Raw genomic sequence first — 72,089 nt, forward strand, 5'->3', positions numbered from 1 at the left:
TTTGTTGTTTACGAGAAGATTTGCATTATCGCTAATGGGAGCTGACAATTTCCCTTTCCACAGTGCTCAATAAATGAAAGGGTGTAGGGGAATCTATTTGAAATCGATTTATTAATGTTCTGCTAAGCGACCAAATCAGTTACGCCGAGATCTTGTCAGATCTATTGTGCTTAATTACGAACAAAGAGTGTCGGGAAAGGTATGAACTCACGACCCCCTTCACATATTGCTGAAATAGAAACTAGTGTTTAATTATATACAGTATTGTGATATACATTGTATGTTGACAATTGACATTTTATGCGCAATTATTACTGAACTATACTTCAGTAATAATGTCCTTTTATTTAGCATCAACATACAATACATAGAAAAACAATTGAAGATCTTCTTGGGAGAGTGGATATTATGTACGCTTTGATTAGATATGAGTTTCTTCAGATGTGCAGTCTATTGACATTTCGAGCCATTGTTTGAATGGCTTTAATAACAATCTTTATTCGGTGAAAACATGTCATACAATAGAAATCGTGTTTCGGTATTAGAACGGATGTTTGAATGAAATCTGAAAGATAGAATAAGAAGAGAAGTTTAAAAGAAAGCAAGAATGGGATATATAATACAGAGAGAGAGAGAGAGAGAGAGAGGGAGGGAGGGGAGAAAGAAAGAAGTTAAAAAAATGAGAGATAGAAAAGTTTAAAATAAAGAAATGTATATATATATATATATATACATTTATTTTATACTTTTCTATCTCTCATATATATATATATATATATATATATATATATATGTGTGTGTGCGTGTGAGAGACAGAGAGAGAGAGAGAGAGAGAGAGAGAGAGATAGAGGAGGAGGAGAAGGAGGAGGAAGAGATAGAGAGAGACTAAGAGGGGGAGAGAGAAAGTTTATAAAAATAATGACAGGAATGAAAATAGAAGATATGAAGATGAATAGATAGAGATAAAAAGCTTAAAAGAAAGAAAAAAGAAAAGTGTGATAAAAGTTAAAGAGGAAAAATAAAAGAATTAAGAGAGAGAGAGAAAAAAGAGAAAGAGAAAGATAGATAGATAGATAGATAGATAGAGAAAGAGAGAGAGAGAGAGGGAGAGAGAGAGAAGTTTATAAACGAAATAATGAAACTAATGGAGAGGGGGCGAAGAAGTGAGAGATAAGATGAGATAGGAAAAAAGAAATGTTGACAAATAGAGAAAGGGGCAATATTTACAAAATAATGAAAGGAACAGAGAGATAGACAGAGAGGAGGGGAGAGAGAATGGAGATGTAGAGAAGAAATAGGGAGGGGGCTAAAAGAAAGATAGAAATGTAGACAAAAAAGACAGGAATGTAGATAAAACGGAAGATTAAAACAACAAAAACGAAATGTTTAAAGGTGTTGCGTTTGGATTACACAAAAGAGTTGATATGCCGTAAAATAGTTAAACTAAATCAAGAAATATTGTAATGCTGCACTAGGTGTATCAGAATTCTTGGGGAATTTTTGACACCCCTAACACTAAACAGCGAATAAAAAAAACCTCGTAATTTCTCTTTTTAAAGTGAATTGTTTATTTTCTTTAAGGAATATACTTTCCAAATAAAATATTAAAGTTGTTTAAAAAATAATAGAAATATCATTTTTTATTAAAAAAAAAACTAAAAAAAAACAGTGTTTAAAAAGTGCCGGCGCGCGTTCATGCAGCCATTTTTTTACGTATGAAATAAACTGAATTTTACGAGTTAAATTTTTTCAATTTTTAAACTTTAAAAATTTATCAAAATTTTTCTAGTGGTTCAACTTTTACGATATTTTCAGGGTCAATGTGAAATTTTATGCTCTTTCCAATAAACCGAATATAATATTTTAGACAAACGTTTTTTTTTAAATTCACCCCCTCCCATTATGAAATGTCTATTAAAATTTAAATAATTAATTTACTCACCAAAGTTTTATATATCACAAATTGAAGATAAAAGATCAATAAATAACATATTCTAATTTAAAACAAGAAAAGAAGTGTTATTTGGAAATTTACTTGTAAAGTCCAAAGTGTAAAACCCTTTTTTTTTAAACCCCGTTGATTTTTTTAAGTGAAAGCTCATGTTATGCTTAGATTGTTAAGTAAATATCGGACGCTGACGACAATTTTTTCTATTTCATTCAATGTTTTCTTTTTTTAGATATTTAAAAAAATAATTCACTCGATAAAAAAGAAATAAAATATATTAATCAAAAACTAATGTATTTCATTAAGAGAATAAAAAAAAATGGTAGAGTGTTTTTTTTAACGGCAAAAACTAATATGTGAATGTGTTCATTTTTCACCTACGGTGGCCCCAAAATACTAATTTTGGTTTACAGAACGCAATAAAAAGAGACATTAATTGTGGCGCTTCACAGCCACCGGAAGATAGACTCGAAGAAAAGCAGACATTTGTCTCCCTTTATTTCAACAGTGAAAAACATCTGCGTTCGCGGTTTTTTGGAATCCTTATTTAAAAAAGTATTTTATTTAAAAAGGACATGGAATATAAGTGTAAATATGGATAAATTCTTAATAATGAAGAATGGAAGTGCCCATTGAATAGTATTTTTTATAGGTAAGTGATTTTTTTTGAATTTATATATATTTTTTATAATCGAAGTAAGTAAAATTTCGTTTATTTTCTTTAAATCTTTTTTAAAGAAACCCGGTTTAAAAAACAAATATTGCATAATTTGCTATTAAACCTGTTATTTTTTTTAATTTGGTCTTTGCCCCTTTAATTGAAAAAAAATTAGAGTTTGAATTAAACATTTCAAATAGTTATAAGCTTCGAAAGATAGTAAGTTGAATTATTCAAGTTCTTATCACGCATTTTTAATGGCGGCTTCTGACACTGCTAATCCTGCACTAAGTATTCAAAAGACGTTGCTTTTCTGCAAAAACACATCAATCCAATCAATTAATGAAGGGTCGTTCGTAGTAATTATTGTATTAATATATTAAATAACCAAACGGGTTGATATACCGTAAAAGGCACCAAGCAAACAGTTATCTAATTTATATATATTTCTGATCTTTCAATTGAGTCAACTCTTTTGACTATTCACTCATACTATCATAAATAAACCAACAACTACACGTCCATTACGGTGTTAACATTTCATCTTCACAACTTATCGTCCTCATGGGTTTCCATGAACTTTACAATCATTTTTATAACTTATAAACAATGAGGCTATCAACCAATTGCGCGGAGAAACAACCACAGTTTTGCAAAATTTATTTCAAAACTTATCTGCTCTCTCTCTCTCTCTCTCTCTCTCTCTCTCTCTCTCTCTCTCTATATATATATATATATATATATATATATATATATATATATATATATATATATATATATATATATATAACCACTTAATTTACTCACATAAAATCAATATACGAAAGTATAAATTTATGCGTAAACTTTAAGTATTTACTTCAAAAGTGCTCAATACGTAGGTAAAACTAGTTAGTAAGTTATAAAATATATATGGCGATTAAGCTACACTGAATATTCTGCGTTTCATCCACTCTAGGACTCTTCAGGCTTATGCGCCTATATATATATATATATATATATATATATATATATATATATATATATATATATATATATATATATATATTCTCCTATAATTTTTTTGTATATTCATATTCATATCAAAAACCCTTTCTTTTTTTCTATTTATTTAAAAAGAAAATACAACTTTATGCACGGATCGTAGAATTGCATTCATCTGCAAAAGATCGAGCTGATTTGTAAGTACCTCCCACGCGCGCCACAGTTTTAACCGTATGTAACACGATGTAACTGTAATTTAATTTAATATTATCATCCTAATTTTTTCCATTTAAAAGAAGAAGCTTCAAATAAACTGTTAATATTTTTTAAAAAACTTTTTACAGCATACAAAAATAATGAAAATGCGAGACAAAAATCGCGTGTGCATTATCAACGCTTTAAAACAACGTTCGTTTGTAGTGGCGTTTTTGAAACCGTAGACATACCCGTGTTTTAAAAATCTAGCAAAAATCAAATTATAATCATATCTTCCTGAAATGTTCGATATTCATTCATTATTAAATAAACTTACATAATAAAATTAGGTTTTGTTAAATATATTAGATGAATTTGTTTTTAGGTGTTTTGCCACCCCATATTTCATTTTACGAAAACTAAACAAAATAAATGCAGGTCGATAAAAATTTAAACATTTTTAAAGCTGAAAAGATCGAATAATTAAAAAGTATATATATATATATATATATATATATATATATATATATATATATATATATATAAATTTCGTTATTTATTTCGCTTAACTTAAAGTTGTAATTAAAATTGGACATATAATCAATATTATTATGTTTAAAAAAAAAAAACAACACATTTTATTAATAATTTTCCCCGGTAATATAATATTCATATTACAACAAAAAACAAAAAACAAAAAAAAAACAGAATTCTAAAAAAATACTTGTTTCTAAAGAGCTTTAAATGATATTAAATTCAAATATTACGCGATATGAAGTTTTAACAAAGATTTAGGATTTTTTTAATAACAGGTTTCCAGTAATAAAAAAATACATTCATATAATCGAATACATGACTCTTGAGATAATAAACATTGCAAACCAAAATCGACTAAAAAATCCGTTTGGATTTGATTAATTAAAATAATATATAGTGATAATTTTGCGCTTCCCCCCCCCCAAAAAAAATACAAAGGCCTGTAAGCAACATCATCTTCAGATACAAAAGATATTAAAATTAATGTTCTCGTCTGTGTAGTTCGTTCATCGAAATCTATTTGTTTTATAAAAGGTAAATCTTATATTGTTTTATCCATTTTGTTATTGTAAATTTTATTTATTCATAAATTTCTGCATAAAGTCGCATATTTTTATCGTTTAATGTATAAATTTTTATTTCTTTGCGGTCTTTTTCCTTATATCTTCAAATCATTAACATGGACTAGTTTTTCGTAAATAAATAAATAAATACATAAATATTAAAGTATTAATTTAAAATAAATACATAAATATTAAATTATTAATTTTTCTAAATCAATATAATATAAATGTAAATATGAAAATCCGATCGCAAAAATTGTAGCGCGAATGCTCTTCCATAGAAATTGACCCAGACTATAGTAAACACACGAAATGATGACGTAGCAATTAATGTGTATAATGGTGACGTTGTACACAACGGTTTGGCGATGCCTACTGATTTGCATATTCTTTTAAACATTCATTTTAATTAATTCCCTATTAGTTTTTTTTCGGTTTTCTTATGGGATGACCATCTTTAGTTAACTGGTACGTGTAATTATATTCATGCAGATATTCTACATGATTTATACTTGCGTAATATTTTTTTAATAGTAAACACAAACCTATATATATATATATATATATATATATATATATATATATATATATATATATATATATATGCGTATATATATATTTGTTAAAAAAATTGCTTACCAACCTCCTCTGTCAGTGTTGTTTGGTCTAAAGATATGAAACTTAAATTTATAGGGTATTCGAACCCGTGCGAAAATAATATTTGGGTTTTAGCAGGGGGAAATCGGTGCAAAACTGAAAATTAAGGAATGGAACTTACCAGGTGAAGGTCAAACTACAGCATTACGAATATGCATGCGTAACGTAATAGCTATTGGTTTATGTTTAAATTTTTAGCCTTATGGCAAACATATCTTCATTGGTCAGTTATTAACGTAAAAGGAAAAATAAATCCTAAGCTAAACGTTTTGGTTTGGATTCTATGTCGTGGCGCACGAGTCATTTTTTTTTAAATTAATTTTTTAAATAATTATTATGTATTGGATCCAATATAATCTTCATATATATAATATTTTAATTGCAGAAATTCCCCTCTGGACCAAAGTACCATAGGTTTCCAACAAGAGATGCCAGATACAAATTCAATACATCTATCCTATGTAACCTACGACCAGCATTTTTGCCACATTCACTAGTATTAATAAAATGCCACATTACATCCGATGAGCAACACCATCATAATAGCCACATCTACAGAGGAAGGAGTTCCTATTTTTCTCTCTCGATATCAGTACTCTTGCCGCTACCAGTTGACGCCGGGACAAAGTCTATATTTTCCCACGATATTTTGCTTGCACCACCATTAACTGGTTATCACATACATACATACATACATACATACATACATACATACATACACACACATTAATACTCTTTCTATTTTTCGAATCACAAATAATATAGTCTCCTTTTCCTTATTCTTGCGATTGTGATTAACTAAGCTCTGATCATTCTTATACTCGGGATTAATGGTATCATAAACGAACGCTTACCTTGCCATGTAAATATGTCGTCGCAATGATACCTACTTTCCCCCCCATGAGTACATCGCTGTACCTGCTCATTTTTCTTAAATTATGCCGACGAAATATACCGAACCACACGAATGCACGAAATAAAATACATTGATCTTTTTAGTTTTTACGGTAACTTCCGCTATTTACAATTATTGCTACCCGGTGAAATTTAGGTATATGACGAACACATAAACTTATGGACACAGAAACACGTCGGTCGCAGAGAAGTAGATTTGTTTATCGCACGCGCGTCTTTATATGTTGAAAATTACTTGTCTTCACAAAATCGATATTTCCGTAATCAGCTTACTTGAAAACCTATAAAAACCGCCATTTTAAAGAAAATTGAAGAGGTGGACTTAATGTAAAAAAGAAAAATCATTAAAAAGAAAAAAAAAGATAGAAGGACAAGAAAAGTTATTAATCAAATATAGTAAAGCTTATGAATTTATTAGCGTAGGTAGTTTTTTTTTTTGTCGTTTTTGTAATGAGGTCGGTTTTCGTCGAATTTGTAATGAGGACGGTTTTCGTCGAACAAAAAAAAAAGTAAATAAATAAAACAACATTAGGTTGTTTTCATGGCGTTTTGCTTACTTCGGTATAATTCGATGCTGTTCGTCCAGCATCGCCGAGCGAGACTCATGAAGAAACGGGATGTAAACTGCAGGCAGAATATATATATATATATATATATATATATATATATATATATATATATATATATATATATGTGTGTGTGTGTGTGTGTGTGTGTGTGGAGAGAAAGAGAGAGAAAGAGAGAGAGGGAGAGTTTGGAAGAATATATATATATATATATATATATATATATATATATATATATATAGTCTTCTCAACTCCCTATCTCTCTCTCCTTTCTCTCTCTCTCTCTCTCTCTCACTCTAAGAATATTTTTATAATAAAAACAAAACAATTTGTCACACTAATTCTTTCTTATAAAAAACTTAAATTTTGCCGTATTATTATTTTTTTTTTTTTGCGGGGGACCACAACAACGCGTGGCTGGATATGGCTAGTATAATAATAAATGTGAAATCTGTATTAATTAAAATACCATATTTAAGCGTACTTTAGGAAATGCCGGTCGGCCTGCTAGTATATAATATTTTCACAAAATCAAGACAATAAAAATAAAAAATGATAGCATCCTATTGTGTATTTTCATATTCGTTACAATTGTTTCGTGACCATTTGGAGAATTTCAAACAATATGTCATTAAAAATATTCCAAAATAGTCACCCTTCAGACGGCGAAATACACTATCTATACATATATGAACATACGTCTAATCTCTATTAAAGAGATCAAACAGTTTTTTAAGCATTCCTATTTTAATATTTTGACTTCAATATTTACTAGCATTTCGGCCCGGCGTTGCCCGGTGTTTGGAGGTGTATGCTGAGCAAAAAAAAAAAAACAAACAAAAAAACGGTCAATTTTTTTAAACTTTGATCCCTATTATGACCCCTTAACATTTATTGTTTTGGGCTCAAATCAAGTTATTAAGTTAGATCCATGTCCAAGGAACCTATATCTAAAATTTCAAATGCTTAGACCCAAAATTTTCGGAGGAATTTGGTAGAGTTGTTAAATGTCAAATCGTTGAACTTTGACACCTTAATCGCAAAATTTCTGGTCAAAACCGATCATATCGATTTTCCCAAATCTCAGTACCCTGTATATCAAATTTTGCGTAGGGAAATGTACACAGACACACAGACACGTTCACTTTTATAGATATACTAGCATTTCAGCCCGGCGTTGTCCGAGTGTTTGGATGTGTATGTTGAGCAAAAAGAAAGTGGTAGTAGGAAGATAGGCTCGAACCCGTACCGCAAAGGAGGAAAAGAATGGGGTAAAACCTAACGTTTATGCTGTTACGACCACCACCAAACCGGAAGCGACATTTTTTAAAATTAAGTCTAGACAATCTAAAGGAGATGATAACTTTAAAAAATATCGGCAAAAAAAAGTGGCCTCCCTGTAGAAAAGTGCCTAGTTGAAGGGGAAGATATTAATGTTTTTAGCCAATTTTTCGATATTTGTCGTATGAAAGGTCGAACTTTAAAACGATACTGATCTTGGTAAAATCCGTCACCTCTATTAAAAGTTTAAGGCAGACATGCAAACATACATACATACATACATACATTTATATATTAGTAACTAAAATTTTTCGACCGAAACTGAATAAAAAGCTTGCTCTATCTCTGAATACCCTTTATGTAAAATTTCAAATATTTAGACCAAAAATTGTCTGAGTAATTTGGAAGAGACCACAGAGGTCAATTTTTTTTTTTACTTTGATCCCTATTATGACCCCTTAACATTTATTGTTTTGGGCTCAAATCAAGTTATTAAGTTAGATCCATGTCCAAGGAACCTATATCTAAAATTTCAAGTGCGTAGACCCAAAATTGTCGGAGGAGTTTGTTAGAGTTGTCAAAGGTCAAATCGTTGAACTTTGACCCCTTAATTGCTAAATTTCTGGCCCAAAACCGATCATATCGATTTTCCCAAATCTCAGTACCCTGTATATCAAATTTTGAGTCTGTACACTAAAAATTGACAGAGTTATTGCGTAGGGAAATGTACACAGACACGTTCACTTATATATATATATATATATATATATATATATATAGAGAGAGAGAGAGAGAGAGAGAGAGAGATAAATAGATAGATAGATAGATAGATTAATCTTATATATATATATATATATATATATATATATAATTTGTGTGTCATCAGTTAGAATCGATATCAAAATATACTACTCTACCCGAATTCCTTAAAATTCCTTAGCCTCTATAAAGTTACCTGTCATCCCTTTTTTAAAAGATGGAATCTCCTGACCGTCGAAGACACGCAATCAAGTATATATATATATATATATATATATATATATATATATATATATATATATATATATATATATATATATATATATATATATAAACTTATAAAACTCAAATGAACTTGTAACGAGTGATGTAACTCACTTTCCGGTTTACGACATGTGGTTGCGCATGCGCGCATAAACATTAATCCATAACAACGTAAACAAATAAACACAAATCGCTTCTTTTGCAGATTTTGACCTGCGCACTGAAATATTAACGTTATTATTTCGAAATCATTATTTAACATGGAAAGAGTGTGGGTGTTTTGAAACTATTCTTTATTACAACTATACTGTCGGTATTTTCTTACAACTAAACAACTTTAACCCGTTGGCAAACGTAAGAACAATTGTAGTAAAGCCAAGACTACTACTACTACTACTACTACTACTACTACTACTACTACTACTGCTGCTGCTGCTGCTATTGCTACTACTACTCTCTATCCGTCCCTTTTTCTTCCTTCCTTCCTTCTTTTTTATTTTTTGTTTACATTTTTAGATACAAAATAGTTGTGTGAGAACGGTGAATTTGTTGGCACATTTACTAATCTGTTTCAATATTAGTTTTATTTTATTTTATTTATGTAGGTTTTATTTTTTTGCTTCAGGTTTTTGAATTTTTTTTTTTTTTTTAGATTTTAAGTTTCTATAACTTGGTTGAAGGATTCCAATATGGGTTTTTCATTCTTATATTTCTCATCGGTAGGTTCATGTGCGTTTTAGCTGCGAAATGACTTTGGTCGGCGTTCGATTCGTAGGGAAATCATGTTTAATTTTCGATTTTTGAGCGATTATTCGGTAAAATAGGTAACTTTACACGAATAGGGAAGATTTTTTTTCGTGCGTGAGTGATCCGTCTGTGAGTTTTCACTTTAATATACTTTTATAGAAATGTTTCTGTTATATAAAAAAAAAAATATTTTCTTTACGTCACAAGTGTCACGCTCAAACATGGATTCCATAGCTAATATAACATACTGACCCAACGGGTCACGGGTAGTCTAATATATATATATATATATATATATATATATATATATATATATATATATATAATTGCGCGATCGTCAAAGACAAGATGCAAGCAAGCAAGAAAGCGAACAAGGTCCACAGAGTTCTATAATATTATATTTATTCAAATCTTCTTATATTTCTATTGCACCAATATCCTTATGAAAAGTGAGAGCTCACATTCTTTTGTTTGTTCCACCCAAAGAGATTGGATATTAAACCCATTTAAATTCATGCGTATCATAATACTGACAGAAAAAAACTAATATGTAAATATGTAAGTTTAAAATGCTAGTAGAGTTTAACCGTGTATTTAATCGCGTGTTTTCAGACAAGCAACTTTATACCCAAACGATTGGACAATGGAACCGATAAATTGCTGTTACACCCAAACAACGAAAAGCACCGACATACTACCATATCCGTCTGGCCTCATGGCATTTGAACGGCATTCGGAAACGCACTGCTGATATTAGCTAACATTAAAAGTCAGATTTGATGCTTTTTTAAACGCAGGATGAAATTATTGGGTAAATACTTACAAAATGCAAAACAACAAAAACAAAAAAAAAAAAAGAAAAAGGAGAAATTAAGTTATTTTCACTAGTTTTATATAGAAGAAATATTCATTACTAATATTGAAAAAGGGAAAGGCAAAAACAATTAGTTTTATTATTTTATTAATGTTAAGATATCGAAAGATAAAAAAAAAAGACAGTAAAGTACGAAAGTTCAGAATCTTAGAATCTTTATCGCTAAGAGAAGTTACTTTGTAAACATAGTTTTAATACACATGTTTATTTCGACTGGAGCCGTGTACGTTTAGTTGTGACAGTGCGTGTAAATGGAATAGGTATTGAAGAAATGCGTATATAGTTGCTTGGCTCTTTTGTTAATGGGAGAGTGTATGTGTTGTTATATATTGGGACCCTGCGCAGGTAAGTATGATTGTCTTGGCTTGTATGAATTTCGGAAGAGTTACATCATGTACATGTCAGGACGGTCTGGCGTCGAACGAAATGGACCGAGTGCATCTGGCGTAATTATTGTGGGGGTTCAAGGATCAACGCCTTACACAAAACACATTAGACGCAGGTGTCGACTATATAAGAAATGATCACGTGTTCGAGGATTGGAGCAGGGTTTGGAGCAGTTTGCAGTAAGGAAGCAAACTATTCAAACAGACCGACAATGTAGAAAGCTAAGAAAATTTTCCTCAAGACCTGTTTGTTCGTCGACTATTTTTTAATCTAAGTAAAAAAATAATCAAGAAAGAATCAATAGTAGCATTTTTTTATAAGGAGATGTTTTTTCCTCTTGTGAACAAATCTCTATCTCCAATTCATTCCTTTTATTCATGTGAAGTCCTGCCTTTCCACCCATCTCTTCCTCAGGGCATTCATGAATTCATTGTTGCTCATCATTGTGGATGTTTCCCAGGTGTTCAGACTGTCAACGTGTGTTTCTCGTTGTCGTCCTCTGTTTCTTCTACCCAATATCTTTCTCGTCATACTTTGCTGGTTGTCAGAGAGTAGTTTAATGACGATCAGGAACTGCCTGTCTATCATGCTGATTCTTACTGAGTGAGGTTTTTTGATTCAGAACCATATTTACGCTATTTCTCAAATAAAGAATTTGATGTATTGTCATAGCTTTCTTTGCATTTGTACAGATAGCAGGTTACAGTTTCTTTCTGTCCGAGCAGTGCCCATACTGGGTGATTGTCTTGACCATTATACCCAGAGGTATCTTCTGCTCAGTACAAAACCATAAACAATTATTTCTATTTGCTTTCGTATTATATCAATCACCTTCTTTCCATGACCTCACATTACTTTGATTGGGGGGGGGGGAGTCTTCGACCATGCATAAGGGTCTCCCATAGACTAGCGGAAGGAAGAAGGCGTCTTACTTGTCCTTCGACAGTAGGTCTGTACCACTATCAAAATAATAATCCCCAATAAAACCTTGAAAATCGTCAACAAGTCTCCTTGTGGGTATTTATTTGCTCCCGCACCGAGCAAATTAGACACACGGTCGATTTTTAATGTGAGGAGTGAAGGGGGGGGGAAGGAAAAAAGGGGACCAGCTCCTGAGAGGTGGGAAATGGGAGCTGGTTAAAGGTCAGGTATGTGGGATTGCCCCCACATCTGGTCTTTGCTTGCAGTATCTGTCGGAACAGATTGTATTTATTTGCTTCCCCACTGAGAAAATTCGGCACAAGGCCGTTTTTTAATATGGAGATAGGGGAGGGGGAGGGAAAGGGGGAACCAGCTCCCGAGAGGTGGGAAATGGGAGCTGGATTAGAAACTGTTGGTATGAAGGGTTGCCCCTTCAGTGACCAAGGTCAGATATGTGGGGTTACCCCCACATATGGTCTTTGCTAGTCATAGCTGGTCTTTGCTAGTGATAGCTTGCAGCATCTGTCGGAACAGATGGTATTTATTTGCTCCCCCACCGAGCAAATTAGGCACAAGGCCGAGTTTTAATGTGAGGAGTGAAGGGAGGGGGAAGGGGAAAAGGGGACCAGCTCCCGAGAGGTGGGAAATGGGAGCTGGTTAAAGGTCAGACATGTGGGGTTGCCCCCACATCTGGTCTTTGCTAGTCATAGCTAGTCATAGCTAGTCATAGCTTGCAGCATCTGTCGGAACAGATGGTATTTATTTGCTCCCCCACCGAGCAAATTAGGCACAAGGCCGATTTTTAATGTGAGGAGTGAAGGGAGGGGGAAGGGAAAAAGGGGACCAGCTCCCGAGAGGTGGGAAATGGGAGCTGGTTAATGGTCAGGCATGTGGGGTTGCCCCCACATCTGGTCTTTGCTAGTCATAGCTAGTCATAGCTTGCAGTATCTGCCGGAACAGATGGTATTTATTTGCTCCCCCACCGAGCAAATTAGGCACAAGGCCGATTTTTAAAGTGAGGAGTGAAGGGGAAATGGGGACCAACTCCCCGGGGAGTAGGGGAGCTGGATAGTGACAATTGGTATGAAGGGTTGCCCCTACATTGACCAAGGTCTTATATGTGGAGTCGCCCCCACATATAATCTTTGCTTGCAGTATCTGCCGGAACAGATGGTATTTATTTGCTCCCCCACCGAGCAAATTAGGCACAAGGCCAATTTTTAATGTGAGGAGTGAAGGGAGGGGGAAGGGAAAAAGGGGACCATCTCCCAAGAGGTGGGAAATGGGAGCTGGTTAAAGGTCAGGCATGTGAGGTTGCCCCCACATCTGGTCCTTGCTAGTCATAGCTTGCAGTATCTGCCGGAACAGATGGTATTTATTTGCTCCCCCACTGAGCAAATAAGGCACAAGGCCGATTTTTAATGTGAGGAGTGAAGGGAGGGGGAAGGGGAAAAGGGGACCAGCTCCCGAGAGGTGGGAAATGGGAGCTGGTTAAAGGTCAGGCATGTGGGGTTGCCCCCACATCTGGTCTTTGCTAGTCATAGCTTGCAGTATCTGCCGGAACAGATGGTATTTATTTGCTCCCCCACCGAGCAAATAAGGCACAAGGCCGATTTTTAATGTGAGGAGTGAAGGGAGGGGGAAGGGGAAAAGGGGACCAGCTCCCGAGAGGTGGGAAATGGGAGCTGGTTAAAGGTCATACATGTGGGGTTGCCCTCACATCTGGTCTTTGCTAGTCATAGCTAGTCATAGCTAGTCATAGCCTGCAGCATCTGTCGGAACAGATGGTATTTATTTGCTCCCCCACCGAGCAAATTAGGCACAAAGCCAATTTTTAATGTGAGGAGTTAAGGGAGGGGGAAGGGAAAAAGGGGACCAGCTCCCGAGAGGTGGGAAATGGGAGCTGGTTAAAGGTCAGGCATGTGGGGTTGCCCCCACATCTGGTCTTTGCTAGTCATAGCTAGTCATAGCTTGCAGCATCTGCCGGAACAGATACTACACTTTGAGATATTAAATCTTTTATTCATGTTAAAAAAATACAGTCAAAATTAACGATGAACAAAAAACTTAGGCACATGGCCAACTCAAAAGGGGGGAATTTTGGGGGTCGTTGGTCATCCTTGTCACTCCAGAACTAAACAAAGTCAAAAGTTTCTCCCAGCTAGTATCTTCTTTCACCATAATACCGCATTCACCCTTTCATATTGGGGGACGTCCTAGTAACTCCCAATTTTTAAAACATTTTTTTATTGACGTGTAAAAACAAAAAAGATAACAATAAAATGGTACAATAATTCATTTGTGTCGAGGGTGGGGGAAGAAAAAACAAAAGGTGATTAGTAGGACCCTCCCAACCCCGTCTAGTTGATAGACTGCCCGTTCCACTAGGTTTGTAAAAGGAACCTCGCTTCTGCGGGTCAGTCTCTAGGTGGGGATGCCCTCTAGATGGGGGTGAATGGAGAAAAGAAAATTTTTGTGGGTAAGGGATGGAGGTTAGTTTGTATTTCTTTTTCTCCAAGATGGGTAAAATTTAGAGGAAGGGGTGAAAACAAAAAATGCAGGTAAGAGGGGATGGGGATCTTGGAGGCTTCCTAATCGGGGAGGGATGGAACACACACTCAGCTAGCTGAGAGACTACTTGTTTAATTTTACTTTACAGAACTGCGCGTTTCACACCTAGGCGGGGAACACGTATTCAAATTTGGCTCCTCTTCGTACACACATGTATCCATCTTCTGTCAAATGCCGCGCGATGCAGCCTTCTATCACATCTGATCTTCACCCGTAGTTGGTGTTTAAAGAACGCGATCAGATCTTGATCAGAAAAAGACAACACCCCCCGGAAACCTTGCAGACGCGACGTCCAAATCACCATTCTCGCCACGGCCAGGATCGTAACGTAGACCATTTGTCTTTCCCGGTCCCACAGCGGCCTCACGTTGTCCACAACATTGGATACAGTAATTGGGCAAGGATGCTCAGGATCGATGCGAGCCGTCACTCCGCTGACATACGACCAGTACTGGCGGAGTTCGCGGCAATCGAAGAAAGCGTGATCTGTAGTTTCTACGGCCGTTGTCCCACAACGGGGACAATCAGGCGACTCCAAAAACCTGGAACTGCATTGTATGTTGTTGAGTGGAAGTGCATTTCGGGCCAATCGCCAGGTCAGAGAGAACTCCGAATTGTTCAGATGACTCGAACCTGGCGCCCAGCTCCACGCGGAGCAGATCTCACTCTGCTGCCACCCCAAACGCGCGCATAGCGGGTCGTCAGCGGCCCCCTTCACTAGATCCCTGTGGAGTTCCCTACGGGTAGCAGTCACAAGGTCACTGGACCTTGGTAGTCGTTTTAGCGCGGCTCGGCACTCTTTCATGTGAGCAGATTCTCCCCGCGGCCTGCGAAGGCTCTCGATGGAAGGGTCGAGAACGAGGTCGGGGAAGGCGGCAGTAACCACGGGGTGCCACGGTTGGTCATCCTGCATATAGTGGCTCAGGAAGGCCAGCCTCTCAGCATCTCGATGACACTTCAAGTCCGGCATTCCCAAGCCTCCCTCACACAGACGTTGAATACAGACCTGTCTGCTCACCCAGTGTCTTCCTCTGTCCCAAAGGAGCGAGGACAAGAGTTCGACAAGAGCTTTTAGGTGTTGTGCAGGCAGGGGAAGTACGGCCAGTCAGTAAAGGATGAGAGGAAAGACGTAAGTGGCGCACGCCTCAGCTCTACCCTTTAAGGAAAGTTTCCTAGGAAGCCACGAATTGATTGCAGCCTCCACCTTTGACCGTACCTCCAACCAATTCTTGTCAAGCTGGAGACCCGGTCCGAACCACACGCCGAGGATCCGGACCGGGCCATCTGTCCAGCTGAAGGGCGCAGGGAGGTTTGCGTTGCCACTCCATGCGCCCAACCGCAGTCCTACCGACTTGTTGCGGTTTATCTTGGCACCTGTGATTCTTTCGTACTGTGTGAGTGCCTCCGACACGACCTCAATGTCTCTGAAGCCCGACACGAAGATCGTGACATCATCGGCGAACGCGGATACCTTGGCAGCTGAGCCACCAGGCAGAGCCATTCCGCGCAGGGCCAAATTTGCTTCCCCATGTCTCAGCTTGCGGAGAAGAGGCTCCAAAGCCAGGAGATAAAGCAGGGGCGACAGTGGACAACCCTGACGAACCGACTGAGAGATAACAAAGGGTTTCGAGCGCTTTCCGTTGACTTGCACGACAGCCATGGGCTGTCGATACATTATGGAGATCCACTTGCAGAAGTCCGGTTTAAAACCGGCGGCCTCTAAGACAGATGCCAGGAAACGATGGTCGACCCTATCGAAAGCTTTGGACTGATCTAAGTTTATCAGCGCGGCTTCCGTGTCGTCATCTATTCCCCCCTCTAGGATCGTGCGGATCAGGTGCAAGTTGTTCTGAATTGATCTCCCCTTCACAGCGTAGTTCTGTTCCGGTTCAACCAACTCGTCGATAACAACCTGCAGCCGATTCGACAGGACCTTGGCCAAAATCTTCAACTCTGTGTTTAGCAGAGTTATGGGCCTGTAGTCGTCTAACTCTTCCCCTCCATGCCCGTCACCTTTCTTCAGCAATGTGATCACTCCCTTGGTCACCTGCCCTGGGATGGATCCCTGAGCAAACCAATGGTTGAACATATCCGTCAGAAGAGGCAGAAACATGGGCGACAGCCTCAAGTACAGTTCGTATGGCAGATCATCAAGTCCTGACGATCTGTCACAGCTGACCTGTTTCAGCGCAGTAAAGACCTCCCGCTCCGTCACCCGGCCCTCGCAACCAGCCGCTCTAGCAGCCTCGAGGCGGGGAGAGTCGGCCAAATAGTCGCTAAACTCAAGGACTGGAAGATCGGGCTGCTGCGTAAAACGCTTCTCGAAATGTTCTCGAAACCCCTCGCAGATCTCCCGAGTCGATTCCAGAGTGCGTCCATCCGGATGTTTGACTTTCGCAATATATTTGTCCGAGCCACGCCTAGAAACCTCACGGCGCACGTCTGCATCAGAATTGACTGTTTCGTTGCCTATCTTTCTAAGCCTAGCTCTAACTACTTGGCCTTCGTAACGCTCACTAGTCTCGCGTAGAAGGTCCTGCTTAGCTAGTTCCTGACTAACCCTATCACCCTCCCCCGTAGCCTGGGCTTGTTTCTGCTCTAGCTGCTTCTTTGTCTTGGCCTTATCTAGTGCGAGGCGCTGGGCATACTTGACGGAGAAGCTTCTGATCTTGGCTTTGAGACCTAACCACCACTTACTCCCGGTAACCGCCCCCACTAGTGCCTTTTTAATCAATTCTCTTAACTGATCTTGGAAGTCTTGTATCTCCAGAAGGGAGGTGTTTAACTTCCAGTACCCCGCTAACTTAGGCCTATTTCCTAGCTTCAGCCGGGCCATAACTAATTTATGGTCCATCTGGCCTAGCCAAGTGAACGTGGGACAAGATAAGAAGTCTACTTCGCCTCTCCTAACTAACATCCTGTCCAAATAGGTATTTGGATAGGAGGAAACGCTATTGGTCCACGTCCACATCTCCCGCCCCGGATGCTCGAACCGAAACCTGTCGACCAGACCGCATCTAGCCATCAGATCAGCCAGGCTGGCCTCGCACCTCTCCGATCCTCTAGCATCGCCTCCTACCTTATCTATCTTGGGGTCTAAGATGGCGTTCCAATCTCCTATTAGCACTACCCGCTTCCGACAATCCACAAACGCGTCAAGCTGACTGAAGAATGAGACCCTCTCACGAGCGGTGCTGGGCGCATGAACCGCGATCACCTGAAACACAGAATCTTTTACGGCAACATCGGCCACAACCAGCCTGCCCACCGCATCTCTATGGACAACGTCGACCGTCGCCGACAGGGTACGTTTAACCAGCACGGAAACTCCCTTCCCCCGCAGGCTGCCATATGCTGAGAAAACCTCAAAATCTCTGGCCAGCACCTGACAGTCCACAGAGGAAACGAAATGCGTCTCCTGAATCGCAGCCACATCCACTCCCAGGGACAAGAGGTCGTGCCGGAGGCGAACCGCCCGGCCCGGTGATCTCAAGCCCCTCGCATTCAAACTAGCCAAATTCAAAGCCATGGTACCTACCTTAGGGTGTGTCACACTCAGCTCCGAAGTCAGCTGGGGATAGGACGCCGACGTTATGTGCCATGCTCAAGGTGGTCAGGTTTTTCATATCCTGACCTTCTCTTGCAATGCCGCCGACGTCCAAAGGATAAATTAATTTTATGGCCCTGTAGAGTGACAGATGGACCAACACGGGGACCCTTCCCTTGCATTGTTTTGACAGTTCATCAAGAGAAGGGTCATTTTTTTTCACCAGTTCAATTCCCGGAAACGCCCCTTCAGCGGCCTGCAGCCTTGTCCACAAGTTGGTCTTGCAGGCCTCTGGAGTTCTGACAAAAGTTATTAGGAGTGGGGCGTCCGGGAAATTTGAGGGGATATTTATATCTTTCCCCTCTATCTGTTTGTAATCGAGCAGAGGTTTTAAGTTTTTCCTCTGCCGATGGGAAATGTCTGTGGCCACAGATAGAGGGTCTACATTACATAGTTCCTCGGGGGCAAGGACCTTTGGTCTGCAAGAGGCAGAGGAGTCTCTCCTCTCCCTCGGTTCATTCTTTTCATTTTCTTTTTGGGGTAGTGGCTCAGTTTGACTTAGTGTGGGGACGGGTGTTTGTGTGGTGCCTGGTGTTGGTGTTGGTGTTGGTGTGGTGTCTGGTGTTGGTGCGGTGTTTGGTGTTGGTGCGGTGTCTGGTGTTGGTGTTGGTGTTGGTGCGGTGTCTGGTGTTGGTGTGGTGTCTCGTGTTGGTGCAATGTCTGGTGTTGGTGCGGTGTCTGGTGTTGGTGCAGTGTGTGGTTTGGGGGTGGAAGTGGATTTTGTTGTTAGGGGTGGTGTATGTTCACAGGGAGTGGGGGCCACCTTTTCTTCCTCTTTTCTTCTTTTGTTTTTCTTTTTCATTCTTTCGAATGAACCGGGGAGAGTTGAGGTTGAGTTCCTCTCCCTCTCACTTGCGGATTCATCCTCAGAGGAGCAATCTTTTCTCCGCTTGATCCCCGTCTCGATTGGTGTGGGGACCGTTGGTTGTGTCTGCTCCTCTATTTGCTGCTGCAGCTGTTTTTGTTGTTGCTGCTCTCGCTGGTGTCGTTGCTGCTGCTGCTTCTGCTGCACTTGCTGATTTTGCTGCTGCAGTAGTTGTTGCTGCAGTTGTTTCCGCGGCATTGGCTGCGGTGGCTGTTGTTGTTGCTGCATTTGCAGAGGCTCCTGCCTCGATTTTTGGGCTGGTGGTGGGACGGTGGCAGAAGGGATTATGTGTTTCCGCTTTTGTCTCACTACCGTGCTCCATTCTTCCCCCTTGGCCTCCTGGGTGGTTTGGGTTTTCCTTGGAGCTGGGGTTGGTGCTGCAGTTGCAGGGGTTGTTGCCGCCTGTTTTGGTGCGGGCGTTGTCTCAGGGGTTGTGACCGCCTTTTGATTTGTTTGATTAGGGGTTACCCTTTGGGGGCAACTCCTAGCCATGTGGCCCTGCTTTTGGCAGAACCAACAATCTGGACGACGGCCCTCTACCACTACCGTTATGCTGGCGTCTTTGTATGTCAGCAGCGGTGGTATTGCTCGAACACCCTCCCTCTTCAGCCTCATTGCTATTGTGTAGCAGCCCAGGTGAGTCCCAGTTTTTGACCGTACTGGGGTCACCTGTTCTACCTCACTGTACTGGCTGAAGAGGCATCCTAATACTTCCGCAGGTATTTGGGTTGGCACATTAAATACCTGCACCCGAGTCCTTCTCTTGCCCTGGTATTCAGGAATTAGTTTGACTCTCCCATGCTTTATTTCTTGGAGGGAGAGTCTCTCCGCATCATCCTTGGTGGGTAGGAGGATGTCCCACACAGCGAAGCTCCTCTGGTACAGGTACAGTACTGGGATGTAAAGTTTGTGGAGGAGCCCCGCCATGTCTTCCTTCTTCATCCCTAGGAGGCGGTTTTCCGGTATATCGGAAATGGCAAAGGACAGGACTCTGCCCTCAATCGCCTCCCAGGCACCTGGTATGGGTTTTATATCTGCCCCCTCTATGTATTGTCTGTACTTTGTCAGGTACAGGTCTCTATACTCTTGAGGGGACAGTTGTTTTTCTACAGTCTTCCCCCACGCAAACCCTCTTGTTGGTGTTGGTATGGGGTCTTTAGTGGGGTTAGACCGTTTTTGGTCTTTTATGGAGGTCGCCCCTGCCTGTTTATTGGCGACACTTCCTGCCTCCCCAGATGTCTTGGTCAGTCCTTTTGTGGGAGTGTCACATTTTTGGGTGGCGGCTCCCTTTTTAGTGTCTTTTTCGGGAGCAGCTTCCCGTTTTGGGGAGTCGGCCTCTTGGGGAGCATGATATTTTTTGTTTACTTTGGGGCCGTCTGCCCCTTCCTCGTTTGTGAGGTCCAGGCGGTATGCCCCCTCATTTTCTTGATCTGCTCCCCTTTTGGGAGAGCAGCCCTCCTGGGGAGCGCTGTCCCCTTTATTGTCCTTTTGGTTTGGCACCTCCTCCTTTTTGTGGTTGGAGTGAGATGCTACGACCGATTTTGGTTTTGCTCCCCTTTGGGGGGAGTCGCCCTCGGGGGGAGCTGTTGTTAAATTTTCCCCCTCCTGGGGAGCGTCCAATGGTGTCATACCCGGGCGGTACGCCCCATCAGCAGTTGTTTTTTCTCCTGTTGGGGATTCGTCCTCTTGGGGAGCAGTAGCCCCCTGGCTGGGGGTATCCATATTGGTGGGCCCCTGGCTGAGGGTATCCATATTGGTGGCCCCCGGGCTGGGGGTGTCCGTTTTGGGTCCCTCTTTTAAAAAAATCACTGAAAAAAGTGACGTGGAATCAGCGTCCAAAGTGGGGAGCCGACTTTGGCGCCAAAAAGAGGTGGCGCCAAGAGGGCGGATAGAACTGAGAGAGGGAGTGGGAAGTTAGTGGAGGGAAGAGAGAAGGTGTTTCCGCCCCTCCCTCGCGGGAAGGTCGTAAATTATCAGCTCGGATCCCCCCCCCGTGGGGGAGGGGGGAGAGCAGAGAGAGACAGACAAAGTGGGGGTGCGGACAGAACGCGACCCAAAAAGCTTGTCAGGTGCTCCGGGCACGAGAATGTGTCGCCAGAACAGCACTGCTCAGCACTGCCTCGCACGATGTAGGTATCAGAACAGATGCTACACTTTGATCTTGTCGCCTGGGCCCCGGAGGAATACATGAGTTTTATTCGTCTTGAGTGTTACAACCGATCCCAGCTAGTGGACGATACAAAACAAAACAAAAACAAAAAAAAAAAAAAACAGTTACATGGAAAAAGCGATGATCAAGAATGGCGACCAGATCATCCATGTACGTAAAACAAATAGACCTTTATTAATTGGTTATCATTCTTGATCGTTCACCGGTGATAACCTACGGGTAGACCATGCGTTCGTTGTTGGAAACGCATGTGCTTCCCATGTGCTTCCTTCCGTCGAACGTTTGATTGTTATGAAAATGTTGAAGCATTAACTGCACTAATAGTAACCTCTACTGTTTTGACAAAATATAGTGGGCAGGGACCTTTTCACATCCCTACTTCGTCTTTCTCACACAATAGACGTTGCGAGTCTATTTCTGCTCTATCATTATTTTTATGACAGATGCTCGGCTGAGCTTCAATCTATGCCCCCCCCTGTAAAACATTCACAGCAAACGCTTGGATAATTACATCAATTGTCAATAATTTCCCTCATTCTCTATCTCTTCCCAAAACTAAATGAAAATTCCATGAGCAAAGTTTATTTCCTAGAATTGTCCGTCTGTGGAATAGAATATCATAGGCCTGCTTCCCAGTTGACTATAACATGTCCATTTTCAAGTATAATGTAAACAAGTTCTTGTTAAGCTGTCCTCTTAAATAATTAAAACACCCAAATTCCACCATTACCGATCATTACTGTGTTGTCGTTTACGAGACATTCAATTGTTATCCTCGAGTGAACTTTGGGCATTGATAAACGGTGACTCCCTCCCTAATAAAAAAAAAATACTATTTTGTTCGTTTCAAAACATAAATCAGCGAGGCGCGAGAAAGACAAGCATAGATCGATATTAATTAATCATAGTTTTTCAGCCCATGTCAACTTTCACGTTTACGCATTACCTGCTTCTAAACAAACTCTCTTCCTCTCTCGCATTATCTTTTGGAGTCATGTGACGTCATATCCGTTTTTATTAACTCCTACAATTTGGTTCATGGAGTTTACGCCGGCCGATTTCTCATTTCCTGTTATATCAGTTTATATTATTACTGAGTCTACCTGTCCTATATCTAATATTTGGAAGAAGAAGAAGAAGAAGAAGAAGAAGAAGAAGAAGAAGAAGAAGAAGATGATGATGATGATGATGATGATGATGATGATGATGATGATGATGATGATCGGGTTTTCATATCATGTCAAATTTCAAGAGAGAATATTTCTTGTGCTTATGCTTGTTCAAAGGCTGATTTGAAATTTTCTTTAATCGATCGAGAGTTAATTAGAAAAAAAAACATTCTGGAGTTTCCTTCGGCAATGAATAATTTCATTTTTCTTTCTAGCCTCCTTTGGTTTTCTACATTGACTCATGAAGAAATGAGAAGCATCACACCTCAATGCGGTACATATGCACGACTCACCTTCTTCAAACAAACACACCTGTTCTTCAAACGGTTTGCTTTTATGCCAGACAGAATAATCTAATTTGCATGGGAACAGCGAGAATTCATCTTGGGTGACCGTAGAGCATAAAATCAGATATACGTCGCCATTTTGGGTTTTCTGTTGTTAAGTAATTGGACTTTACAAAATGCGAAGACATGTTCGTGTTTCTTAGGTGTTATTTTCTTTATAATCACTACAATTTTCCCGACATACTCGCCCTCGTTGCTGCTTTTAAAAATATAGATTAGCCAAGTACAATGCGATATAGAAAATTAGTTGTGTGTCGTAAATATTATTGATTTATAAGAAAGTCTTATAGTTTTCTTGAAACATTGTGTATAGTGTAATCATAGATTTTGGAAAGTTGTGAGAATATGCGAAAGCGTTAGCTTCGAAAAACTGGAGAAAAAGAAAAATCCGACAATTAGGAAATATATTGCAAATTGGTACCCGTTAGTAATATTTTCATTTGCCATGTTATTATTCTTACTCTCCTCCACTTGGTTGAGTTACAGATATTCCGAGGCATCACCTCCTTTTCAAATTTGCACGAAAAGCATGAGTACGATCGGATTTTTATTATATAGATTATCAAACAAATAGATTTGTTTTTATCTGCAATTCTCAAGAGAATTGAAGAAAAATGGTTTTAACGAATGTGCTTTTCATAAAGCATTTAATATACGTTAAGTTAATCCTAATGTAACTTTATCTATTAGCCATTATTGAACAAAGTATTAGCAATGGTTCTTATTTCTTTATCAAAATTGGAATGAAGAAATGAGAAGCATTACTAATACTTTTTCCAGTAATGCTACCCTCTTGTTGTAATTAGGTCAGTCATCAAAATAACAATCTAATTTTTCTTAAAATAAAATCAAATGTGGTGGCTAAATGTCCAATTTACATTCGTTTGCTGTGTTTAGGGTTTTTTCCAAACAAATGAGAATTTGAAAATTGCTATTTTTGAACGTGCGCGTTTTGTTGTTTTCTACAAAGTCATTTTTTTGCATCCGCAAAAAGATATTCTTCCCAATAATAATAATAATAATAATAATAATAATAATAATAATAATAATAATAATAATAATAATTTTAAATGTAGTTGCAGTTCTGACTACGTAGGATTGACGACGTTGTGACTCGGCAACAGAATTCAGCAACACACACTCAGCAATATTAGGAATGAAACCTTCCGTTTAACTGACGTTCCAAAAAATAAATAGCGGTCCTCAATCACGGAAGATTTTATTAAAAATTGTGACGTGCATAATGAATTTCAGCACTGACTCATTCATCGTTTTGAGCTTTCACTCGATATTTCATTTGAAAGTTTTAGAGGCGACCTATGTTCACTTGAAACGACCCTCGCTCTTTGAACAGAAGGATTATCTATTAGTATTAAGCATTTAGTGATTTGATTTCATTGGGATTTAAGCATTTAGTGATCTATTAAGATTAAGCATTTAGAATTTGTCTTAGAACTGTAGTTTGTTTTTTTATTCACCGATGTTAAAAAAACGGTGGGTTTTTTTTTCGTTTGTCCTTTAATAGTAATAATAAAAAAAAACAATCGTTGATTTTAGAGATCAATATCTAGTTGTAAATTATATAGTTACAGGTTTTATTTTCAAAGATGTCTTTATAAACACTCGGTTAGTCTGGAGATAATGGCGGCAGATGGTGCGACGTCTTACTCATTACGTTATCAGCACGTGTCTCTGTGCATAATATGTAAAAGCATCCCATAAAAATAATTAAACCACAATCTCCATTCTTAGTCTCATCGTTAATCACCTTGAACACAAATGTATCATCTACACAATAACAACTGCATAATAAGAAAAGCCATTACAATCAAAAGCGAACAGAGTAGAACCGCATATCTGACCATTAGATTAATTACCATTTGTTGCAATAAAGCAACAAAGATTCAACAATCTGCCTCGATTATATCTAAAATGGCGCCCATTTCAGTATTTCTTTTATTTCTTTTAAGGCACGCACACGATAATCACGAGATTGGTTTCCGTTCATTTATTTCGAGAAACGAATCTCTTTAGATAGGGTTCAATAACAGTACGGACAGTTTGCATTTATTGTGCATTGAATAATAAGACGGAAGAGAGAAGGGAGGGTTATCATTCACTGTGCACATGGCAAGCTGGCAACAGATGTCTGTCAGGAAAGACAAATTGTCTCAACTTGGAAATGAAATCCGAGTTTTTTTTTTCGAAAACGGAAACGGATATTTATATACATCTATTTTATTTGCGCGTTTCGCGATGACTATGATTATTTAAGACGTAAATATGACAGACTAATGAGAATGCTATTTCAAATTGTATCTTGTTAAGCCAATGAAAACTCTATTTGAAAATGAAAACTAAGGAAAATGCTATTTCAAAATGAAGACCAATAAAAAACATTTATTTCAAAATTAAGCATGAGAAATTTATATAAATGTTATTTCTAGTTTGACAGACCGTTGAAACCGCTATTTCAAACTTAAGCATGACAAAATAACGATTGTGCTATTTCAACCTTAAGCTTGACAGACCAACAACAATTCTTCATCAAATTTAAGCTAGACGGACCAACGATAATTAAAACTAAAACGTGACAGACTAACGATATTCTGACGCTAAAGTGGAGCGTAGTCGACTAATAACAATTTTATTTCAAACTGAAGCATGGAAAATCTATGAAAATCCTATTTCTAACTCTAGCTTGCCAAACCAATTAAAATACTATTTCAAACTTGAGCTTGATAAACCAACGAAAGTGCTATTTCAAAACAAAGTGTGATAGACCGATGAAAATACTATTTCATACTTAAGCGTTACAGACTGATTAAAATACTATTTTCAAATAAGCGTTTCAAACTAACGAAAATGCTATTCCAAATTTAAGCATGATAGATCACAAAAATGGCGTTTAGAACTTGAGAGTCATCTACCAACGCAAACTTTATTTTTAAAATTGAGTGCGACAGACCGACTTTCAACGGTCGAAATCTGTTCTTAATAAGAATGTTAGGCGAATCTAAAATAAGTTACGTTGTGTGTTCGATAATGGCTTTGATATTTCAAACAAATTCGCAAAGCAGATGTATGGACCGAACTATAGACGGACAAAGCTTCTTATAAAAATTCATGGCATTATCGACCAGAAGAGAAGAAAACTGTTATAGGTATTAAAATAATCCTTCTTCCATTAATTTTGGCACTCGGCCATTTCTATAGAAATCTGAAACTTGTTAATATGCCAACCTTTTTGTGGAATCTTCGAAACAATATCAGATTAAAAGACATCTTATTTGAACAAATAAGATAAGTGAATCATATTAAAATAGTTTTTACGCACAAATAACCATCGTCCGTAGTGTCATAATCGATGTGACTTGAAAGTATGTTACCATAAACATTGGATTCTGCATCAACACTAGTTAAATATATACTCATGTTTGTAAAAAAATAATGTTTAAAACGGTATTTTTACACACAATGTTAAAGTAGTGGAAAATTCCATTAGAATTGAAAGGTATATGACGTTAGACAGGAAGTCGCAAGAAACACGTAGCGGATAACCCGAGCAAATTTTTCTCTTTGTTTTCTGAACTGTAAGAGAGAGCAGTTGGGATATTAGAGAGTTGTTCTTATTCTTCTATGAGGCGGGTTGTCAATATTCTGTGTGTATACATGCGTGTCCCTAAGGAGTCGGGAAACTAAGGTTCACTCTTCAGTCGAGTCATACCAAAGAGTTGAAAGACCTGACTTGATGGCTACTTGCTTAAACAGTCAACATTATAAAATGAGTGTCAAGAGTGAGTGGTGTAATGATGGAAAAGAAGTGGTGCCTGCTCCTACATTTTGGTGTAATAACTAAGAAAAAGGAAGTCTTTAGGTTGCCCTTGACAATGATTCACCATTTTACTTCACTTTTTTATATAGTTATCTGAAAAGAAACTCAACAACAATAGTTGCAAGAATTATTAACCTCCAAGCGATATTGTGTTGTAATTATTTATAGCCGCTAAAAGTAATATGATGATGTTCATCCATCGCTTGCGAAGATAACTGTGATCATGCAATTGTTCTGTGAGTTCAGATTTGCTTTGTGCTGTGTCGCAAGAAACACGTAACGGAGAACTCATCCTCTGAATGGACTCAACCACCATCCATATATACCGGAACTATTAACGACCCCAGGAAGGGTTTTAGTTTCGGAGTTAACGTTGTGTGCTCGGTGGAATGCAAACAATCTTTTCATTCTGTAACGTTTTGTTTGTCTTTTATTAATACACGTCTTTACTTACACCGTTGTTCTGTTTTATTGTGGATAATTCAGAACCATAACACTGGCGATAGAAGGATTCGAAAAACGCATTCACGCCAAAACCCTAATGCCTTACCAGTTCAACACCAATGAACCAGTATTCCCATAACATTGGCAACAGAAAGATTCGAAAACTCGCGAAAGGAAAAGGAATTTAATAAACGAATGTTCCCATAATACTGGCAATACAAGGATTTGAAGGAAAATTGTTTTTCTCAAAACCCCAAAGAAAAAAACACAAAGAAAAAAAATATAAGTCTGCTAATTGACTTAATAAAAAAATTGACCGGGTAAAACGCATTCCCCGAAAATAAAAATCAGAACCGGATAAGCACGAGATGAAAGACTGTAAGTAAAATCTTTTTACAAAAAAAAAAACAAATGGTGTTGGTTCATCCTACTGGAAATGTAAACACAAAAATGAGATTAAATTCTTAATCTCCTTATTGTGTTGAGTGTTTTAAAAAAAAATAGAGGAAATAATAAAAAAAAGACGCGAGAAATATCGAAGCGAGTATCGCAAATATAAAAAACTAACCAAGAAAAAAACCGCCGACCTACAATACAAAATGGTACACACAAAATCACCTCCAAAGTCTGAAAAACGAAAAGCACCAACCCCTTGTTTTAGATGTGGTGGTAAACACTGTGTCAAGGATTGCCCATAATTAACAACAAATGTTTTATATGTAATAAAATGGGACATAAAGTTCTCACTGCAGGAAAAATCAGACCAAAAGCCGAGTGCGCCAAACCATAACCCGAGACGCCTTAGAAGAAACCCTACGTAAATACGTAACGTTCAAAATTCTCGGCATGGATATTTAATTTTATTTAGGCAGTAGATCAGATCTTACAATACTAAACTTCAAAACGTGGAAAAAATTACGACAACCTACAAGGCAACGACCCATAGAACGGCAAAAGCCGTCAACAACGCTAAAATTAATTTTGAGGGTGAATTAATCACCAACGCCACATTGCTGGGAAAACTAAAAAGCTCAAAATATATGCATTAAAAAATAGTGAAAACGTGTCCAGCTCTGATTGGATGGATGAGTATAACCTGTGAGACTTAACTATTTCCACATTTTGGGGGGAAAATAGGAGCCTACCCTGCGGAAACTAAGAAACTAATAACTAACTTTAAGGAAAGTATTCACAAATGTATTCACTTTTGGCCTTGGGAGGTGTACAGAAATGGCCGCGGATTTAAAGAAATCAGGAACTGGACGCATTGGAAAAAGTGGGCTGCGCCAGTAGTCCCAGTAAAAAAAAGGTCCGGGAAAATCCACGTTTGTGCCGACTTCTCGACCGGACTCAACGGGTCGTTAGAAAACTTCCACTATTCATTACCAAGCTAGGAGGAAGTGTTTACAAAATTAATTGGCGACAAGTTTTTTCTAAGATCGACCTGAGCAACGCTTATTTACAATTTCCTGTAAACGACAAAAGCGCTAACCTCCTCTATATTAATACTCATCGGGGTTTGTACAGATACGAAAGGCTTGCGTTCGAGGTCAATATTATAGCAGGTCATTAATACCATACTGGACGACTTTGACACCGCCATCGCATATTTAGATGACATCATTATAGCGAGCAAAAGCAGTATTCAGTCGAATACAAAATTATAGGTTTAAGGTCAAAGACAAGTGTGAATTCTTCTTACAAAAAATCAAGTGCCAACATGCACAAACTGCGCGCACCACTTAACTAAGGATAAAGCTTGGTAATGGACATCGGATTGCCAGACATCATTTCAAGAAATAAAATAAATCCTTACCTCAAAACAGTTCCTAATTCATTTTGACCCGGATTTGGATATAATAGTGGCTAGCGATGCTAGCCAGTATGACATTGGCGCATGCATGTTACATAGGATGACAAATGGCTCAAACAACCAATCGCTTTCGCATCCCGGACCCTACTTCCAGCTGAGAAAAATTATTCTCAGTTCGAAAAAGAAAGACTAGGCATCATTTCTGCAATTTCGAAATTCCACCGTTTCCTGTACGAAACATATTTTTGTTTTTGCAAACCTTATGCCTTTGGTATCCATTTTTGGATAAAAAGGGACTTCCCACATTCATGGCGGACCGGCTATTAAGATGTGGAACGATTCTTCTAAATTACGATTTTACATTAGAAGTTCTCTCCTCGAAACAACTTTTATACACGGACTGTCTGTCGAGACTAATCCTGTCTAAATGGATCATCTCGAAGACTCGGTAATCGCGGTGCTACGTATAAATAGCGAATTGAAAACCATGATTAAAAATATTATCTGCGAACTGCCGGTAACACGCCAAGAAATTAAGGCAAAGGCTTAATTTCTTGGAGTGTTATTGGAGAGACGATTTCATCCAAACCACCAAGCAGAAGTTAATACTGGAGGATACCGTTTCTGACATTTTTTCTGTTTACGACGAAGTTCTGCTGTACAGTCAAAGGTTTGTCATTATTAAAATCCAGCAAAAAAAGGATACTCAAGGATTTTAACATAAATCATCCAGGAATAAACCGGATGAAAAGCCTTATGTGAAGTTTCGTCTATTGGCAATCTATGCACCAATGCATTACCAACATCGTGAAAACGTACACTGGCTGTGCTTTGGCTGCCAAGGCGCCCTCTATAACGCATAAACCCGGGTCTACACCTGAACAACCGTGGTCTAGGATCCACATTGACTACGCGGGACCAGGTAGAGGACTTCTACTACCTGATAGTATTAGACAGCTACTCAAAATAGCCAGATGCAGAAAACCGACCACAACAATGACTAAAAATTTTTTTTATTAAAGTTGTTTTACTCGTTTTGGTGTTTTGGGCTGTCTGGTCAGCGATAACGCTACCCAGTTCACCTCAGCAGGACTAAGGAAATTTTGCGAAACATACCAAGTCAAGCATATCACGACCCCTCAGTATCATCTAGGATCGACGGACAGGCCGAAAGTTTCATCGAAACGCTAAAAAGGGCGTTAAAGAAGGCGTATCGCACACCAACGGAAAAGTTTCTCCAACAATTTCTCCAATCACGAAAAATCCTAACATATCAGATGCCGATTCCCTAGCTGAAATCATGTTTGGGCGAAAAATAAATTCAGTTTTTGATAAACAGCTGCCCGAACACACAATGCAACACAAACCTCTACCTTGCCAACAAAACGATTCAACATCGGTGATAAAGTCTAATTTAAGCATCTCAAGAACAAATTTTCATTTTGAGAACAGAGCACGATCTCACAAAAAATTGGCGATGTCACATGTATCATTCAAACTAACTGCTGCCCCAAACGTTCAACTCCAACTCCCTTCTTACTTTATTTTCTTCTTCCTTCAGAAGGCTGGTTATAACCGTATCCTTTCCCCATAACTTGGAATATTTTTATACCTGACTGATTCTGGCCTTTTGTTAGTGGTTACTATTCGTCCACCCTGAGGTTGACCACTCGAGACATTTACTGAAGTTAATATCTAAACGGTCTCTATCCATGAAGGTTTCTCAGCAGATAACGCTAGACATTGCTTTGCTCACAAATACCATCCCCAGCGTGATTGTCCCATTCAATGAGGTACTTATGTTTTAAACAAAGAAAATATCTCTTGGGTGGTCTGATTTCGCCCATAGATACTTTCAGTTATCCGTGCCCTATCTCTTTCCTTTGTCAAGTATCTATTACTGAAACGTCTGCCTATTGTATACACTAGCAAAACATACAGCACTGCACATGTTTTCAGAATTATGTGAGATGTTGAGCAGCGAGATGATCTGTTCATATTGTATTTAAACTTCTGCATGTTATTACAGTGAGGGAAGCAAGAAACAGGGAGAGAATTCCGAAATCTAGCAACCCAAGGAAACAGAAAACAATTAGAGTAGAAAACTTTCCAGCATCTAGGGACCTCAACCGTGAAGGGGTGGGACTTTGCTACTTATCGTTTCAGTCAGGAGTATGTACGTCGAGGGGTCACAAGTGCTATGGGTTCATCAGAGCACATTACATTAAAGTACTTGTAAAATAGGCACAGGCATGCAACCTTGCGGCAGTAGGACAGAGGTTGAAGCTCAGCCGATAGTTTTATTTTTATATAGGGGTCACCACTTATAAAGGCCCGGAGGCCACTCAGGGATAAGGGTTACTGCGTGTACAGTAATCAATGATATAATATTGTAGTAATCATTAGTATTGGAGATTTGATAAAATGCCTTACTTAAGGGGGCGGTTTGTCAGGAATTTGTTTATGTTGGATTTGAAGACATCCAAGTTGTAGTCAGGTGGGAAACAGGCAAACGAAAGAGAGTTCCACAATCGTGCACTTCTGAGAAAGAAGCTCTGCTCATGGAATCTACGTTTGGATTTTGGCACAGATAAAGAGTGGGGGAAATTATTGACAGTAGTTTCAGCCAGATGGGTGTTTCTCGTGAAAGATTGGCAAGGGGGGGACGAGAGATTGGAGCTTAGACGAGCACTTGCCATGTAAACAACGATAAAACAAAGACAGGCTCGCAAAGTCTCTTCTGCGGGAGAGAGGCTGCAGGATAGAGAAAAGGTCATCCCCCACTAAGCTGCGAAGTCTATTTTGTACTCTGTCAAGGCAGGATAGGCTGTTTTTAGCAGCTCCTGCCTATATATGGCAGCAGTACTCTATTCTTGGAGTACTTGGCTTTTATACAGATAGAGAATTGCCTCAGTAGTGAGATATCTTCTGGAGCGGTAGAAGGATCCCACAATTTTCCCAGCGTCCTTGGCAACAGATTTGATGTACGTGTTCCATTTCAGATAAGGAGTAACAGTCAAACCCAGAAGCTTGTCAAAACATGGAGCCTCCCCAAGACGAGAGCCATCTATTTCAATTGATGCCAGATGGGGGATCAGAGCGTTGATAATGTAAAGATAGAAGCTTGGTTTTGGATGCATTAAAAGTGACCAGCCATCTCTTCCCCCATTGTACCATGCGCTCAAGATCAGAGGAAAGAGAATCAGAGAGAACTTTGTCATTTACGGCCTTTGATGTGTTGCCATAGATGGTCCTGTCATCAGCATAGATGTCAACGAATGATTTAAGTATGTGTTTTGGGAGATCATTGATGTAGATCAGGAAGAGAGTTGGGCCAAGGATGGACCCCTGGGGGACTCCAGTATTAATACTGCAGGCCTCTGATTTCTGCCCATCAACCACTACCCTTATGAACCTATCAGAGAGAAATGATTTAATGATTGAGAAAACATTTCCAGTAATACCGTAGCTGGAAATCTTGTGAAGTAGGCCCTTATGCCATACCTTATCGAAGGGATTTGATATGTCAAGAGCAGTTGCCCTAGAAAGGAAGCTTTTGTCAAGAGATTCCCTAATCCTTGGAGATATAACCGTTAGCACATCTGCTGTAGATCTTGCAGAACGGAAACCATATTGCATGTCACTAAGAAGATTGCTTCTGTTGAGGTGGCTGACTACTTCTTTATATAATATGGATTCCAATAACTTACTCATGACACACAGGAGACTTATTGGTCTGTACTGAGAGGGAGATGACTTTTCACCTGAATTTTTAAATACAGGGCATACTGATGAGGTTTTTCAGGGTGTTGGAAAGCACTTCTCCTTAGAGCAACGCTTAAACAGTTTTGTAAGTATGGGGCCAAGTTCTGGTTGAAGCTTTTTCAGCACTATAACTGAAATGCCGTCAGGGCCAGTTGCTTTACTGGAATCAAAGTTCTTGATTAGCTTGGCGACGTCACGCACAGATATTTGTATGTTGCATAGCATGTTGTCTGTTATAGGAGGAAATACGGGGAGTTGATGGCCTTTGCCGCATAGGGTAGAATTAGCTGCAAAGTTCTTGGCAAATAGTCTGGCCTTGTCTGATGCTGACGAGATGACCTCTGGTTCATTGATGATAGTTGGGATACAACGCATGCTTCTGTTCAAGATCCTGTTTGCTATTTGCCAGAACTGGTGGGAACCAAACCGCTGCTCAGCTACTTTGGATTTAACGGACTGAGCATATAGCTCTTTTGCATTTTTTATTACTCTTTTACAGTGGTTGCTGGCAGTCATGAAAGCAGCTTTAGTCTCAGTACATCTATTACGTTGGTAGTTATGGAAAAATGATTTCTGTGCGCGATGGCAACAGCACATTCTGGGGAGAACCATGGTTGGCTGTTAGGTTTTTGTTAGAATTTTTTGGATGGTTATGAATCGGTCTATGCCTACAATTAACCATTCGGTCAGGTCTAATACTATAGAGGACGCATGCTTTTTAAACATGGAATGCAGAGGTAGGTCAGATATGAATATACAGAAGCTATCTCAGCCAGCGATAGAGTATCGATATACAGTACGGTGGAGAGGTACGTCTGAAGACTTATTACATTTCATTTTTATCTTAACTGCTACAACAGAGTGGTCAGAGGATCCCAGAGGAGATAGAACGGAACATGAACACAGCTCAGGGGAAGTTGTGAGGAAAAGGTCTAGAAGGCTTTCATATTGACCGGTATTATCGGGCACACAGGTGGGTTCGTGAGGTCATAGGCAATGGCAAAATCATGACAGAACGTCCCCTCGTCATCGGTTTTATTTGAGTGGGTCAGCCATTCCACATTATGGACATTGAAGTCACCGCAAATGTGAATGTCAGCCGAAGGATGAGCAGACAGGATGTGGTCAATTTTCTCAGATATGCTCTTAAAGATAGTAACCCCACTATTGTGGGGGCGATAGAGGGCAAATATAAATGCAGTGGTGTAAGCTAGTGCAACCCGGAAGCACATATAAGATAAATTAGGGTCTTCTCTAGAGATATCCCTACCACATGGAAAGCCATCTTTGATGTAGGCACATATTCCATGCTCATGGCGATCTTGGGGGTCAGATTTAGATGTTAAGTTAGAGTATCCTTTAATTATGAATTCATCTAAGGAAGAGGTTGGCCCTATGCCAACTTCACTTAGAAAGAATATGTTCCGTTTCGTCTACTGTAATTGTGTTTCAACCTCTGGAAGGTTGGAACGTAGACCCTAGATGTTGGAGAAGGAGACCTGGTTGGATGGGGTCCGAGGTTTATTCGTGTTTCTTTTTTTGGAGATTTGTCATGATTGTTGAGATTTTGGTGTTTGTGGAGCAGGTCGGTAGACTTGGTTGGAGCAGGACAGAGAGGGAAAATAAGAGAGAAAAAGACAAGAATTTTTTTTTTTTGTAGCACATGATAAGGTAAAGCCGTAACAATTACCCACTAGTATGGCATCGAGAGGCCCTACCAGAAACTACTGTATGGTTCATAATCCATTCACCAAATGGCAATACAGCAGCCCCGGTACTTTGTACCGGCTGATAGAACAGCCTCCTTAGTGGTTAATCCAATGTTCGGGTCCCTGAATATCAGGTGGCTAACGTCAGCTCAGATGAAACGTTTACCTCCAGCACCCTTACTAGTGACATGACCACAAGGATAGACATAGAAACAGAAATTTTCCGACATCTCAGGCTACTGTTTACAAAGTACTACCACCTAGAAAGCAGCTTTTTCTGTGCAGTACCAATTAAATTTAAGGTTCTTTTTGGTCCCTTTCTAAGAAGGAGAGTATCGGTAGATGCAGCAATCTAGATGTGGCAACAATACTCCATGTATGGGCGAATAATGGCTTTGTAGAGGTATAGGATACTCTAGGGTCTGAGTAATTTTCTAACATGGTAGTTTCGACGTCAGACAGACAGATACCAAACTCCACTGATGATAGATTGTTAATTATGCCTCATCGTTTTCTTTATCATTTCATTAGTTCAGCATTCAGAGTATTTCTCTTTCGACTACTGCGTGTCTCAAATGTATTACTAGCAGTTGCAAAAGTAAGAGAATAGTTGTTTTACTCTCTGCATGTATTGGATCGATAGATGATAATCGATCCTCCACAATTTGCATGGATCAGGAAACGGTGGTTTACCTAGTCCCTTAAAAGACATGACGGGTTTGTATTACTGTACACATAGATTCGAAAATGTTGTAAAAAACAAATATATAACAAATAAATGTTATCAAAGGCACGATAAGTTACTTTTCTACCAAACTGGATATATTTTTCGTGTTTTTATTCACTGTAACATGTTTATTCAGCTCGAAAACCATACAGTGTTTACCGATGTATTGGAAAATTCAAGATGACGTCTGACTCTCTCTTTAACACGGTAAGTTTGGGAAAAGGTGTTATGAATAAAAAACCGGATAAAATACTGTTAAATACTCGCTCAATATATGTTACCGTGACATAGCTTGACATATATTCGGTGATTTTTTAATAGTATTTTGTCTAGTTTATTATTTATAACACCTTTTCCCAAACTTACCGTGTTAAAGAGAGAGTCAGACGCCATCTTGAATTTTCCAATACATCGGTAAACACTGTATGTTTTTCGAGCTGAATAAACATGTTACATTGAATAAAAACACGAAAAATATATCCAGTTTGTTAGAAAAGTAACTTATCTTGCCTTTGATAACATTTATTTGTTATATATTTGTTTTTTGACAACTTTTTCGAATCTATGTGTACAGTAATACAAACCCGACATGACAAATGCCCCCCTCCCTAAATCGCCAAAAATCGCGCTTGTTCGTAAATATATACAAGTATACCCATGAGTTGTTATTTAGAACTTTCGGACTATTATCTTCATCTTGGTATAACAGAGCACGTATGAGCGCATGTGAAAATATCAGCAGCAGCCGAAAAATAGATGGCTAACGAAAACATTAGCAGCAGCAGCCGTTTGAGCACGTATACAAATTAGCAAGTGTGCGCGGGCTTGCGTCACAAGAAAAAAAAAAGAAAAAAAAGCACAGCAAGTAGTCGAAGAGAAAAAACCGCCAGCGAATGAGATGGACATGTGGCGGCGAGAGACTTTTAAGCTGGTGTCGAAACGGCAGGGTTTTGTTAATCTAATGGCAGACGAAATGAACAGTAAAAAAAAAATAAAGAAGCAGGCAATGTTTTGAAAGTAACGGTAATAAATGCCTTTTGCTGGACCCCCCCCCAAGTCGGATTTATTTATTTTTGTTTGCTTGTTCCATTTGTGATGGTACCAGACGGCGTGGGGTCCGAGAGAGACTTGAACTTTAGCAAACACAGTTCGAGCGTAACGTCCACGTTACATTGGTTGTTATTTTCAAAATGTTTCGGTCGGTATAACATCCGAGAAACTAGCCGTAGATGCACAAATCCAGATGTAGCAACGATGCTCCATACACGGGCGAATAGTAGCTTTGTAGAGAAATAGGATATTCTCAGGTGGGAGTAATTTTCTAGCACAGTAGTTTCAAGAAATATTACAAGAAAGGGATATAGTTTGAATATAAGTGGTTGCGCCTCTCTTAATAATTTGGACCCCCCCCCGCCGTATTCTCCTCCCTCCTCTGCACACCATTGCACCGAGATGCCAAGATTGTAAAAAAGCACCCGTTTGTTTTGTTTGGTTTTGTCGATGTTTTATTTTTCCTGTTTATATAATCTGAAGATAAAATCTTAATGTTGCTTTCTAAACATTTATTTTAGAGAAATGTTTACCTCGTTAGGCTTTTAATTTGATTTGCGTTTATCGCCAGTCGCGTATCAAATTACCCCCCCTGCCAAAAGGAAACCGCTATTTTCCCCAATCTTATTAAATTCATTACATTGTGAATGAAGCAGAAACAAACCAAACAAAAAGGATTCTGACGTCGTTAATTAAGTTTATATTTGTTTCTACGAAAACCAAAAGAACCTGCCACCAAAATCTGATACGCTTCTATCAGGAAATCATAAAAAATGAAAACATGATTTTTAAGAAGACGGTTACATAAGATTTGCGGGTAAACATTCATAATTAATTTTTTTTTTGAAAGGGGGGATTGGTTGGTTGGTTTTTGTTTTACGGCATATCAACCCTTTTCAGGTTATTTAATGCCAAATCCAGTAATTTTGAAGAAAGATTTTTTTAATAGAATATATTTGTTGTTTTCCAGTCAGTTTCTATTTAACCCATAGTTGGTACCCTAACAGGTACTACCACTCTGGGTTAGAGTGGACCTGGGAGCAATGGCAATTAAAGGGTGGCTCCACACTCCCCAAAGCTCACAAGCTGGGGCCTCACCACTGGATATAGTTTAAGGTCATATCCAGGACCTATGAAAGGGGGGGGGTATGTCTAAAAATTTTAAAACACATTTCACTATCCCGGTTATATTTAATAATAAATCCATTTTTAATAATTTAAATGTGAAAGGTTTTTGAAAAAGAATATTAAATAAAATAAAAAAATAAAAAAATTTAATTTTAAAAATTAAAAAATTAAGAAAAATTGAAAACAAAACAATATAAAATATAAAATAAATAAATAATAAAAAATAAACAAAGATTTAAATATAAATGCGTTCTGCATTTGTTTATTTTTATTCATACGTCACATCACTTCAACATCATTTCCATCGTTAAGAAAAGGTGTCACATTCATACGTCTATTTATTATTGGTTATACATTTTATCGACACTCTCTAATGTATCGGTTCTATTATATTAATATAATCACCTCATATGACACTTTTAAAAAATCAGACTAGAATCAATACGTGTAAAAATTTCTTCTTTCAATTAATCATACACATCTGTATTTGCTCCGCGATTAAATAACGACTCACATGCTGAGTCAGCATTTTAAGCCATAGCGTAAACGTTACGTCACAGAATAGAATGGATATATAGGCATCAGAAAGACAGAGAAGAAACCAGAACAGACGTGTGGCGATTGGGAAGTTACGTTCGACAAGTACGCGAGTCTCTTGCTTTTACACATTCGAAAGCAAGCCGGCTGGCCTGCCAGCTGTGTCTGATGCAGTATATTGAAAGTAAGATGTGTCTAGTGCTGTGTATTGAGAGCTTGTTGTGTCTGGTGCCGTGTATTGAAAGCCAGATGTGTCTGGTACTGTATATTGAGAGCCAGTTGTGTCTGGTGCCGTGTATTCAGAGCAACTGTGTCTAGTACTGTGTATTAAGAGCAAGCTGTGTCTGATACAGTATATTGAGAATAAGATGTGTCTAGTGCTGTGTATTGAGAGCTAGTTGTGTCTGGTGCCGTGTATTGAAAGCCAGATGTGTCTGGTACTGTATATTGAGAGCCAGTTGTGTCTGGTCCCGTGTATTCAGAGCAAGCTGTGTCTAGTACTGTGTATTAAGAGCAAGCTTTGTCTGATGCCGTGTATTGAGAACCAGCTGTGTCAAGTGCCGTGTACTGAGAGCAAGCCGAAATGGCGGTCAGTTAAAGAAAACAACAGCATTACACATCTACTAAATCTTCTAAATAAATATTACTTTTGTTATAGTATATCACTAATCCTTCCCAAAAGAGAAGGTAATGCCTGTAAGGATGATGTTATTTAGAACTTTCGGACTACTTTAATCATCTTGTATTTTCAAAGTATTTCGGTCTGTATAACTTCCAAATTTCTTCAGATTCATAATTTCCAACTCGAGGGTCTTTATGTTAAACTCGGGAATCTATACTGAATTTCTAACTGAACCTTTTATTTAATTCATGGAGTAGACTGTTCCCGTTCCGTCAGTCATAGTCAAATAGAAGTGTTAATAATTATTTTTAATTTTTCTTAACAAATATTATTGTATATTGGGTTTATATATAACGAGTGTATATACGTGCGTTCATGCATGTGTAGTCTATATAATATACGTGTATATGGAACCGATGCTCGCGTATCGGCTAGTGGTTATAAATGTTCGTTGTGGATGTGTGTGTGTGTGTGTGTGTGTGTGTGTGTGTGTGTGTGTGAGAGAGTGTTTACATATATTCAAACAAAGTTCACCTAACATGGACAAGGTAACAGTCATTAGTTTGGGACAGGTTCAATAAACGACACATAAGCATACGTTTGATAACGGACTACTAGCCTTAGGTTGTGACCCCATTCGTCTCTTGAACATTGCGCAGTAGTAACCACAGGACTTCTTTTTGTTCTTCCTCGTTTATTCTCATTTTCACAGTTAGGTGTTTCCCTCAGAGATTTACGACGCTATCTCTCACTTTAGTCTTTACATCATCTCTTAGCTTAGTCGAATGCTTCCACAACTGACAAAGTCAGCCTCCTCTCGTAGATCGCCCCCTCATCTGCATCTTACTTGTACCTCTAGTCTATATATCAAAACCTACTATTTCTTTGTTACCAGGTCAATCCCATTGTTTATTGTTTATAAAATTGAATTCCTAAATCTATCTTATTACATAAATATCTCTGTAATATTTTATTGTTTATAAATATAAGTTAAAATTCCCCTGTAAGATTCTTAACAGAAATATTTAAGTTAAGCATTTCTTTCTTTCAAAACATTCTCTCTGCATATCTTTTTCTACATAACAGTTAACAAATCAATAATAATGATGATCGTTCAAACCTTTGGCGTTGACCGCCACAATATAACACAGATGCTACGGTGTAACCATAGCCAAAAGACCCAATAACAATATTGTCTGCAATAAAAATTGAACATTTAACCTCTAAAATGCTATAATTTAGAATTAATTGTTTATCAATTCCTATATATTTTGCACAACAGGTTCAAACATAGTAGATTCTTAGTTATTATTACCTGAAGTGAGGCTCAAAGCTTCAATCTACAGGAAACTGTCACTTAGTACTGATTGATACTCAATATTTTTATCAGTTGTGCCAGAGGTCAAAGCGTAGTAAGTAGTTAGTTATTATCGCTTGTTGTGAGATTTGAACCTTCAACTTCTATAAGTGTAACTTTTTTAGCTTTTTTTTTAATTCCAAACAAGACGTATTGACACTTGGTCGTAAGAGGCTACTATTTAAGATTATGGATAGCAGAAGATTGTTGGGAGTTGAGCAGCGAGATATCTGTTCACATTACATTTAAATTCCTGAATGTCAGTACAGTCAGAGAATCAGGAAAAAGGAAGGGAATTCCAAAGTCTTGCAGTCGGAGCGAAGAAACTATTAGAGTAGACGGGCTTCTGGCATCTAGAGACCTCAAGAGTGAAGAGGTGGAATTTTGCCACTTATCGGGTTGATCGGGTGTATGTAGATCAAAGGGGAACGAGTGTTATGAGTTCATCAGAGCACATCCATTAAAATACTTGTAAAACAGCCACAGGGACGCAATATTGTGGCTATGGGATTTAAGACTAATTGCACAAACGCTTTTATCCTTTGCGCCAAACATAGTACATTTATTTGTTTTCTTTTTGCCCAACATTCGAAAAAAAAAGTGATTAATGGTTGTTTACGTGATTCACGGTCACGTGTTTTACTTGCATTGATGAGATTTCTTATGAAAATTGATCCAGTTGCTCTATTTTACGAACATTTAAATCGATATTCAATGTTTTCTATTTGAGTCCTTGTTTGTTCTTTTCTTTCTTTTTTTTTTTTTAATTCAACGGTCATTTATGTTTATGTAAGCGATCAGATGAACGTTTAATATCCGGTGTCGAGTCAGTATCCAGATTATTCCGGTCAAATTAAGTAAATAAACTCAATCTGGGAGATGAATTGAGTCGATGTATGAACAGCTCATTAATGAAACGGTTTCATTATGTTCGGTGAATCTAGCGCGGGTTTGACTGCAGCCATCTTTGGCCAGGAATCACAATAGTTCAAATTCCTGTAGTTTTACTGTTTTTGTTCGATTTATTTTTACGATTGATTTTTGTTTTTGGTGCAAGTCCATAATTCGACTTGATTAATAATAATAATAATAATAATAATAATAATAATAATAATAATAATAATAATAATAATAATAATAATAGACTTGTTGTCACTCAGCTTCCAGGGAACACCAGATATTTTTCAATCAGATCTTTGATGACTTTCGTGAAAGCTCCATGTAAGCCAATAATAATAATAATAATAATAATAATAATAATAATAATAATAATAATAATAATAATAATAATAATAATAATAATTCATAATAATAATAATAACAATAATAATAATGAAGATAATAATATGAAAATCATAATAATAATGAAAACAATAATAATAATAATGAAAATAATAATAATAATGAAAATAATAATAATATTAATGAAAATAATAATGATAATAATAATAATAATAATAATGAAAATAATAATAAAAATGAAAATAATAATAATGAAAATAATAATAATAATAATGAAAATAATAATCATGAAAATAATAATAGTAATAATAATAATGAAAATAATAATAATAATAATAATGAAAATAATAATAATAATAATAATGATAATGATAAAGATAGAAATAATTATAATAATAATAATAAAAATAATAATAATAATAACAACAACAATAATAATGATAATAATAATAATGAAAATAATAATAATAATAATAATAATAATAATGAAAATGATAATAATAATAATAATAATAATAATGAAAATAATAATAATAATAATAATAAAAATAATAATAATAATAATAATAATAATAATAATAATAATAATATAATGATATTAATGTTATATATTGGTATCATGGAGGAGCACCATTTAAATCATTGAGGGGCACTTTTTACGTTTGGGTGTATACACTGTATAACATCAAAAGATTCCGTGTGCGTATGATTGTCTCTAATATAAATGGTTGTGTGTTTGATTATCATAAAGGGAATCGTGTGTGTGACATGTAATTTCTGAACCTACCTCTGCTTCTTCGATGTTGGACCATCTGGGAATTTCTCATCCTGGAGGGAGACTTGATACCTGTTTGACGAAGATTTATCACTCCAAGACGATGAATGGGGTTTATAGTTTTTATTTCACTTTCCCCAGAGGTCCTGCAGAAGGTGGAAGTGAACTCGGCTTGTGTGGGTTCTTCTTCACACACGTCAGCGTTCGTCTCCCCCCTCCCCAGTTAACAGAGGGAGACCACGGAAAAACGTCTGTCTTCTTCAAAGCTCAAATCCAATCTCACAGATCTGCTGATCACGTCATTCATACGTAATCTGGTCAGCTGACCTTCGGTTCTGGTAAACGTGTCTACCTCCACGTTTACTCACCTCTCTCTCTCTCTCTCTCTCTCTCTCTCTCTCTCTCTCTCTCTCTCTCTGTAACATTAATAATAATGATAATAATTATAATAATAATAACAATAATAATGATGAAAATACAGCAAACACTTTATGATTACGTACATGTCACGGAATGGAAATTTCATATTCCAAAAATCACGTTAATTGATAAAGTTTGTTTTTTTATAAACATAAAACCATATTTTTCTATTTTTAGCGATTAATAGCAAATGATAACAATTATAACAATTAATAGCAAATGATAACAATGATAACAATTATAACAATTAATAGCAAATGATAACAATTATAACAATGATAACAATTATAAGGCTGATTTGATTCATATTTCTTGAGAGGTTGTTAAGGTGAGGGACCAGTAATGAATTTTTAATATGGCAAAGCGTGACAAACTGTTCTCGCTTAGCTATAAAATATGATTTTCTTTGTTAAAAACAAATACCTGATCAATTTACGTGATTTTTGGAACATGGCATTTTCGCTCTGTGACGGGTACGTACATCATAATTTTTTTTTTTTAACTTAGGTGGAATCTGGAATTGCACTTTAGTTTTATTCGTGTTTCGATTAATCGATTTGATGATAACAAATTTAGATACAAAAATTTGATAAAGTTTAAAGCTCGCAGCCAAAGAAGAACGCGACAAAAATCCTGTATAGGCATTAAAAAAGGAATCATTTTGAGTTAAAATTCGAATTTCTTTAAATCCAAGGTTCAATCTTAAGTACAGGCAATACTAAAAATACAATTGCGAATTACGACTTTTACGAGTAAGATATGATTGCTGAAACGAGAACATTAAATAAAGGGCTCAGTTCGAAATTCCGTGCAGAAACCCGATTCGACAGAAAGATTCCCTACTTCAAAAAAATAAATAAATAAATAAATAAATAAATAAATCTGAAGGCGGTCGGAGGTTCAATTGACTGAAACGCTGCGAAAATAACGCTCAAAATGAGAACATTCGTTTGAATAATTCAAATAATACAAATACGTCATGAATTTGTGCTGTAATGACGAAAGTGGCAAAACTTTATCCCACTTTTTATATAAATCTATTCTGTTCTTGGAAAGACACTCCGTTTACGGAAATTTACAAAGCTTCTTTAATTATCCAGTGTTTTTTGTTTGTTTGTTTTTTCCACGCCAAACAAGGTACAGTGTCACTGGGCTACTATTTGGGACCAAATCTTTAAGGGCACTATGTAGGGAGTTGAGCGAGATGTCTGTTAGCAATGCACATGAACTTCTGCATTTCACTTGTCAGAGAACAAGTGACCTGGGAGAGAATTTCGAAAGCAAGCAGTTCGAGGGAAGAAACTATTAGAGTAGAAGACTTTCCGGCATCTAGGGAACTCTACAATCTAGGGGTGGGATTTTGCTGTTTGGGTTAGTCGAGTGTATTTACGTCGAGGGGGCACACATGCTATGAGTTCATCAGAGCACCCTTCATTAAAATACTTGTAAAACAGGGACAGGGTTGCAACATTTAAAAAATGGGACAGAGGTTGGTTTTGATTGATCGTGCGGGACCTATGATGGTGGGCAACTTTTTTTGTACCTTGTTCAAGGGAGAAAGAGAAGGGGAAGAGGGGGATAAGAGAGAGAGGGAAAGAGAGAGAGAGAGAGAGTGTGTGTGGGGGAGAAAGAGAGGGGTTGGGGAGAAAAAGAGAGAGAAATGGGGGGAGAGATGCGCCAGCCTCAATGTGGCAACAATGGTCGATGTCTGGTGAAATTGTGACTTTGTAGAGATAAAGGATACTCTTAGGTGTGAGTAATTTTCTAGAACGTTAAGAAAGAGACCCTCTTCGCATGACTTTAGTAATGTCCTCAATGTATTTGTTCGAATTCATGTTGCCTGTGAATGTTAAGTCGAGGATTTTGAACGAAAAGATTTCAGGTAACGTATTATTAGTCGTGGCAATCATTTGTTGAGAAGATTTCTTGTAATTGTTAAAGGAAAAAAAAAGCTTAGTCTTAGCAACATTTAATGTTACAATCAATTTACATCTCAATTCAATTACAAACTTGAGGCTTTCCTCTAAGTTTTCTAATCTTAAGTTGATTTACCATTACTAGATCTAAAATTGTATGAAATTGACTCCAAATTGCGCCCACATTTAGAATTCGAATCGTCAGTCTTGCAAGCCCATCATGCTGAGAACATTGAAAAGCGTCAAGATTCAACCAAGTAAATACTTTCTGTAAGACACATTTTATAATTTCAACGCATTGTTTCCCTCGGCTTTGATTAATTTATGGTAGATTAGAAATTGATGTGCGAGACGAAACGAACGCGCATAATAAGCCACCCCTTTTCTTTCTTTGCACGTTCGGCTTACTATTTCTTCTTTTCTTGTCTCTTTTTTTGTTTGCATGACATTTTTTGTCGTCTGAAATTTAAGATGCGATTCGGACGAATACTAAAAAGGCGAATGGTGTTAATTACTGCTCATTTTGTTTCTCTGCTTCGTTAAGATTTGCTCTCTTCATCACTCCAAAAGCAAGTCTGCTTTCACTGAAACGTGTGAACTCAAAATATTTTCCGAGTAATAAACAGTTGTTTACGTTCCTTTGCTCGCTAGTCTGCGATCTCTGTACATAACACGAGGTGTTTTCAATACGTTTCTAGACATTTTTTCGTATGGGCACTTTTATTGATAGTACACACATGATACTCTACTCCCCTTCGAAGTAATCTCCTCCGGGTGCAATGCACTTGTACCGTTTCAACAACTTCAGGTTTAGACTATAGAGAGAGTGAGGAACTGTCTTGATGCCATCTTGGTCAAATAGTCTGTGACAAGTATGGAGTTGTAGACCTGTGCATTCGCGCAAATCTTCCGCATCTTCAGTTCCTCGCAAATAATTGTGTGTACAATTCCCACCCTGACATAAAACTATGCACTTTTTGTCTCTGCATATACACAACTCTCCTTAGCCATGAGATTCTTTATTTGGCCAATCAACTCTGGTGTTCTGACTTTTTTATCCCCCCACACCTCTCATCATCCCTCACACTCCCAACCTTCCTTGAATCTCTTATGCCACTATAAAACTGGCGCTCGTTTCATACTAGGTGGTCCAAAAGCAGTCTGAAGCATCCCATAGTTTCTATGGCATTTTTTTCCAAGGTTAAAACAGAATTTTATTGTATATTGCTCTTCTAAAGAATCCTTACGTCCAGATTGCATTTTTCAAATTCTACGGCTGTGAATACGTCAGTAGGCTTTAGTAGGGTGTATTCCAATTCCCGCTGTAGTTGTTCATTTGAACCTGAAATCATAAGAATTGGTCAATCATCTCATAAGATTTATAGCAATAACAAATTGAATTTTCAAGAGTCCACGACAATTTTAAATGCCGATACAAAAATCTAGAAACTTATTTAAGGCACGTCGTAATTAGGAACGCTCATTTACGTATTTGTCTCTATTTCTTTCTTTTTTTATTTCCAGTCTATGATGAATGATCTCGTTAGTTATGTCGTCTTCAGAGACTGACCAAATAGTTTGAAATATTTTATTAACTCCATAAATAGACACTTTTATTCGTTACTCAATTTAAGAGAATGTTTAGTAAAACGAATTTTATTTACTTCGTGAACTGATAACTAATACATCACATAGTCTGATGATGAACTATGATCAGTAAAATATAATACTAGACTTTCATCCTATAAAAAAACAGGCAAAAGTTATAACCCGTTGATTTAGGATGTGTGCTTTATGCCAAATTGATAGTTGAATATGATTAAATTTGTGCTCATTTTTGCATTAAAAACTAATCTCTATTAATTCCTTACTGCGCATCGGACGGACACCTTAATACTTAGTTCGCTGTTCCTTCTCATAACAAAGGTTCATACAATATTTTAGCCAGATCATCGCAATAGTTTCCAAGAAAACTTATAGATTTAATATGGTATGTGGTGATTAATCCCTATTAATCCTTAAATCTGCATCGAACAGATACCATTATAATTAGTTTGCTGCATCTTTTCATAAGAAAAGTTAATACAAAATCTCTAGCCAGGTCACCCATTAGTTTCCGAGAAAAGATAGAACTGAAATACTAATCCGTATTAATCTGTATTAGTCTCTAACTGTGCATAAAACGGATACCATAATACTTAGTTCATTGCACATTATCATAACAATGACCATACACAATTTCAGCCAAATTGTTCCAGTAGTTTCCAAGAAAAAATTTATGGACAAACAAACAGACAGACAGACTAAGAGAAATAAAATATAGATGATAAAAGTCGATAAACAGTTAAAAATTCAATGCGTTTAACGAAAGTTAATTATGGCAACACAATGCGATCATATGGATCTCTTAATTATTTAATGTACGATGCTTCATATGTAATAAGATACTTCTATCCGTATGATCGATTTTGAAAATCGGAAACATAGAACTTTCGTGAAGAGATCTGGCTTTCGCTTTATATAACTACCAGCAGGCTCCCCGGCGTTGCACCCTAGTAAAATACACATAAATATTATATTTTAATTCATACAAACACTGAGACATGTGCATGCGAGTATTATGTTTTTTCTAAACTTCTTGTAAGTAAAAAAAAAAAAAAATACTCGAGCTGAAATCGAAACCAAAGCCTAAAGTCGGTAAGTCAAGTACGATAACCATTAGGCCAGCTTACCACGTTTTCAAAGGTGTTTTCAAACCTACTTATTCTTCACATAAGGAATATGTCACGTGTACGATTCACACATGCGCATTCGTAAAACAGCAAACAGATAAAAATCCGATGACCCATGCGTACAATTTTCAATTTTAATCCCTTAGCAGCCCTTTTTCTGAATGGTAACCGATTAAAAAGATTTCCACGTGTCTGAATACTCTATATATCGAATTTCAAGTCTGTAGATAAAAACTTCGTCTAGTATATAGGTTAAGAGTTGTCTTCACACACACACACACACACACACACACACACACATTCTCACCTTTATAGATATATAGATTATATTATATTCATATATATATATATATATATATATATATATATATATATATGGTACGCTAATCTTTGCTAATGTTTCGTATTGGAATGTACTCCTGTGATCGTTATTCGCTTATATATATATATATATATATATATATATATATATATATATTACATAGGCATGACCTCCTTAGATTTCAAAACCCGATACTATGACCACAAAAGTACATTCAAAAATAAAAATAAAAAAAAACACCGTATAAAAACAACATTAGCGAATAAATACTGGGAACTCAAAGAAAGCGGACATTCGCCGGTAGTCGAATCGAAAATAATGAGACAAGCTACCACGTGCAGACATTTAGACGACCCATGTAAATTATGCCTCCATTAAAAATTTGCTATCCTGTACTTTAAAGAACCTCAAAATCTATTAAACTGTGGACGAGAAATAGCAAACAACTGTGTTCACAAAATAAAACTTACTCTAGGATAGCGATACAAAATAGCTTTAAAACTAAAAATAACAATAGAAAACAAACAAATAAATAAATTAAATAAACATGAATATACATAAACGATCACACACATATATATATATATATATATATATATATATATATATATATATATATATATGTGCATGTGTGTGTGTACACATAGGTATATTTATATATATATATAAAAAAAGGAAGGAAAACGTCTACCTTAAATCACTAATCTAATTCTAAAACAGATCCTTCGTTCGATAAAATGCATGCCCATTGGCTGATAGGAAGGGGCGCGGTGGATACTAGAAAGCTGATTGGCTAACTAGAAATCCTCAACATATATAAAAACAAGAAGCAACCACAGAATTCGCGCATAAGCCTGACGAATCCTATAGTGGATGAAACGCGAGAATATTCAGTGTAGCTTAATCGCCATATATATTTTATAAATTACTAACTATATATATATATATATATATATATATATATATATATATATATATATATATATATATATATATATATATAAGCTAATATTACGATCACAAAAGTACATTCAAATACGAAACTATGTTCGCGATTTTCATTGGTTGCAAGTACTTTGAGGTAACACGTTTCTGTGGAAACTAATTTACTTGGGAAGCGAAGGGGAAAGCGAATCCAAACGAAGTGGAAAAGGAAAGAGGGTACCGATTATAACCATTTGCTTTTGTGTGTCCGTTAGAATCGTCTTGCGATTGATTCGCCACAAATGTACAGAATATAGATGGGCAAAATTTTCGCATTTACCCATTGAGATATGTGTACAGGCGGAGAGAAACGCGCTGTTACGCGCTTTATCTGTTTCTCTTTACTGTGTATACTTCAATCGATTAGCTATCAATATTAATCTATTTTTACGATGTCGATTACTTTGTCCTTATTCACCAGAGTTGTTTATTGATCAATCCACCAGCAAACTATCGAACTGACCTTCTCTCTCCTCTCGTCAGTCTCCGCATATCTTATATTATCTTTATCTATTATAATAAAGTTGTATTCCCGTTTGTTTGTTTGTTCACAATTTGATTAATATATATAAAATGTTCCACAAATTAATTTCCACACTAAAAACAGACTTTTATACGCTTTTATTCCAGTAATATATATATATATATATATATATATATATATATTGTATTCAAAGGAAATCTACATTAAAGGAGTTATCTAATTTACATATTACATTAAAGAAAAAATATTTTAATTATTAGCTCCATGTTATTAACAATTTTTAGCATTAGAATTGTTTTTATTGTTCTTCTCTTTAGGATTTTTTTAGTTAATATACTTAATTTATTTTTATATTATAAATTTATATATTTTTATAATTATAATTATAATTTATTTGCTAAAAACTTATATCAGTAACGCTTAAAAACTGTAAGCTGTTTTTCTTTTTAGCTATGAAAGTTATTTCCCTTTGACTGTTTGATTTTCATAGATGACGTTGGATGCGTTTTATGTTTTCATAAATCCAACATGTTATTCACTTTCAGAAAAATGAGGACAGTTAGGATATTCGGTGTATCTTACACAATATATTGCGAGCTTGACAACAAGAACCCGTATTTTGGAATTTAGGGTGACACTTGTTTACTTTTGAAGTCGTGGTCCTGATAGTTTTTTTGTTGTTTTTTTTTGTTCATTTGTTTGTTACAATTTGATTAATGCATACAAAATGTACACGGTTTCACAAATTTATTTATTTATTTTTACATAGTAGTCACCACTTATCAAGGCCCGGAAGCCACTCGGGGATAGGGTTATTGCGTGTACAGTAATCAATGGGATAGTATCGTAGTAATCGTTAGTATTGGAGATTTGATAACGTGTCTTACTTAAGGCGGCGGTTTATCAGGAATTTGTTTATGTTGGACTTGAAGACATCCAAGTTGTAGTCAGGTGGGAAACAGGCACACGGAACAGAGTTCCACAGGCGTGCACTTCTAAGAAAGAAGCTTTGTTCATGGAATCTACGTTTTGGTTTTGGCACAGATAAAGAGTAGGGAAAAGTTTTGACAGTGGTTTCAGCTAGACGGGTGTTTATCGTGAAAGATTGGCGAGGAGGGGACCAGAGATTGGAGGTCAGACGATCACTTGCCATGGAAGTAACGATAAAAGAAAGACAGGCTCGCAACGTCTCTTCTGTGGGAATTTGTATAGGAGATCTATATTGTAGAAGTTACCTAAAACAAAAACAAAACAGAAATAAGCTATGAGGGTTATTTTGTTTGATCTTCATAAAAGATTGATGTGTTTGATGCTTCCATAAATCCAACATATGATTCACTTTCAGGAAACTGATAACAGAATTAAGAGTTTAGGATATTAAATAATAAAATTGTATTCCTGCATGTTTGTTTATTTTTTTGTTCACAATTTTATTAATATATAGTTTCTATTCGGCAATATGTTTCGCCCTGGCAACGTCGTGTATATACATCTAGTATATTGATAAATACAATTGTGTGTTCATTTCTGGAAACAAAAATACAATGAAACTAAATGTTCTTTATTCAATGGTCTTCTCATGAAAATTAAATTATATGGTATTACTAGACATTATACTTAACATTATATGGTATTACTAGACATTATACTGAACATAATCGAATCCTTTTTCGATAAGAGAAAAATCCAGGTTGTCCTTGATGGTCATGCATCAAAACAACATGATATGAATGCAGGTGTGTCACAGAAGCCAATCCTTAGAACATTACTAGACTACCCGTGACCCGTTGGGTCAGTATGTTATATTAGCAATGGAATTCATGTATGAGCGTGACACTTGTGACATAAAGAAAATAGTTTTTTTTTTTGACATAACAGAAACATTTCTTTGAAAGTATATTAAAATAAAAAAAGAATATAGATAGATTTCTATGGGGCATTCTGTTTATTATAATTGATTATTTTTGAAAAAACATTACAGTTACTGAATTATAAGTGGTTGGCCATACTTTAGGTAAATGTGCACTGAACAGATACTATAATACGTATTATAGTTAAACTCAAATTTTGATATATCTGCTTTTTTTACATCTAAAACCCTAGAGGAAGACCTCCACTCTGTGGTGGAATGGGGCCGCAACTGGATGGCAACGCTGCCAAAACTAAGCTTATTTTCTTTAATTTTACAAGAAACATCCTCAATCACTGATTACAATGTATAATGATGCACTGCCTGAAAGTACTTCTCTCAAACTATTAGGTTTAACATTCACGGACGATATGAATTAGAATAAATACATTGAGGTAATTGCCAAGTTGAGAAAAGTGGGCTTTCACTATCGTGCTAGAAAGTTGTTCACACATGAGAGTATCCTGTATCTCTACAAACCCACTTTGCCATGCATGGAGTATTGTTGCGTTCATTTTTTATGTTTTTATTAGATGATTAGTTTCATTTAACTATTACGCTTCATTCTATTCATCCATAGTTTCTACATCGTGCATAATTGCGTAGAATCCACATGTTTTATATCAATCTATCTATCTATCTATCTATCTATCTATCCCCCTCTCTCTCTCTCTCTATATATATATATGTGTGTGTGTGTGTGTGTGTGTGTGTGTGTGTGTGTGTGTGTGTGTGTGTGTGTGTGTGTGTGTGTGTGTGACTTCAATCTAGATATATAGAGTATCTGGATTTCGGGAATACTTTCGATTCGGTCTTTTTGTCCGTAGAAATAGCTGGTAAGTATTCAAAATTGAACCCCCACCCCCACCCGCCAAACCAGATGACTTTGGCAGAAGTAAATCAACTTCTTAGCATGCGTACATATACATTTTTTAGCGTGAACTCGCTTAATCTTTAGCCTCTTTTTCTATCCATCTGTTAACGACGAAAGCTGAAGCGCGAAATAACGACTTAGGCTCGAGTGCTGAATACTTTTGTTTCGATTCCAGCTGATGAAACCGAAGTCATTTTTAAACACTTGTGAAACCATTACTATATGCATATTAAATTCAATATAATAATCAGTAGAGAACTTGAGTTAAACCAAAGTCGACAGCATAAGGAGTGGATATACATTTCCACCCGTAAAGATGACAGATTTACTCGAAAAAATTTTGGGAATAAATACCATCTAAAGTTTAAAAAATACCATCTATAATCAGGTAAATAAATAAAATATTATTGCAGTATTATTATTTATTTTGTACAACGACTGAATAATTCCTGCATTGACAAGATATATATACGGGGCATAAAACTAAAGTAATTTCTTTAGGTAAGCTTGACATACAGAGCAAAAATTAAAGTTATCTATCTATCTATCTATCTATCTATCTATCTATCTATCTATCTATCTAACTAACGGAGGTGGAAAGACCTAAAAGCTCGATTACGTTTCGTTCATTTATTGCGGGCTTTTTCAAGAGTAAAAATATAAAATTAAACCTCGTCGAGTTGTTAGGTCTTTCCATCTCCGTTTTTATCCTATCGTCGGATTTTTTTATCATTTATATATATATATATATATATATATATATATATATATATATATATATATATATATATATATATATATACGTTTTATTTTTTATTACCGTATCTTTCTGTTAAGTTACATTATTGTTTCGGCTACACGGCCGTTTTTATGGCCGTCTGTAGCGTCCTCAGATTTTACAGAAATGTTCGCTATTTTGGGATGAAAGAGTAGGATGAATATATATATATATATATATATATATATATATATATATATATATATATATATATATATATAAAGTGACCTTATCTGTTTGCATGAGGAACAGTCTCTACCAAACTTCTAAGTCAATGTTTCGTCTGCAGACTTAAACTTTAAAGAATGTTATTTTCAACTAGAACATAAAATATTACTCCAAACCATAGTTATCCCAATGGGACTAGATCCTGCACCATTTTGGACAAATCTGTATTTACATAGACTCGAGTATATATATATATATATATATATATATATATATATATATCATCACAAATAAAAAATGATATATCTAAAACATATAATTTTCATGGGTGTAGGAGATTTATGGATGATCTTACATGTATAAACGATACTGATGAATTTGAAAAAATATAACCATCTTATATATCCAAAGGAGTAAGAATTGAATTGTGAATATAGAGGAAAACAGACTACATTTCTGCATTTAGATATAAAAATTGAGGATGGGATTTTTGTTTATAAAATATTTGATAAAAGAGATTTATAAAGATAGTACCTGCCCTGTTCTTATGTTTTATGGATCCATTATGCCAGAGCTTTTGAGAATAGCTAGCGTTACCTTAGAATTAATAGATTATACCCCCCCAGTTTCTAGCTTAGTAATAAAAATGATAAAACTAAAATATTTAAACAGTTAAATAAAGCATTTGTTCGTTATTCTGATGCTTTGAATCGTATAAAATTAACCAGAATATATTAATACAGAAAATCCAAAACTATATTAGTAATGTATAAAATGTTTTATATAAAAAATAAAAAAATAAAAATAAAAATAATGTATGTATATAAATATTTTTTAACTTTTATATGTTTTTAATAAATAAATAAAAATGTAAATATATAAAGTTCTAATCATAGGGGTGATAAGTAGTAAAATGGATTAATCCTAATCTTATAGATACAACACTGGCAAATTAAAAAATATATTCATTTTGAATTTGGGAACAGAGAAATCTCACAGGTAAGGAAGATATTTTTTATAACATGAATAGGCTAGCCAAATAATTCAAGAGTAGGAAACTAGATATAATATCTGTAAGATTCTTTTGTTTCGTGATTAAGGATGGTGATGTTTGATCAACTCTATTGGAGAGCCATGATTTAATGTTTTGTTTTTGAATCCCGAAACAGCGTTTCATGGTAAACATCTGATGATCCTTTAAATTAACATTGTTACTATAGTGAATTCGAGAGAGCAAGTTGATTCATTGATTTCAGGTGATTAAATGATTTACAGACTAAATAGTTTTCTAACGAATGATAAAAAATTAAATAATTTTTTAAATATAGTTTTAAAGGTTAAAAAACTTCCAAGACTATATATATATAAGTGTGTGTGTCTGTACATTATATATATATATATATATATATATATATATATATATATATATATATATATATATATATATATACTAGCAGTACAGCCCGCTTGGCCCCTATGTACTGTTCATAACTTTATGCGGATATGTGTGCAATATATATATTAAAAAGCTTGACTCATGTCCAGATAACCTACATTTTAAAGTGTTTAGACCTAAAATTGGGAGAGAAGTTTTGTAAAGTCTGCAAAGGTCAACTCTTTTAACTTTGCCTCTTGGCAGCGAAATTTTCGCCCAAAAACTGAATTAAAATCTTGCTGCATGCCCAAATACCCTTTATGTAAAATTTCAAATGTTTGGACCCAAAATTGGCTGAATAGTTTGCTAGAGACCGCAAAGGTAAAATCTTTTGAACTTTGACCCCTTGGCAGCCAAATTTTCAGCCAAAAACTGATAGAAAAGCTTGATCTATGTCTGAATACACTTTATGTAAAATGTCAAATGTTTAGACCAAAAATGGGCTGAGAGGTCAAATTTTTAACTTTGACCCCAATTTTGACCTCTTAACATTTATTGTATTGGGCTCAAATCAAATTAAAAGTATGATCCATATCCAAGAAATCTACATCTAAAATTTCAAGTGTTTAGGCTCAAAATTGGCGATGGAGTTCGGTAGAGTTTTCAAAGGACACATCATTGAACTTTGACCCCTTGACAGCCAAATTTCTAGCCGAAAACGGATTAAAAAGATTTTCCCGACTTTCAATAACCCTTATGTCAAACCTCGAGTTTGTAGACTGAAAATTGACAGAGATTTTTTGTAAGGAAATGTACACATACAGACAAACTGACAATTTCACTTTTATAGATATATAGATATGTATACATACATAAATATACATATACATAAATGTGTATATATAGTGTATGCATGCACACACGTATATATATGTGTGCATGCGTATGTATGTATGTACGTATGTGTGTATTAGTTATCTTTTCATTTAACGTTTGTCTTGAGGTTACAGTTTAAGGCATACATCAAGTATTTATGGGCGAAGAGCTGAACGAATGTTTATTTAGATGTGGAAGAGTATTTAAAATCTCCTAAATTAGTGAACTGCGTCTGTTTTTGTCTTCAAAACGATTCGCGGCATTTCTTTCCCAACAGTTCTGTATTTTATCTATATTTAATTGCTTACTTCACGCGAGGTTAAGGTTAAATACGAAGTAGATTTTTATGTGGGAGAAAATCCAACTCCTTCCGAAAAAATCAGCCTGGATTGGCACATAAATTGCAATTGTCTTAATCGACAAGGATTTTTCATTCTCTGTATGAGGATTGAACCTATTTTTCACTTTGATTCAAGTCTAAAATCAAATATGTGTTAAATCACTGGGGGAATTACAAAATCAAAAAAGAAGAAAAAAAAATTTTTTTTGTCCGTTAAAAATGGGCTAAAGTTATTGCCCGTTGACTTCGAATGAATATTTTATACCAAATAATTTTGCATGGACATTTGTTGTGATAAGGGACAGCGAACTAAGTATTATGGTATACATTGGATGCACAATTAGCGATTAATTAAAATTAGTCAATACAATATTACATTTAATCTAAGTTTGGCTGAAATTTTATATGAATCTTTGTTATGATTAAGTGCAGCGAACCAAGTGTTCTGGTATTCGTTTGATGCACAGTTAGAGATTACTAGAGATTAGTCACTACTATACTATATTTACTCTAGAAGTTTTCTCGGTGAAGATCTTCACATAACACCAAAAGATGGAGGAAGTGAGGAGGCATGGCTTTGGAAATCTTTTTACCCGAATACGATATACAGCATGTTAAAAATATACCTTTTGTTGTAAAAATATAATGGATAAACATCTGAAGAAGTTGGTGGGGACAGGATATTTTTATGGGCACATAAATCGTAAAATTGCCTACCCACTAATGAAACAGCTGTAATGGAAAAATCCAGGAAATAAACGAAGGTTATAAAAAAGAAAACGCGAGTCTTTGAATTTTCGACAAAATTTTAAACTATATATGCTCTGCACCTATTAAATAGATACATTGAGCTTAACTCAAATTAACGGTGACTGGTTTTAAAATAAAAATCTAGACCCGTTAAACGAAAATGGTATACATTGAAAGTAACGATATTTAAAAACAAACTTTATATATAGTCATCCACATACATCATTGTTTCGTTGTATCACAACTCATCAGTGCGGCTAGACTAGCACCTTTCCCTAGCCGTGGATTGAACCTACAACCATCGCGTTGATAGTCGACAGTTTTTACTACTGGACCATAGATCGGTGCTTGTAATCCGTAAACGTCTTATTAAATGTTTATTAAAGAAACATTCGACCATCGCTTTTACAGTGCTCGATATATATATATATTATCAAGTGTAATAGACGGTCTAAATGAACAAAGCCTTAGTAAAATATATGTGCTGCAGTTATGTTAAACTGGATAGGTGTAATTAAATCGGAGTATTGCAGTTATGATAAGCTCAATAGGTTTAATTACCAAGAGCTATATAAATAGAAAGAGCGAGAGATTAATAATTACGAAATTATCAACCAAATTTTCATAAAAGGAAACATAACAAAATCAAATTTGTATATACGATCGTTTCGGAAACGATATCCTTTTATTCATCTGATATTTACAAATAAAACCATTGAGAAATAAGTAAAATATTCCTGGATATCGTCTTGTCATTCGCATAAATAGGGGAAGGGGGAAAACACATAAAAAAAATATGACATATAACATGTCACAAAAAAATTACAAAAACTAAACAAACCACGATACGAAACCAAACGAAACCATCAGTATTAGTCATAAACACTAATAAAACTCAGCAATCCACCCCCGGTCCAAACCGGTAAAAACAGACATAGGGATACTCTATGATTTAACCTCATTTACGCTAAGAACATTAAGACAAATATAGCTGAAGAATTTTTCAGATTGTTAGAAAAAGAATTCACCCCCTCCATAAATACAGCAAAATATTTAATAAAAACACTGTCAAAATTTCTTACTCAACAATACCAAATTTAAACCAGCAAATAATTAGCAATAACAACAGAAAAAGTAAGAAAATACATAAATAATCAACCTACGACAAATTATAATTGCAATAACAAAAATACATGTCGTTTGCAAGGTGTCTGTAAAAAAGAAGTGTAATTTATAGTTGCACAGTAATAAAAAGCCCCCCAAAAGTTCTAATTATAACCAAGAGGAAATGATCCACTATACTACACGAAATAACAATTATCTTCAGACAGAAACTAGTGTTAATACACAACCTATGAACAATAAAACCGTATAAATTCGCCTTATAGTATAACACAACATATATTGCAAAACAATACAAGTCCAACTCAAAACTAGTATTATAATTCTATAAAATCGAAAGCGGTATACATTGGATCAGCATCATTAAATATATAATTTCTACACACAAACACTCTTTTAATAAAAGATCATCGAAAAACCAAACAACCTTAACAAATTCATATGCGACCTAAAAGATATGAACATTCCCTTTAATATGAAATGGGAAACATTAAGATCTATGAACACACATAAACCTGGCGATAAATTGTGTACTCTCTGTAGATTTGAATCTCTGTCCATATTAAAATTCAACGACACCCAATCAACTTGCTTAACCCTAAAAGAAGAAATATTTATCATATGCATACATAGAAGAGCATCAAAATTTAACCATGTTGAACCACCCTAATAAAATAATAAACATAAAAAATAAGTCGAAAAAATCAGTAACTAAAACTTATACGATAACAACAGACAATAATCATAAATTTAACTACAAATCACAAAATTCGATCCTTAAACAATCCACTAACAAATGTCTCTTTTTCATTATAATTGAAAATGACTTACTTTACAATTAAAATAAACCGACATAAGCAATTACTTCCCCATTATTTCCTCAGCAATTTCATTTTAAAAAAATGGTTACAAATACCAACGATCTCTTTTAGATTTAAAAAATATCCTTATTAAAGAATATTTGCGCACAAATAAACCTAAAAAAAACAATATGGAAACAGTCCCTTACAGAAGTACATATTTTATATATTTATTGTTAATATAATTTCTTATTTTTGTTTAAATCTTGGATCATATCGAAAAATGCTAAAAACAGCTTTTCATTTCTTTAAAAATCCAATCCAAGTATAAAATAAAAAATGAAAAATTATTTTCCTACTATTTTTCCTTTTTTTAGCATTCAACCAATTACACAATCATTACGCAATAGTTTTATTGTATCACATAGACATTATACCATAACAAAATATAATTGAAAATATATCTAATATTAACAAAATAATTAAATTCCACTTAAAATTTTTATTTTCTATTCTAGGTTCACAAACAATATTTACTTCAATAAGCTGGTTAAAATTAGGTATCTTCTCCACCTTCCCCTATTTGTGCTGACGAGCAGACGATATCCAGAAATATTTTACTTATTTCTCGGTGGTTTTATTTGTAAATATTTAATGAATAAAAGGATATCGTTTCCGAAACGATCGTACATATGAATTTCATTTTGTTATGTTTTCCCCTACGAAAAATTGATTCCTAATTTCACAATTATTAATGTCTCCCCATTTATATATATATATATATATATATATATATATATATATATATATATATATATATATATATATATATATATATATACATACATACATATATATATATGTATATATATACATATATATATATATGTATATATATACATATATATATATATATGTATATATATACATACATATATATATATATGTATATATATACATACATATATATATATGTATATATATACATACATATATATATATATGTATATATATACATACATATATATATATATATATATATATATATATATGTATATATATATATATAGTTTTAAAAATAATAAGCGGAAGTTTCTCGAGAGCTCTTTCGGCTATCATCTCGTCAGGAGAAAATCGATAGCGAACAAAATAATATTGTGTCGAAAAATAAAGAGTCCTAATGGGGAACTTATATATATCACCCTTTATATATATATATCACCCTTTATATATATATATATATATATATATATATATATATATATATATATATATATATATCACCCTTTATATATATATATCACCCTTTATATATATATATATCACCCTTTATATATATATATATATATCACCCTTTATATATATATATATATATATATATATCTCACCCTTTATATATATATATATATATATATCACCCTTTATATATATATATATCACCCTTTATATATATATATATATATATCACCCTTTATATATATATATATCACCCTTTATATATATATATCACCCTTTATATATATATATATATCACCCTTATATATATATATATATCACCCTTTTTATATATATACATATATATATATATCATCCTTTATCTGTATATATATATATATATATATATATATATAATAATCACCTTTTTTTATACGTAATTTTTGAAACGTTAGAATTTACAAAAGTAATATTATACGGACACTAATTTATTTACACGTTAACCATTTATTTTATACGTAAGTTTTTTTAAACGTTAGCATTTACAATGAATAATATAACTGACATTATTTCGTTAATTATTCATTACATCGTAAACTTTTTTCAAAAGACGTAAACTATTTATTTTATTTTAAACGTTAGTGGCCTAATGAATTATTCACATAACTATATATTTTAACTGATTAATATTAATGTTAATATATAATTATACTTATGATGTACATATTACAGTTGAATACAGCCGTTCCCTTTTTTAAAACTTGGGTTCCTATTCTACACAACTTACCTACTGAACTAGGAATTTACTGATAATATTGAAACTATACTTGAAACTCATTACGCACTATAAATAAAATAAAATAATAAAAATAAAATAAATAAATTAATATAATTAACATAATGGATGATCACATTTTAATGTATATACTTTCTCTTTAGGTCCTGTCTCCCCCTTTACACTTAAATATGATATAGTCCTAGTTATAAATTGGCAATGTTTGAGTTGAAACAGCCAGAGTTGTCCTTGGCCTGACGAAGCGATTCTCTTCTGGGTTTTCGCTGAAACATGTATGCTTATATGTAGCCATTTGTTTGTACACTAAATTCACTTATATATATATATATATATATATATATATATATATATATATATATATAACCCTTTATCTGTATATATATATATAAATCACCCTTTATATATATATATATATATAAATCACCCTTTATATATATATATATATCACCCTTTATATATATATATATATCACCCTTTATATATATATATATATCACCTTTATATATATATATAACCCTTTATATATATATATAACCCTTTATATATATATATAACCCTATATATATATATAACCCTATATATATATAACCCTATATATATATATATATATATATATATATATATATATCACCCTTTATCTGTATATATATCACCCTTTATATATATATATATATATCACCCTTTATATATATATATATATATATTTATATATATATATATATATATATATATCACCCTTTATATATGTTGTGTATTAAGGAAAAGGTATATTTACAATATGTACAAATGACGGTGTCGAGTCAGAGAGTCTTGGTGGGAGGACATGTACGCTCTTCGGCGTCACTTCCGGTGTCATTTGAGTAAGACACACCAAGGCCAACCTAGGCTTGCCATTTATGTTATTCGCATATGCAAATAAGTGGTTGCCGCCACAACACCCCCCTCCCAAGATTTGAAGTCACACAGATTTCAATATCTTTTTCTTTTTGGGTTTACCATTAATGGTTCATTCACTTTTCTTTTCCTACCTGATCTTTTAATAGGGAGTTGACCCCGGTCGAAAAGTCTGCGCACACTCTAACTTCGTCATTCTTTTTCTTTACGTATACCGTGGGGGCTGCCCACTCGCTGTGTTCTATTTTTGATAGAATTCCCGTCTGTTCCAATCTATTTAATTCTTTATCAATCTTTTCCAACCCAGCGAACGGAACATTTCGCTTTTTTCTAAAAATTGGGCTGGCGTTTTCTTTAAGTTCAAACGAGGCCTTGAATTTATTGCAGCGACCTAAGTTAGTCGTGAATGCCTCAGGAAATAATTCTTTTAAATCGTCTTTTATATTTACTGTTGTTGGAGAAGAACATTCTAATTTTTTACAGAATGTATTGATTGGCTTATCCCATAGTCCGAATTTCTCAATTAAATCTATTCCAAACAGATTTTCACTATTTTTTAGTACGAATATTTTTAATTTTTTCGAAATCCCTTTCAATTTTATCGGGAGGACAACTTCTCCTTCAAATTTTATACCACCACCAGTTACCGTCCGGGCTGCTTTACTAGTTTTCATCATGGCCGGTTTTCCCAACTTTTTCCACGTATTCAGGTTTATTATAGAAACATCGGAGCCGGAGTCGAGTTGTAACTTTATTGATGTTTTAAATATTTCCACTTTTACGTATTTTGTCTAAATTTGTATTTGATTTTGTTTGCTTTACTCTCTTTCTGGTGTAATCTTTATATCTGCAGCAATCGCTTTTGTGTCCCACCTTCTTACAAATGTAGCATTTTTTCTTCTTATAAGGACAATCTAATTCCCAATGCTTTTCTGCACATCTCTTACAGTTATATCTAGGAAGAGGCTTGTTATATTCTGTACTATATTTATGGTTATTATCTTTGGAATATCCCGTTCCATTGCTTTTCTTTGTAAAGTTCTTGGTTGGTGCGTATGGTTTTCTAACTTTTCTTACATATGCCACTCCGGATTCTTCTATATTTTTTAAATCCTTTTTTAGTGTAATGGCCCTTTCACAGTCCTCTGCTAGTTTCTGGAGGGTTAAATCTTGCTCAGATTCCAGCTTAGACAACACTCGTCTGCGTATTTCTGCATTTTTCGTGGAAACTAACCCTTGAGCGAAGATTAGACATTTAAAATCTTCTACCGTTAGTTCTGCAAGCTTAAAATTATCGTAGTTTTTATTGCCAATTGATGTGTATGTCAAATAATCTTGGTTGTCCATCTTTCTTAGATTCATGCACAGCCATCTTTTATGAAAAAGAGATATATTTGGATTAAATAATTCTTTTAGTAATTTTACAGCTTCCACGAACTCTAATTCCGCAGTTTTTTTTAGGTAATATGTAATCTACGAATTTGCTGTGTTCTGATGTACCCAATTTTCTGAGTAAGAGGCTCACTTTCTGACTATTTGGCCAATTTTTACAGTCCAGTTGAAAAACATCCTCGTATCTTGTGTAGTATGCTTCAAAATTCTTCTCTTCATCAGGCACATAATGAAATGTGTCCATGCTATTAAAAATAGTTGTATGGGAGAAATTAACACTATCGACATTTTCTCGATTACTCTTTAGTAGTTCCAGTGTTTTAGCAAAACGTTCCTCTTGTCTTTCTTCATATTCCAATTGTAGTTTCTTATGCCTTTCTTCCTGTTCCAATTGCAGTTTTTTCTGCTTTAATTGCGCCATTTTCTGCTTTTCTTCTTGTTCCTGCTGCCATTTCAATAATCTGTCCTCTCTCTTTTCCTCGCGGTCAGCCTGTGCCTGTATTTGTGTTTGCAAAAGCTCGTTTTGTGTAGCTTGTCTGCGTTCATCCCGCTCAGCCTGTGCTTGCAAAAGTTGCATGAACATTTTTGATAAGTCTTCCATGTTTTTTTTTTGTTTTTGTTTTAGTGTGTAGTTAACAAAAATATTGTACCATGTACCATATACACCGGTTTGGGTTAAAACAAAAAAGCAAATTGCTGTAAGCTCCTGTTTTCAATAATAATATCGCTGCTTGCAATAATATATTCTTTTTGCGAGTCACGCTGCTGCAAAAAAAAATAAAACAGGTTTATCTGGAATCACGAAATGGAATTGACTTTCCGTTTTTAGGCACTTACTAATAAGTAACTCTTTCCACAAAATAAAAGTTTTTTTTTGTTTTTTTAATCGAGTCACAATTGAATAAATGTATGCAGTACATTTAGTTCTTTGAGTTTTTTTTTCTCTAGTATTTTAGTAATTAAAATACCTCTTAAATTGAGATTACCTTTTTTTCCGTGACGTTTTACTGTATTATCCGTTATTCAGTGACAACTTCAAGAAAAAAAAATCCTTTCCTTGAATTTTAGTTTTAGCTGTGGTATTTCCTTTTAGTACCGACGTCAACCAAAACATTAATTAAAAAGTCCTTTAGTTGTTGTTTTGTTTACGGAGAACAGTAATTAGAATCCACTGGTGAACTTTTTTCGTAGGTTACTTCCTTGCTTTTCGTAATACGGTCTGACCTGTCGTTTTTTGCGACAGAACAAAGTTCGCTTTTCGTTTGCAAGTTGGTCCTTTAGTAAGATTTGTCGTGTAGCGACAAACAAAAATTCACTTTTACATTCGTTTGCAAGTCGGATTCCCAGAAAACGGCGTAAATTGTCGCTTTTGCCACGTTAGAGTTTTTTTTTCACTTGAGTTGAAACTTCTCTTTAGCGTAAAATCCGTTTGCTCGTCAACACTTTGCATTCCTTAAAAAAATGGTCAACCTTTGCGTTGTACTTTTTTTTTTTTTTTTAAATAATTCTTCGTCAAACTGTTATATTTGACGCTTCATATCTCGTCGCCAACTGTTGTGGTTGCAAGGTTGAACAATAATTAGTAAGGAAATACAATGAAGACGCAAACAACAAGATAACGCAATAATAAGTGTATTAAGGAAAAGGTATATTTACAATATGTACAAATGACGGTGTCGAGTCAGAGAGTCTTGGTGGGAGGACATGTACGCTCTTCGGCGTCACTTCCGGTGTCATTTGAGTAAGACACACCAAGGCCAACCTAGGCTTGCCATTTATAGTGCTATGTTATTCGCATATGCAAATATATATATATATATATATATATATATATATCACTTTATATATATATATCATCCTTTATATATATATATATATATATATATATATATCACCCTTTATATATATATATATATATATATATATATATATATATATATAAAGGGTGATATATATATAAAGGGTGATATATATATATATATATATATATAACGGGTGATATATATATATATATATACATGGTGACTGAAAAAAACAAAAACATAGAAAGTATGTTTAGAACATATACTGTAAAACGGAGAAAAAAAAAGGCCAAAGACCCTAGTGTTTTTATGTGATGCTTTTAATATAATAAACTAGTTATGACCAAAGTTTTATTTCATTCAGACAAAACACTAAGAAACGGGGCCTAATTAGAGTGGGGGCCCCTATTTTTTTTGGGGGGGTCACCCTGTATATATATATATATATATATATCACCCTTTATATATATAATATATATATATGCATATATATATCATCCTTTATATATACATATATACATATATATATATATAGATGCATATTTATATATATATATACATACATATATATACACATACATATATATGCATGCATATATATATACACACATATATATATACATATATATATACATATATACATATACATATATACATATATATATACATACATATACATATATACATATATATATACATATATACATATACATATATACATATATATACATACATATACATATATACATATATATATACATATATACATATACATATATACATATATATACATACATATACATATATACATATATATATATACATATATACATATATATACATACATATACATATATACATATATATATACATATATACATATACATATATACATATATATGTATATATATACATATATACATACATATATACATATATATACATATATACATATATATGCATATATATACATATATACATACATATATATACATATATATATGCATATATATAGTAATTTATAAAATATATATGGCGATTAAGCTACACTGAATATTCCACGTTTCATCCACTCTAGTACTCTTCAAGCTTATGCGCGAATTCTGTGGTTGTTTATCGTTTTTATATGCTCCTCTTCTATTGAGATTTTAGTTAGCCAATCAGCTTTCTAGTATCCACCGCGCCCTTACTATCAGCCAACGGTCATGTATTTATCGGACAAAGGATCTGTTTTAAAACTAGGTTAGTGTTTTTTTATTGGTAGTTTATATATAAATATATATATGTGTACATACATATATGCACATATATATATATATTTATATACATACATATATGTGTGATCGTTTATGTATATTCATGTTTATTTAATTTATTTATTTGTTTATTTTCTATTGTTTTTGTTAGTTTTAAAACTATTTTGTATCGTTATCCTGGATTAAATTTTATGTTGTGAACACAGTTATTTGCTATTTCTCTTCTACAGTTTAATAGATGTTGGGGTTCTTTAAAGTACAGGATAGCAAATTTTTTCATCAAGGCATAATCTACATGGGTCGTCTATGTTCGTACACGTGGTAGCTTGTCTTATTATTTTCCATTCGACTACCGGCTAATGTCCGCTTTCTTTGAGTTCCCAGTATTTATTCGCTCGTGTTGTTTTTATACGGTGTTTTTTTTTTTAATTGTATAATGTACTTTTGTGGTCATAGTATCAGGTTTTGAAATCTAAGGAAGTAATGCCTACGTAATATTTCTTGTTATTCGGGTTTTCTTTCGCAAATATTGTTTCCTGATAAACTACGCTTTTGGTTGGATATTTATTTTGAACTGGGCAAAGTGTGCGGTGTCTACAGTTGCATTTATCTTGTTCGTTATTAGTATTTATATTTATAGTATGGTTGTTCTTGTCCGGGGTTGGTTTATTATTATTATTATTATTGTTATTATTATTATTATTATTATTATTATTATTATTATTATTATTATTATTATTATTATTTCTGCTAAAAAATAGTGCATACAAAAATATCGATATAAAATATAAGCAACAAAACACCAATAGCTATAATAAAATTAAACATAGAAAATAAAGAACTATAATTTGGTATACGGCCCCATACAATCAAATGTTAAAAACAAAATTTGGCAAGAAATTACTAGATCTTATTGAAAAACACTTTCCCGCAACCAACCCCTTACACAAAATCTTCAATAAAAATACCTTAAAGTTATCCTACAGGATAATAAATATAAAATACTAATAACGAACAAGATAAATGCAACTGTAGACACCGCACACTTTGCCCAGTTCAAAATAAATGTCTAACCGAAAGCGTAGTTTATCAGGCAACAATATTTGCGAAAGAAAACCCGAATAACAAGAAATATTACGTAGGTATGACTTCCTTAGATTTCAAAACCCGATACTATGACCACAAAAGTACATGTATATATATGTGCATATATGTATGTACACATATATATATTTATATATAAGCTAACAATAAAAAAAACTAACCTAGTTTTGAAGCAGATCCTTTGTCCGATAAATGCATGACCATTGGCTGATAGGAAGGGCGCGGTGGATACTAGAAAGCTGATTGGCTAACTAAAATCTCAATAGAAAAGGAGCATATAAAAACGATAAACAACCACAGAATTCGCGCATAAGCCTGAAGAGTCCTAGAGTGGATGAAACGCGGAATATTCAATGTAGCTTAATCGCCATATATATTTTATAAATTACTAACTAGCTCTACCTAAGTATTGATCACTCTTGAAGTAAATACTTCAAGTTTACGCATAAATCTATACTTTCGTATATTAATTTTATGTGAGTAAATTAAGTAGTTATACATATATATATACATATATATACATACATATACATACATATATATACATATATATACATATATATACATATATACATATATACACATATATATACATATATACACATATATATACATATATATACATATATATATACATACATATATATACACATATATATACATACATATATATATACACATATATATACATACATATACATACATATATATACATACATATATATACATACATATATATGCATACATATATATGCATACATATATATATACATACATATATATATGCATACATATATATATGCATACATATATGCATACATATATGCATACATATATATATATGCATACATATATATATATGCATACATATATATATGCATACATATATATACATATATATATACACACATATATATACATATATATATACACACATATATATACACATATATATACATATATTATATATTTGTGTGTGTGTATATAAAGGGTGTGCATGTGTGTGTATGCTATGTTAAACAAATCCAGCGATCAAATTAAAAATTGAGCACTTCTTTCTGATCTCGTATATATTTTTTCTACTGCAAAAAAAAAAGACGAAAGGTTTACCAAACTGTAAAGCTAACGCGTGGCGCACTCACCAAATCCAATGATTTCTTGTTGGAACTTGAGCCGCAGATTCATCGTAAGAAACCGATTCACTTGTTATAAAGCCTCCTCGCCTAACGCAGATTGCAACTCCGGGTAGGCAGATCCGGTTACATCAGCTTCGACTCGGAACACATTCCAACAGTGTGAAGAAGCAACAACAAGCAACAACTTACAATGACAAAAAAATGTAAGTATTCTTTATATATATATATATATATATATATATATATATATATATATATATATATATATATATATATATATATAAGAAAATCGCAGGTACTTGCACTGTGTTTACGACAAAGAGATGTGGAAATGTGTTTTATGTTTATGAATAGATGGGAGGGCGATTTTAAGTGGTTCGGTTTAGCATATTCCTAATAATGTACTTACTGTTTCGAGATAAGCAGGCAATTATGCTATCTAAGCTTTTAGTTACGTCATCTGCACAAAAGAGCATTTTCTGCTTGAAGTACAAGTGGATTTTAGAAATTAATCCTTAATTTTGGGTTAGATTTTTATGAAAATAAAAACTATTCCGGATCAAAATATTAATAATATATATCATGACACAGCTTTTTAGCTGATCATTTACATCTATCCTCGTGTTAATAGTTGTGTGATTCCAACGAGAGAAAAATGTAAACGTGTAGCTAGCAACAATGTTTGATTTTTTAAGACTTTTATCATTTTTTAATATTTTAAAATATTTTCATTACGCGTTTCCAGCCTTATTTAGCTCTCTTCAGATATTTTTACTTAAAGTTTTTATTTAAAGTTTTTTTTTGTGAAAAGTTTATGGGATTCCCCTTTGGAGATCATTTTCGTTAGGCTAGCACGATTGTGCTTTTGAAAGATATGTGGATGTGAGACTATGTGTCTCCAGTGGGATTGGTTAAAGGTTCATTCGGTCAGTGTTAAGTCCATTTGGTTGGTGGGAGATGTTAAGTCTATTTAGTGAATATTTTTCTGATTTTTTCTTTTTTCCTTTTTTGGTATGTGTGTCAGCGCGTGTGTGTAAGAGTGAATGGTTGTGCGTTGCGTGTGTGTATGGGTTAGGCTCTGTGATTTCTTCTTTCCACATGTGTGTATGTGTGTGTGCGCATGCCTTTGCGTGTAAGAGGCAGAGAGAGATACAGATAAAGAGAAAAACAGGAAGTGTGCGCGTGCGTGCGCATGCGTGCGTTGACGCGGCATATGTGTGTGAGTGTTTTGATGTTTATTTGGTCTGCGTGTGTGGATGTACATACGTAGATGTATGCATGTAGGTGTGCCATACTGTGTTGGCTTTTGGGTCCCAATTACTTGCCTCACCACGAGAGCCTAGTTAGGCACAAGGTCGGTCCCCAGTATAAACATACATACACATGCACACACACATGCACACACACACATGTACATATATATACATATACATAAATAAGATGAAAAATAATGATAAATATATAAAAAACATAAGAGTAAGAGTATACACATATAGACACACATATGTATATACATATATATACATACACATGTACACATATGCACATGCATACATATATATATAGAGATATATATTAAACTTGCCTTAATCTAGAGAGATGTTCTTTCATTGAATGTGGGCAGAATAGTGCATTTTGTTTTTAGGCATTTGCTTAGTTTGGGGAATCGGTATTATATTGGACGTGAGTGTGCTACCCGTGCAGGTGTGAGTGCGTGTGTGTGCCTCCTCGTGCTTGTCTTGATTCGTGTGTAGGGTGTAGGGTATGAATTTTATGCAGCTTTTGGGATGATAGCTCTTAAAGTGTAGATATTGTTAGGTGTCTGTAGGTTTTTGTAAGGTGAGTGTAAGGGTGGCGTATGACGGTGCCATTTTTGTTCCCATTGCTGTACCTAGTATTTGCATGTAATTATCGTTGTCGAACTCGAAGGAATTATTGTTTAGAATTGTCTATCCTTTCGGTGACGAATTGTTTTGTGAATCTTGGGTGTAGTATTTATGCGTGTTCGTTGATTCAGTATGATATTGCTTCTTTTCCTATGGGGTATGTTGCTATATAAACTGATAACGTCGAATGTAACTAGGAGTGTCCCGTTTTCTACTGTATGTGATAAGGCACTCAGGAAGTGAATGTCGTCCCCAATGTAGCTCTTGATTTGATCGGTAAAGGGTTGTAATAGGATGTCTATTAAGTTACTAAGTCTGCTTGTCGGACACGCTGGTCCTGCTACTAGTGGTCTAAATGTAAGGTCACTAGGGTTAGGGGCGGTAATATATTCTGAGTTTTGTGTATCGATGGCATGTTTTATTTCGTTTGATTTGTGTATTTATGCCATCGACACACAAATTATATTAGCGCCCCAAACCCTAATGCTTCTAATTTTCTTTCTACCTAATATTTTTGCCCGTATATAATTAACAAGATCAAATATTCTAACGATACGCCCATTCAATGTTGGCGTTTGACATGTCTGTTTAATTTTTACGTAACGACGGCCTTACCGATAAACCAACAGTGTCTCTCGAACGCGACAGAGCTATTTCAAACGAAACAGGCATGAATTTCAAATTGGCATGAATTGTGTGACAGCTGAGTTACATTTCTTTTCTTTTCAAAGTTGCGAAGATTTTTACGTAATTTCCTGTCGCACATGCGCAAAAGTTAGTTTTTTTTGTTGACTTTTGATTGCGGAGGAAAGAGAACAAGAATTAAAACGCAAAAAAACAAGAACAAGAAGCATAAAGAACAGCAACAAAAAGAAATATGGGGGGGGGGGAGAAGTAAAAAAAAAACAAGAAAAAAGAACAACAACAACAATAATAAAATAATAATAATAATAATAATAATAATAATAAATTGAAAAAGAAGACTTATATAAGACTTTGTGAGGTTGACTGAGTGTCGAGGATAAAGGAAACAAGTAAATCTGCAAAAGACAATATTGCAATAAAGCTCTTTCCACAGAAGCAACCGTTAAACGTATCATTGCTTTCAGATTGTTAGACAAGAAGCTAAAAGCTGAAAATTTAGAACAACTGCCGAATCTCCGATTTGTCAATAGGAAAAGACTTAAATCTGTCACTACCACATTGGATGAAGTCTTGCCATTTTTATCGGTAAATAATTTAGATCAGTGCATTAAAGCTGCTAAAGCTGCTGCCAATACTGTGTCAATACTACTCGGAATAGAAAAACAGAAAAAGAGCTCTGGTGGCGGAAACGTTTAAATGGGTAAATAAATTATTGTTCGAAAGGATTTTAAGTAAAGTACAAGCTACCAGAAATTGCAAAGTCAGAGTGCTTACGAAAGGCTAATCCTTAAATTGGACATTCACCAAAAAAGTGTCAAATGTGCTACTGAATAACTGAAACAGCGTATCACTGCTAAAACTGCTAAAGTTTAAACGTTATAATTACATAATTGGGCAGTATCATCAGAACAAACTGTTCGAGAATAATGAGAAACTTCTTTTTAACCAACTAAAAGGAACTGAAAGAGAAAAAAACGTTTTACCTGATGCTGAGCAATTTCGTGTATTCTGGGAAAAGGAAGTAAAACATAAAAATGATGGAGAAGGGATCAAAGATATTGAAAGGGAAGTTGTCCTCTGTAATAGAGCGACAAATGAATATAACAGTCAACGTTGAGTTTCCGAATGAGAATATTAAAAAGTTTTCAAATTTGAAAGCGTCGAGACCTGACAGAGTCCAGTGATAAAGGTTCAAAAAGACGCTGGCTCTTCGACCATTTCTTGCAACAATGTTTGAGGTAGCTTTCCTAAATGCCTGACAAAGGGCACTATGGTCATGAAAGATACGATAACGGGAAATGAATTGACAAACTTTAGACCAATCAATTGCCTTCGAGTTATGTGGAAACTTTTCATTGGCATATCTAGCATATTATCTGAAAGTATCTATAGTCATTTGAACCAAAAGAATTTGCTACCTGAAAAACAGAAAGGCTGCCAAAAAAGATCACGAAGCATCAAGTATCAGCTTCTGATCGGTAAAATGATACTTAGAAACTGCAAAGGAAGATCTAGTAATCGGCTGAGTAGATTATAAAAAGGCATTTGACATGGCGCCTTATTCAAATGCTTTCAAATTTTTCAGAATAGCCTCTAACATTCGAATATCTATAAAAATAAAAAAATAGCATTAAGAATTGGAAAGCCAATTTAACTCCAGGAAATGTTGCATTAGGCAAAGTGAAAATGAAGAGAAGGATTTCTAGGACGATAGTTTTTCACCTTTTTTTTTTTTTTTTTGTCATTAGCTTGACCCCTTGAACATTTCTTTTACAGCAAGTGATAGAAGGACTTGGAAAAAGATTTCCTACAGTCAATCATCTATTAATCATGGATGACTTTAAAGTTTTTGGAAGAAATGGAAACCAACTTGATAACCTAATGAATACAATCAGATTGTTTAGTAATGACATAAAGATGGAATTTATGCCATTCTTGTGATAATGTGAAAGTCCGTCTAATCAAATGGACTTGAGATTCCAACAATAGATCTGATAAAAAATGGTGACAGCGAGAGAGGCTAAAAATATCTGGATATATCGGAAGCCGATAAGGTCGAGGACATGGAAATGATAAACCAGGGCAACAGAAGATTAAGGGTTATTTTTAAATCCCACCTTCATA

The sequence above is a fragment of the Euprymna scolopes genome, chromosome 9 (genome assembly GCF_053919585.1).
Source record: "Euprymna scolopes isolate OS-2025 chromosome 9, ASM5391958v1, whole genome shotgun sequence".
Lineage (NCBI taxonomy): Eukaryota > Metazoa > Mollusca > Cephalopoda > Sepiida > Sepiolidae > Euprymna > Euprymna scolopes.